The 70,215-nt window shown below is 43.7% G+C and overlaps 4 protein-coding genes across 6 annotated transcripts; 3 read left to right on the forward strand and 1 right to left on the reverse strand.

The window, feature by feature from the left end:
• Nucleotides 1–820: 820 nt before the first annotated feature.
• Nucleotides 821–23,398, forward strand: fasn (fatty acid synthase). The gene is made up of 42 exons (XM_084040201.1): nt 821–1,111; nt 4,167–4,302; nt 7,699–7,851; nt 7,968–8,141; nt 8,653–8,853; nt 8,969–9,091; nt 9,175–9,290; nt 9,380–9,514; nt 9,618–10,089; nt 10,181–10,368; nt 10,591–10,780; nt 11,247–11,341; nt 11,508–11,642; nt 11,731–11,934; nt 12,049–12,164; nt 12,278–12,453; nt 12,554–12,745; nt 12,836–12,916; nt 13,085–13,270; nt 13,357–13,536; nt 13,707–13,910; nt 13,998–14,314; nt 14,401–14,802; nt 14,911–15,075; nt 15,201–15,316; nt 15,437–15,591; nt 15,688–15,891; nt 15,993–16,143; nt 16,278–16,456; nt 16,572–16,691; nt 16,805–16,927; nt 17,187–17,410; nt 17,549–17,744; nt 17,836–17,987; nt 18,367–18,458; nt 18,536–18,930; nt 19,071–19,262; nt 19,363–19,590; nt 19,717–19,928; nt 20,100–20,198; nt 20,513–20,764; nt 21,290–23,398. Exons 2-42 carry the CDS (start codon nt 4,176–4,178, stop codon nt 21,425–21,427), a joined length of 7,560 nt encoding a protein of 2,519 aa, XP_083896327.1. The 5' UTR covers nt 821–1,111; nt 4,167–4,175; the 3' UTR covers nt 21,428–23,398.
• Nucleotides 23,399–24,262: 864 nt separating this feature from the next.
• On the forward strand, nt 24,263–31,283 carry tdrkh (tudor and KH domain containing). 3 transcript variants are annotated; one of them, XM_084040745.1, is made up of 14 exons: nt 24,263–24,313; nt 26,534–26,703; nt 26,766–26,857; nt 27,398–27,599; nt 27,835–27,974; nt 28,055–28,376; nt 28,461–28,627; nt 28,870–29,045; nt 29,346–29,410; nt 29,505–29,656; nt 29,742–29,852; nt 30,051–30,105; nt 30,568–30,655; nt 30,762–31,283. In XM_084040745.1, exons 2-13 carry the CDS (start codon nt 26,577–26,579, stop codon nt 30,621–30,623), a joined length of 1,665 nt encoding a protein of 554 aa, XP_083896871.1. In that variant the 5' UTR covers nt 24,263–24,313; nt 26,534–26,576; the 3' UTR covers nt 30,624–30,655; nt 30,762–31,283. The 3 variants fall into 3 exon arrangements, with proteins under 3 accessions (XP_083896871.1, XP_083896870.1, XP_083896872.1); XM_084040744.1 differs by lacking the exon at nt 24,263–24,313 and adding an exon at nt 25,445–25,624; XM_084040746.1 differs by lacking the exon at nt 24,263–24,313 and adding an exon at nt 25,552–25,726.
• Nucleotides 31,284–31,636: 353 nt separating this feature from the next.
• Nucleotides 31,637–45,011, forward strand: mbtd1 (mbt domain containing 1). Its single transcript, XM_084040209.1, has 17 exons — nt 31,637–31,809; nt 32,881–33,085; nt 33,180–33,313; nt 33,413–33,527; nt 33,618–33,700; nt 33,790–33,907; nt 34,447–34,581; nt 34,897–34,985; nt 35,201–35,435; nt 35,889–35,944; nt 36,449–36,553; nt 36,632–36,779; nt 37,255–37,337; nt 37,863–38,097; nt 38,209–38,280; nt 38,800–38,955; nt 39,173–45,011. The coding sequence occupies exons 1-17, from the start codon at nt 31,789–31,791 to the stop codon at nt 39,289–39,291; spliced, it is 2,109 nt and encodes a 702-aa protein (XP_083896335.1). The 5' UTR covers nt 31,637–31,788; the 3' UTR covers nt 39,292–45,011.
• A 5,068-nt stretch (nt 45,012–50,079) lies between these two features.
• nme2a (NME/NM23 nucleoside diphosphate kinase 2a) lies at nt 50,080–53,953 on the reverse strand. Its single transcript, XM_084002030.1, has 5 exons — nt 53,827–53,953; nt 51,634–51,766; nt 50,977–51,078; nt 50,692–50,804; nt 50,080–50,500 (listed from the first exon to the last, which is right to left on the reverse strand). Exons 2-5 carry the CDS (start codon nt 51,760–51,762, stop codon nt 50,386–50,388), a joined length of 459 nt encoding a protein of 152 aa, XP_083858156.1. The 5' UTR covers nt 51,763–51,766; nt 53,827–53,953; the 3' UTR covers nt 50,080–50,385.
• Between the last annotated feature and the right edge of the window lie 16,262 nt (nt 53,954–70,215).

The following is a 70,215-nucleotide window of genomic DNA, read 5'->3' on the forward strand; positions in this document are numbered from 1 at the left end:
CATCCACCATCCAACCAACTCATCCAACCATCCATCATCCAACAACTCATCCATCCACCATTCATCCATTCACCCAGCATCCATCCATCCATCCATTCATCATCCAACAACTTATCCATCCATCCTTCATCCAACCATCCATCATCCAACAACTCATCCATCCATCATCCAACCATCCATCACCCATTCACCCAGCATCCATCCATCCATCATCATCATCCATCCATCCATCCATCCATCCATCCATCATCCAACAACTTATCCCTCCATCCATCATCCAACAACTCATCCCTCCATCCTTCATCCCTCCATCCATCATCCAACCATCCATCATCATTCAACCATCCATCACCCCTCCATCCAACCATCCATCATCCAACCATCCATCCACCATACAACCAATCATCCATCATCCAACCAATCATCCATCATCCAACCAATCATCCATCCATCCATCATCCAACAACTCATCCCTCCACCCATCACCCATCCATCATGCAGCCATCCAACCACCATCCAACTATCGTCATCATGCTCAATAATAATCACTATAAAAAAAAGTAAAAGCATCTGAACAACAGAGTTGAATTCAAACAAAAATGGCGACCACACCGTGCGTTTATTCTCGGAGGCGAGCTCGTCGTGTTATTTTGTAGTCCGTCGACGCGTTTAGAGAGAATCAGTTTGAACTCCAGTAACCTCGACTCTTTGGTTTCCTCTCTCTCCCTCTCTCTCTCTCTCTGTCTCTCTTCCTCCCTCCCTCCCTCTCTCTCTCTCCCTCCCTCCCTCTCCCTCCCTCTCTCTCTCAGTGACTACGGGGGCGTTCAGCGGGTTGCTCCATCACTGGCTGGATCCGAGAGCCCAGCCTCCTTTCTCATTGGACGGAGCGGCCAAGCCAAGCAGTCAGCCCATGTGGCGTGGCCAGGCAGAATGTGAGACATTTAAATTCATCAGAGAGAGAGCGAGAGAGGGTGAGAGACAGGGAGAGAGAAAAAAAGATTCAAAGAAGCACGGAGGCTAGCGTTAAGCTTCCAGGCAAGTGAAACGACAGAGGCAGCCATTCCCCTCGCCGCGTTTTACAGTAACGGAAACACCACCTGGGCAAACACAGGTAAGCCTAGCCGGAACACCGGCTACTAGCCGCCACACACGGACACGTCTCACCCGGGTTACTTCCTATAACAGTCCGACAAACTACAACAAACAGCCTTTGTTAGCCGTGTCGCTGTATTAACACCATCCTGGTACACGAACACTGTGACGTACGTCTTATTCTACATTTACGTGACGACAGCTTTCATTTCCGTCACTTCAAACTTATGTTTCTAGCTTTTATTTAAATGTTTAATCTTGTGTCATCTCGATGGAAGGTGCTCTTTTTATTGGTGGCTCGCGTTTCAACCCCAAAATGGACCGCGTTGCATGATGGGAGATGTGTTTTTTTGTTGTTGTTGTTGCCAGTGCGTTCAGGTGTATTGTCACGTGTCTGTGTTACTGTAACGCAGTGAGATGCTGCTGTCAGATGCTGCTGACCCTCCCTGGGGGGGGGAGAGATGGTGATGGTGATGATGATGGTGGTGATGATGATGAGCTGTGATTGCTACCCTAACAGGAAGCAGGGCCTTTTTTTTCCCAGAGTGATGACTTGCAGGATCCTCGCTGCCTTGAAGCTGGCGTTGATTTGTTGTCTTGGCCATTTGCATCGAGATTAGAAAGTACCTGAAATCCCCTCCTGAGTTGTGGACCAGTGGTGGGTTTTGAACCAAGAAGTGAGCGACGACAGGATATAGAATTCGGAGTGGTTTGCTAACTTTGACATGTGCTCGAGGAATGTGTGTGTGGTGGTTCGGAGGCTGGTAACGAAAAGGAAAACATGTCCAACGTATTTCTTTCCGACTGAGCACATTTATGAGATTTGATCGTCCCCAGATATTATCACAGGAGATGTTTAAATACGTCCGGCTTCAACAGAAAGTTAATTACATTATAATGCGAATGGCGATTTCCATCTTTGTTTTCACCAACTTCCAACCAACCCTTGGAAAATCCTCCGTAAAGCCTATTTACTTGAATATTCTTCTACTTCTACGCCCAAAATTGATCATTTACATAACAATCCATGTCTGTATTGTCATGCAAAATATACATAAATGATAGATCATTATCATCATTGCATGTTATATATATTTTGATACTATTTTTATTTTCTATTTGTAGAAATATAATTTTCTTTTCTTTTTTTATTTGAGGCGGATTCATCCGTGTCATTGTCAGTGCTTCGAAGGGTGTGTTTACATAGTTTTGTCCTCACTCCTCTGTAATCCAGGAACGAGTTTGGCCCCTTTTACTCACCTGCAGATTATATTATGTCATTTGACTTTCTTTTCCTTCAGTTTGTTTCCACCTTCTTCATGTCAGGTCTTGTTGCTGTGACGAGCTGAGAATGTAACCAGAAGGTTAGGGCTCGTAGGAATGCAACAAAGCAGGGATATTCACTTCCAGATGGACCAACAAGTCTAACTGAAACCTTTATTCATGATACATTTGAAAGAAATTCAAATGAATGCCACTTCCATCCACTGTATGTGTAGTACACATGTTTTGTCATGTATCAGATGTATGCTGGGGTCAGTCGGAGGTCACTTCTGGGTCTGGATGTTGAACATAACTTGCATTGTGGTCGGACAGACGCGTTTACTGCAGTGCTGAGTCACTGTACCGACTGCGTGATGACTAGTCCGACTTGTTGCGGGCAGATAGTGTCATGTGCAAGGTGTTAGTGTGTGTGATCCGGGTCAGGTAAGGCTGGGTGTTGTCCTGTAGGTGCTACATTAGGTCTAATCCTCGGCCATCCTGGACTCCAAATCCCTTCAGCTACAGAGCCACAGAAACGGCCAGGACAGACGGGCCAAAATATCATCAGAATACGGTTAAAACTCTTGAAAAGGCAATAAAACATTAAATACGTCACGGATAAGACATTTTTTTAGTGAACATCCTTTACGAACAATTTTAAATAAGATGATCATAAAGTCTCCCTGCATACATAAAGGATAAATACATGTACAAATAGATTTTGGTATCCTGTTTTGGTTTTAAATCAGGCTCTGTTTGCATTCTTTTGTTGATATTGCATATCAAATTTGGAATATTGTCATATTCTGAATAATAAAGGTGTGAAAATATGAGTGGGCATGTAAGGGCTGTACAAGTAAACATGAGTTTATGGTCTCAATCTCTAGTTTCGAGTCTTCTTCAATCCAGCATGATGTTCATCATTTAGAGCCAAATAGACCATAGGGCAGGGGATGCTTTAGGGCGGGGCTACCTTGTGATTGACAGGTCGCTACCAATGCAATTAGCGTCTAAGGTGACTTTAACACTTGGCTGTAAAGATCGCAAGATGGCGACGATCAAAATGTCGAACTATGCCCTAGTCCACAAACCAAAGGGTGACTTGAACATGTCTATGGTCCCACTTAGACCAGACCACGTGTGCTCAGTGTACAGTATGTATGTAATGTAGGGGGGGGGGGGGTCTGAGGATGGTTGCAGGACAGCTGCTCCACATTTAAGGTGGTGACATGCTTTTGATTCAGTGTGGCTCTGTCCCGAGCTGCTAGCTCATTGGTCGACGGGTCTGGGCCCTGCTGACACGGAAAGGGCCTGGCCTAGAAAACAAGGAACAAAGACACACACACACACACACACACACACACACACACACACACACACACACACACACACACACACGGTGCAACATGGAGATGCTCACTCATGTACACGGAGTAGTCTATCAGCAGACTACATTGTCTGCTCTAAGTGCTCTTTCATGCATGCTCTGGCGAACTCCTCATTCCCACAGCTGCCAGTCAGTGCCGACACAGTTTACACATGCTTCAATACTGGAACATGAATACTGTTAAATGACTGATCTTTGTCATGTTTGGCTGTGATAAATATCTTCAAAGCCTCCTTTCCTGACGATCTATCAGTGAGCGTTGCACTGATGAAATGTGACTGGCATCCACTGCCGATGTTGATCTTCTGTCTGCACGCCGAGTTGATTTGAGGATTTGTAATAATCACATTCCTCTCGGTGTGTTTCCAGTAACATGTGTCCCACACTCCGTATTGTTGACAACCTCTCTGTCGTCTGTCCACAGTGATCCAGCATGGACGAGATAGTCATAGCAGGGATATCGGGCCGCTTGCCCGAGTCCGACAACCTGGAGGAGTTCTGGGAAAACCTCATCAACGGCGTGGACATGGTGACGGAGGACGACCGGCGGTGGACACCAGGTGAGAAAACCTCCATAATGCTGGATTCTTTTATTATTGATTGGTTCAGGGGTCAGAAATGAGTTTCTGTGCTACGTGGAACAAAAGGATGGCAGTTTAAACATATTATACATTTGGTTTATTGTCACTGAGGATACAAATGACTAACAGCAGCTACAGGATGACAGGATCTGGGTTTTGTCGGTGGATTCTGAAATTGGAGACGTCTTTATTTCCTTATTAAATGACAGAAAACATGGCAGGAAATTGGGGGATAGAGAAATGGGCAACAAAGATCCTCTCCTGGACTCCAACCGGAGACATTGTGGTTTATCATGAGCATCTTCAGGGCCATCTTTTTTTAATTATTTTGTTTACCGGACATCATATTTACAAAGCATCTGAAGGCACATCCATTTATATAAAATACTAGGAAAGTGAGTTTGTAAGCAGTGTAAGCTGTACATTGATGATTATTCCTGGTATCTGGTAGAAGTTGTTTCGTACATCATCAGGAAGTTGTTTACTGAATCTTAAAGGTATCATATGCAGCATTTTCCAAGAAAACAACCTATAGACTGATACAAAAATAATCCCTCTCAGTCGTCGCTATGACCCTCTAGAAGTGTGTCATCCCCAGCCAATAACAGGGTGGAGGATTGCAGCCTGTTCAGGGTATTAGAAGGTTATCGGGTTGATGCATGGCTGTGTGTTTTCATGTGCTTCATTGTTCCCCTGCTCCTCCCTCCCTCCCTCCTTCCCTCCCTCCCTCCCTCCCTCCTCTGCTGTGTGACTGAGCCGAGCAGACAGTGACGGGAGGAAGCGTTGGCTTCGGCTACATTCATTCAAAATACGGCCACGCGGCGCCGTCCCACACGGTTATGTGGACATGTGGGTGTTTGTTTGCGTTTCAGAACGGAAGTGCAGTGAAACACTCGGAAAATCTGATTTAGTCAATTAAAAAAATTACAAAAATAAATAATGTAAATGTAACTAAATACTCCAATAGTGGGCTGTAACTTAAAATCATCACTTAGATACTGACTAAAATACACATTGGATACTTTGGCTCAGTGTGAATCTGAAGTGGGAGGAGCCTGAACGCTGTGAGGAGGAGGACTCGCCGTCTTGGCTGTCTTTTTGTTTCCGTCGGGGTTGACGCCGTTGTAGATTAAATGACTGAAGTTTATCCTCAGATGGGACCAGACTTCAGTTTAACAGCGTCGGCACACAGTTCCGTGGTCCATTGAGCTTCGTTAACCGAGCTAACCGGGCTAAACCAACTAGCGTGCTGCAACAACAACTAGTGCTGCCAAAATGTACCGGGAAAGACTCCAGTATTTCTGTTGCGCGTGTGCAAGTAGTAAACACACAACAGCTGTTCTGGTCACAGGGCGAACCTGAAGGACGTCCCATACCGAACCGAACGTCCTGGACCCCAACGCAATGTCACGACCGAGCCCACTTAGGAGACAGGAAGTGTATATCAAGCCGGATTATTCAACTGTTCATGTTTGACGGGCCTGCCGATCAGTTCTGTGTAGAAATGAATAAAATGTCCTTGAAAGATTGCATACACACATCAATAATCATACATTTTATATGAATGGGTCCCTGAACCTGAACCTGAACCTTCACAGGTCAACAGATGTTTTCTACTTCCAGCAAAGGTTTCCTTATTGGTTCTGTGACGCAGGAAAATCATCCAACGGCTTTGTTTGATTTCAAATCAACACACTGTGTGTTTTGAGTATCACTGACTGTAAACAGAAACTGGAGGTGTTTAACAAGAAAACTCAAAGTCAGAATGTGGTTAGCCTAGATTTGCGTGAAGCCTGGAAGAAGTGGAAGCCTGTCTACAGGTTACGTAATGCATAAACGGAAAAAACGTAACCTAAAAGGATTTCTAAAAAATGTTTTATCAAGAAAATAATGAAAACTCAAACACCGTGAGGCTGCAGTGTGTTTCCGCAACATTCACAGTTTAATCTTTCATCGCTAACGTACTGACTAAGTTATGATGACCGTTTATCTCTGTCGTTGATAAGATAAAACACTTGAAGTCTTTTCACTGTGTCACGGACCTGATAATCATAGCCGTGAAGCTGTAAACCTGAATTAATGAGGTCCGGGAGTCTGTGTTCTACAGTCTCAGGCACAGACGGCTGCTGTATGAGAACCTTTTTTCAGACGGGGTTCAACAGGGTCTGAACACGGCCTGCCTTACCCACATCCTCAGTACGGCTTTCAGTGAACGCTAGTTGCCCACCGGTCCTGACTAACAGATTTGTCCCTGTCCTTCCAACCCCCCCTCCCTCCTGTAGCTTTCAGGGTTTTTTTTTTTTCCCCCTCCCTGTGAATGAAAGGCCCGTCCCTCAGTGCCTGGCAACCATCTTGATCACACATTCATGCGCTGAAAGAGTTGGCCTGTGCCAGCTGACGCCGCTGAGGCCACACAGCGGGCATCATGGGAGAGTAGGGACGGCAGAATGGGGAAACGGAGCAAGCAACCAGAGGTCGCTAGCCTCGAGGGAGTCCTTGTGTCGTGACGGAACAAAATGAAAATGTGGACTCATGTACAGCCCATTGGTTTTGTGCAACCAGAGGTCTTTTTGAGTTGCTGTCCCGTTTTGGAACAGAAGCAGACGAGTAGCAAGCAGAAAGGTCTCTCGGCTAATGACTCGTTGGAGTGTGAGCGGCTCAGTGATTGCCACGTTCCAAGTGGCTCAAAAACACTTTTGTAAGTTGGAAAATACAGGTTTTGCCAGCCTAAACATAGCAGTTATATAAGAGTGAGCACGACGAGCCTTCAGGAATCTGTAAAGATGACACGTACGCTGTAAACCCATCCTTATTCCACGGATCTTTAGACATTCTAGAGAGATATTTAGGTTATGCTTTAGGGGCATCGATACCGCGGCCAATGCAGTTAGCTACTAAGATGACTTTAACACTCGCTGTAAACCTTGAATTATGAAGCTAACTTTGATGACAGTTTTGCACCATCACAGAGACATCTTCCTCAGGCATGTTTGTATAAGCCTGAGGACTAAAGATCGGCATCCAACGACTGCTGCAACAATGTCTCGCTGCCTGAACGGCATGCTTATACATGAGACACTTATACAAGTGCAGGACATTCCTCAGGAGAACCTGTCATTTGTTTCCATCTCATGCTTTTTGCATGACGAGTCTCCATTCTGAAAGTCATCCGCCACGTTTGCATCGGAGGTCGATGCTGACGGAGTAGATATGTGAGATTTCAGGAACAGACTTCCATAGGTGCTCAAACAAAAAGCCTCTTCAGCAATCCAGCAGATCGCCCTCCAAATCCTGATAGAGGATCTCAAACTGTTTCCTCATGAGTCACATAAACCCTCCGTACTTTTCTGAAAATGACTTTTTCTCGTTCTCCAGGTCTGCACGGTCTCCCAAAGAGGAACGGTAAACTGAAAGACATCAGCCACTTCGATGCAGCCTTCTTCGGGGTCCACCCCAAACAGGCCAACACCATGGACCCCCAGCTCCGTCTCATGCTGGAGATCGCCTACGAGTGTATCGTAGATGGAGGTGAGTTGGACCCAATAAAGGACGGTTAAATGGGTGGAAGTGGGAGAAAGAGACGGTGGGAAAGCAAGTCTGTGGTTCATTTTAAAAAAAGGAGCTGGTCATCCTGTGTCCTGCAGGCTTGAACCCGGCAACAATGCGCGGCAGTAAGACGGGCGTCTACATCGGGGTGAGTGGCTCGGAGGCCGGCGAGGCGTTCAGCAAAGATCCAGAGGAGCTCCTCGGCTACAGCATGACCGGCTGCCAGCGCGCCATGTTGGCCAACAGACTGTCCTACTTCTTTGACTTCAGCGGTACGCAACGTCCTCTCTCATTCTGGTAGTTTGAATAGTTCTAAATCACTCAGTCACTACTTCCTACTCACTATACAGGGAGTTCTATGTAGAGCACTATATCATAAAAAAATGGATTGTGATGGATTGTGGGATGTTCCTCATCATCTAAATGAAAGAATACTTCGGAACACTACTTGTGTCTTTTTCTCTGCACCGTTTAAAAAAAAAATACCACGTGTACATCTAGGGCTTTTATTGTGAAAGGCAAGAACTAAACTACCTGATATCCTCCCAGTGTCAGGTGTTTTAATTAGCTGTTTTATGGCCGAGAACAGATCTTAACAGGAATCTGTCCGCTCTGTATGTAGCAGTGATCCTTCTGCATCAACTCCACATCTGGATCCAATGCTGCCACCATGTGGCCAGATGTCTTTGCAAGCCGCTGTGGTGTTTTTCAGAAGATGATTTACCTCTCCTCTCCCCCCTCCCCTCCTCTCCTCCTCCTCTCCTCTCCTCTCCTCTCCTCCAGGCCCCAGCACCGCCATCGACACAGCCTGCTCCTCCAGCTTGCTGGCTCTAGAAAACGCCTTCCACAGCATTCGCCAGGGCCACTGCGACGCCGCGTTGGTGGGCGGGGTCAACCTGGTGCTCAAGCCAAACACCTCGGTGCAGTTCATGAAGCTGGGCATGCTCAGTCCTGAGGGCGCCTGCAAGTCCTTTGACTCATCAGGTAGAGTGAAATGTCCAGTGAAATGGTTGGTGTATAATACTGTTTTAGGCCTCCTTCCAAATACTACACAGCATTCCTTGTGGATTGATTAATATTTCTATGATTTTGGGTACAGGGAATGGGTACTGCCGGTCTGAGGCAGCAGTGGCGGTGCTGCTGACCAAGCGGTCGGCGGCGAAGAGGGTGTACGCCACAGTGGTCAACGCCGGCAACAACACGGATGGATACAAAGAGCAGGGTGAGAGGCTCGCCGACACACAGAGACGCAGTCGTGGTGAGGTGTAGCATTCTCGTCCTGACGCACTGCTGTCGGCCCCGCAGGTGTAACGTTCCCTTCAGGTGACATGCAGCAGAGGCTGGTCCGTTCTCTCTACCAGGAGGCAAACATCTCCCCCGAGCAGGTGGAGTATGTGGAAGCCCACGGCACGGGAACAAAGGTGAGAGCTCCCAGCAGACTTTGCATCGGCAGACAAGATGATCGACTCTCTGTCTTACATTTGTGGCTCGTCTGCTATTCTACACGCAGGTCGGCGACCCACAGGAAGTGAATGGCATCGTCAGTGTGTTCTGTCAATCGAAGCGAGAGCCGCTGCTCATCGGCTCCACCAAGTCCAACATGGGTCATCCTGAGCCGGCCTCTGGTCTGGCCGCCGTGGCTAAGGTGAGAGACAGCATCCTTTTTTCAGATTTTCAAGCTAATGAGCTATTTTAGTTATTTCAGCCACACTAACATTCTGGTTGGTTGTTTTTCATGTCACTCTCAGGTGTTGCTTTCCCTGGAGCGAGGAGTCTGGGCTCCCAACCTGCACTTCAACTCTCCCAACCCTGACATCCCGGCCCTCACCGACGGTCGGGTTCAGGTCGTCGACCGGCCCATTCCCGTCCGCGGAGGCATCGTGGGCGTCAACTCCTTCGGGTTCGGAGGTTCGAACGTTCACGTGATCCTCCGTCCGGCCGAGAAACGAGGCGAGGCGGCCGCGCCGCCCAGGACGGTCCCCAGGATGCTTCAGGCCTGCGGTCGCACGGAGGCCGCGGTGAAGACCATGTTTCAAAAGGGGAAGGATCACGCCGCGGATGACAACTTCCTGTCTTTGCTGAACGAAGTGTCGGGAGCTCCCGCGGCCAGCATGCCCTACCGAGGCTACGCTCTGATCGGCTCCGAGAGCGACGTCTCCGAGGTGCAGCAGGTGCAGCAGGTGCAGGGCGCCGCCAGGCCGCTGTGGTACGTCTGTTCAGGTGAGTCACCAAACAAAAGAACACAGAGCCGGATGGAATACAGGTTATAGAGCAACAGGTGGTGAAACGGTGATGCGTCGTGTATTTCCAGGTATGGGAACACAGTGGGCCGGTATGGGCCGCAGTCTCATGCAGCTGCCTGACTTCAGAGCGTCCATCCTGCGGTCGGACGCAGCCCTGAAGGACATCGGCCTGGTGGTGTCTCGCCTGCTCATGGATGCAGACGAAGCCACTTTTGAGGACACCGTGCACGCCTTTGTTGGCCTCGCCGCCATACAGGTAGAGTGGGAATGGATTGGTGTCATTTAGATATTTATATTTACATGCTTTAAATCAATTAATCTTAAGTCTACCTGTGTAAATAAAGGATAAATACACTTAACAATGTGTTTTTGTATCCTGTATTTTTTAAATCAGGGTCTATTTTTCTCTCGTCTACCATGATGGTGAGCTAGACAGCGTTTTCAAGTCAGGCCGTGTGTGTTGTGCGCCTCATTCCAGATCGCTGAGATCGACCTGCTCTCTAAGCTGGGTCTGAAGCCCGACGGCATCATCGGCCACTCGGTGGGCGAGCTGGCCTGCGGCTACGCCGACGGCTCGCTCACCCACACCGAGGCCATCCTGGCCGCCTACTGGAGAGGCCGCTGCATCAAGGAGGCCAACCTTCCTCCAGGAGGCATGGCTGCAGTCGGTCAGTCATTCATTATTGTATTTCAACAGCTACTTTCATGACATTTCAATGAAAACCTAAATACAAGTGTTTGAGGGCTGTTTTGTAGACATTTTGAGTCCTTTTCTGCAGACTTTGCATGAGGGAATTACCCACAAATCACACAGGGTTACCAGGGGAAGCTGGGAGGAATTTTAAAAGAGACAAAGAGGATTGTTATATTACATTTACAGAAACATAAGGAAAATAAAACCGTTAAAATCAGAGGATTAATCATCAACCAGTTATTAAAATGTTGCTTATTGAAGCTGTTTTAAGTAAATAGATTATGTGACAGTGGAATAACCTGGAATATATTCAAATCAGGCAGTATATTTTTAGATAACAAGTGCTGTCCCTTTTTGTATGTATGCCATCTCAAGCCCTCAACCCTTTAGCAGGTGATGTGTGTTCCTATCTTTTACCTTGGTGCTGCTGTGTGTTCCAGGTTTGACCTGGGAGGAATGTATAGCTCAGTGTCCGAAGGGAGTGGTGCCAGCCTGTCACAATGCTGAGGACACGGTCACCATCTCCGGTCCTCAGGTCAGGCCTTCTATCACACCTCGTCTTTGTAGCTAGGCTTATTCTAGGGACTTATTATATTATTATATTACTATTATATAATAACACTCTGTTATCTAATGTAAACATGTAGTATACCCAGCTGCAGGGTGCTGTATCTTCACATGTCTGTGTCTGTTTTTAACAGGACGCAATCAGTAAATATGTGTCTGAGCTAAAAGAGCAGGGAGTGTTTGCAAAGGAGGTGCGCAGCGCTGGTGTTGCTTTCCACTCCTACTACATGGCCTCCATCGCTCCCGCCCTGCTGGCCGCCCTGAAGAAGGTACGTACGGCTGTGAATCCTTCAAACTACAGCAAGCTTTTTTTTATTATATATTGTTAAATAATACATAACGCCATCTTGCGTGCAGGTGATCAAGGAGCCACGGCAACGCACGGCCCGCTGGGTGAGCACCAGCATCCCCAAGTCCGAGTGGGACTCTCCTCTGGCTCTGTACAGCTCGGCCGACTACCACGTCAACAACCTGGTGAGCCCGGTGCTGTTCCACGAGGGCCTCAGCCTGGTGCCCGACAACGCCGTGGTGCTCGAGATAGCACCTCACGCTCTGCTGCAGGTACGTACGGCACGTTTCTGTAACCTCAGTGACATTAAAACTTTCAACCTGGTTAAATAAATAAAACTCATCCTGCATGTTATGAATTTAACATCAAGCGTGTTTTCTGTGCAGGCCATCCTGAAGCGTAGCTTGAACCAGACGTGCACCATCCTCCCCTTGATGAAGAGAGGCCACGCCAACAACCTCGAGTTCTTCTTCTCAAACATTGGCAAAATCCACATGAGCGGGTCAGTAAACGCATCACTGCCTTTTGGGGTTGTCACGATACTAGGATTTCAAAGGCGTTGTCAATACCCAGGAAGATGCTCATATTATTTCTCCTCCTAATGCACGTCTTCAGCATCACTGTGGATGCTAACAGCCTCTACCCAGAGGTGAAGTACCCTGTGCCGGTTGGTACCCCTCTGATCTCCCCCTTGGTGCAGTGGGACCATGCCCAGACCTGGGACGTGCCAAAGGTCGAGGACTTTTCCTCCGGCTCAGGAGGATCCAATTCTGCCATCGTCTATAATATCGGTGAGAAAAGCACATCTGGATTAAAAAGCTTTTTTTTTTTTTCTCACATTAAGAAAAAGAAAGTGAAACAGTGCTGCTCATCTTCTTTGACCAACAACAGACATAAACCCAGAGTCTGCAGACAACTACCTGATCGGCCATTGCATCGATGGGCGTGTCCTGTACCCGGCGACTGGTTACCTGGTGCTGGCCTGGCGTACTTTAGTGAGGAGTCTGGGGGTCGTCATGGACACCACCCCTGTTCGTTTTGAGGACGTCACCATCCACAGGGCCACCATCCTGCCAAAGACCGGTGAGAGCCGAGCAGCAGGGCCTCTGGTCACCTCTGACCAAGTCTCTGACCTCCTCTCTGATCTCTGATCTGTGTGTCTTCTCCTCTCAGGCTCTGTCCAGTTGAAGGTGCATATCATGCCTGCCACCAACAGGTTTGAGGTCTCAGAGAATGGAAACCTGGCTGTCAGTGGTAGGTCGTTTTTTTTTTCTTTTTCTTTTTTTTTTCTAAAATATATTTAATTACAATTATTAGACTTTTATAATATTATATTTAACATTGAAACAGTATATGCAGCAAGAAATATAAATAAAAATGTCTTCCCACAAATATTCCTCTTATTCCGCATGTGATTTTCAGGTAAGGTGAGCATCCTGGAGGACGCACCCCTCGATTCGTTCCACAGTCAGATCAGTCAGCAAGTTGCCAACGACGACGAGGACCCCAAAATGAAGCTCACGGCACATGGTGTCTACAAAGAGCTGCGACTGCGAGGCTACGACTACGGAAAGACCTTCCAAGGCATCTTGGAGTCCAACAATGCAGGTAACCGTTGGTAACTATGACATGAAACAGAAGATGAGAGGTTAGTACGTTCTTTCCCCTGATGGACTGCTCTCCTGTGATTCCAGGAGACTGCGGGAAACTGCAGTGGACAGGAAACTGGGTGACCTTCCTGGACACGATGCTGCAGATGATCGTGGTCGGGCTGTCGGGTCGCAGCCTGCGTCTGCCAACCAGGATCCGCTCCATGTGCGTCGATCCAGCGGTCCATCTGGAGAAGGTCCAAGAGTACGCTGATGGAAAGCAAGGTGAGCGATATCAAGTAGAGTTCCTGCACACAAATATTCTGAAACATGCTTTCAAGGTTTTAACTTCAATTTATTGTCTTCCTCTGGGTAGACTGAAACCAACAACACACACAGACCCTGTTATATACAGTCTTGAACTCACATTGAACTCTTCTCTCTCATTCCTGAAGCCATGGACGTCCACGTAAACCGCTGCCTCGACAGCATCGTCGCCGGTGGAGTCCAGATCTCCGGTCTGCACGCCACTGTGGCCCCCCGCCGCCAGCAGCAGGAGAGCCCCCCCACCCTGGAGGAGTTTGTGTTTGTTCCCTATGTGGAGACAGAGTGCCTGACAGCCAATGGGAAACTTGCAGAGCAGCTGAGGCTCTGCAAAGGTGCAGCAGACTCTTCATCACTTCAGATCAATTTAAACGAAATATCTGCCTCCGCATGTCCTTCTAAGTCTTTGTCTCTCCGTCCAGGTCTAATCCACAGACTGCAGAGAAAGTTGGCCCCTCACGGTGTCAAGCTCTCCATCCCCGGGCTACAAGGGGAGTCAGACGGCCCTCTTCCCAGCCCCGAGCCCTCCGAGCCCAACCTGGTGCGGCTGCTGGCCCTGCTCTGCGGCCTGGAGCTGAACGGGAACCTGCGATCTGAGCTGGAACAGACCGTGGAGAAGGAGAGAGCGTGTCTGCTGCAGGACGGCCTGCTGCAGGGCCTGCTGGACGACCCGGCCTTCAGACACTGCGTGGACACCACCATAGAAAACAGCACGTCCAACAAGATCAAAGTCCTGGAGGTAAGACTGAAAACTAGATAGAGAAATTACCCAAATTTCATCGGGACGCAGAATTAAACCCTCTTGACCTCTCTGACCCCCGCCAGGCTCTCTCCAACGATGGTCAGCTCTTCTCTCGCATAGTAGAGATCGTCAACAACCAGCCCATGCTGCGTGTGGACTACACGGCCACGGCGGCCAACCTAGACCTTCTGACCCCCCAGCTGGCCACCATGGAGGAGCTGGCGGTGGCCTCGGCTCAGTGGGACCCCCTGACGGGCCCGGCTCCTGGAGGCATGGCCGGCGCCGCGGACCTCGTGGTGTGTAACCACGCCTGTGGCCCTCTGACGGCAGACCCCGGCCTGCTGGTGGCAAACCTGGCTTCTGGGGCCAAACAGAGGGGGTTCGTCCTCCTCCACACGCTGTTGAAGGGAGAGACTCTGGGGGAAACGGTTGCCTTCCTCTCTAGCAACGCTCAGGGCAGCAACCAGGGAGGACTGCTCACACAGGTATTATCAGTAGTTCATCACATCGTGTGTGTGTGTGTGTGTGTGTGTGTGTGTGTGTGTGTGGGGAGAGGTGACGCTTTGCTGATGTGATCTCGCTCTTCTCGCCAGGCCGAGTGGGAGAAGGTGTTCTCAGAGGCCTCCCTCAGCCTGGTGGCTGTCAAGAAGTCGTTTTATGGCTCCGCCCTCTTTCTGTGTCGCGTCGGGTCTCCGGGCAAGCAGCCCGTCTTCCTGCCCGTGGAGAGCACCGACTACAAGTGGGTGGAAACGCTCAAGGTGGGTTTCATGTCCGTTTTTTATATCATAATGAATACAATGCGTGTCAGAATAGTTTCCTCGTGGCTTCAGCCATCATTTATTTATGTGATTATTGGTCTTAACTGAGTGGTTGTGTGCTGCAGGCTACGATGGCGGAGTCATCAGACTCTCCAGTGTGGTTGACCGCCTCTAATGCCCACTGTGGCATTGTGGGTATGGTCAACTGTCTACGGCAGGAGCCAGATGGCAACCGAATACGGTAGGACACAGAAGATACTGCTGCTCCTTTTATTTTAGGGTTGTTTTGGAGCCTTTTTATATATGTATTATTGTTTTTTTAGTTCTTACATACTTTGTTGTCTTTCTTTTGCATTTCCAGCTGTGCATTTGTGTCCAATCTGAACGAGTCTTCAGCATCGCCGAGTCTCCAGCCGACCCACAAGTCCATGCAGGCGGTGCTGGATGGGGATCTGGTCATGAACGTGTTCAGAGACGGACAGTGGGGCGTCTTCAGGCACCAGATTGTCACTCGAGGTACCATCACGTCTGGTTTACCCCCTGAGACTTCCACCATTATTATTTGATTTGACAGAAGGGAGGCTGAGTTGAATGTTGTCCTCTGGTTGTCAGATCTCAATGAGGAATTGACAGAGCAGGCCTACGTCAATGTGTTGACCCGCGGTGACCTCTCGTCCCTGCGCTGGATCGCCTCCCCACTCCGCCACTTCGTGGACAGCGACCCCAACGTGAAGCTGTGCCGCGTCTACTACAGCTCGCTCAACTTCAGAGACATCATGCTGGCCACCGGCAAACTGCCCCCCGACGCTATTCCAGGTCAGAGGGCTTCATGGTTCTTATAACAACAGTAACCCACAGCATCTAACAGCGGCCACAGTTAGACGACTTACTTCTCCCGTTCCTCATTCGTCACGCAGGTGACCTCGCGCTGCAGCAGTGCCTGCTGGGTATGGAGTTTTCCGGCCGTGACCCCGTGGGTCAACGTGTGATGGGGCTGCTGCCTGCCAAGGGCTTGGCAACAAGTGTGGATGCCGACAAACGCTTCCTCTGGAATGTTCCCTCCAGTTGGTCAGTGTCACGTGTTGAAATATGCTGTGTGTGTGTGTGTGTGTACTTGTACATCTATATTTGTGGGGACCATACTTTCAATGTGAGGACATTTCACTTCTTCAAATGTTTGAGGGTTGTTTGTGTGTACACAGGTCACTGGAGCAGGCAGCCTCGGTGCCGGTGGTCTACGCCACAGCCTACTACTCTCTGGTGGTGCGCGGCAGGCTCCGCCCCGGAGAGACTGTCCTCATCCACTCGGGGTCGGGGGGCGTCGGCCAGGCCGCCATCGCCATAGCACTCAGCAAGAACTGTAAAGTCTTCACGACAGTTGGTTAGTATTTAACCCGTTACACACCGTTGTAGTGACGTTTATCCAATAGTATGGTATTGATTTTATATTAATTATTGTGTGTGTGTGTGTGTGTGTGTGTGTGTGGTGTCACTAGGCTCAGCAGAAAAGAGGGCCTACCTGCAGGAGAGGTTCCCTCAGCTCTCGGCGGAGTCCTTCGCTAACTCCAGAGACACCACTTTTGAACAGCACGTCCTGCTCCACACAAAGGGCAAAGGTCAGACACCTCATTCTGTAGTAGTTTCTTTGTAGAATGTCTAAAAAAGGAGATAAGAAACCACTTTGCCTGTTGAACAAGCAACCGACTCCGTTACACTGCGTGTGTTTCAGGTGTGGATCTGGTGCTGAACTCTCTGGCCGAGGAGAAGCTGCAGGCTAGCATTCGCTGCCTCGCCAGACACGGACGCTTCCTGGAGATCGGCAAATACGACCTGTCCAACAACTCCCCGCTGGGTCAGTAGGAAGCCTCGGGCTCACACACACCATCAGGAAGTTCCATCACAAAACAAACGCCAATAAATCCAATTAGAAATCTATGAGTCCCAACAAATGATGATGTCTTTTAATTTGCTATAAATTCCCTTTTATCTTTGCTACTTACGTCTATTCCCTGCAAAAAGTTGCTGGTGCTCAGAAAAAAAAAATACTGGGTCCAGATGGTCCAGAAGTGTGGTTCATCTTCAGCATCGTGTTGTCGTCGTCTTCTCTGCAGGCATGGCTCTGTTCCTGAAGAACGTGGCGTTCCACGGCATCCTGCTGGACGCTCTCTTCGAGGAGGGCAACCGGGAGTGGGAGGAAGTGTCCGAGCTGCTGAAGGAAGGCATTCTGGGAGGTGTAGTTCAGCCTCTAAAGACCACGGTGTTTGAGAGGACCCAAGTGGAAGAAGCATTCAGATACATGGCTCAGGGCAAGCACATTGGCAAGGTCCTCCTTCAGGTCAGTTTGAGACGCATATTATGAATGTTCAGTATACAATACTCCTTAAATCCTGAATAATAACACCTTATGACGCATGCCTTTCAGAGGTTTACGTGACTCAAATGCATCCTCTCACTGGTTCTTCTCTTCATGCAGGTCTGCTCTGAGGAAAAGGGATCAGCAAAGTCTTCCCCTCTGTCCTTCCCAGCTATCTGTCGCACCTTCTGCCCCCCCTCCCACTCCTACATCATCACTGGTGGACTGGGGGGCTTCGGTCTGGAGCTTGCTCAGTGGCTTGTAGAGAGAGGAGCCCGCAAACTGGTGCTGACCTCCAGATCAGGCATCAGGGACGGTAAGGCACAAAAAAATCCTCAAAATGTTCTCTTAAAACGATGGGAAAGCTGCAGAATGATTGTTTTCACATACTTTGTCATCGTTGCTAGGTTACCAGGCGAAGCGAGTGCGTGAATGGCGGAGTCAGGATGTGGAGGTGGTGGTGTCGACCAATGATGTCAGCACGCTGGAGGGAACGGAGCGCCTCCTCGCTGAGGCCTGCGCACTGGGTCCAGTGGGCGGAGTCTTCCACCTCGCCATGGTAACGAATCATCATCAGTCAGCGCTGTCTGCTCACAATTAATCATATATATATATTAGTCTGTTGTAGAAAAATACTGGCTATGAACAATATGTAGCACTAAGAAATAATACAATTAAATAATATTTAGGAATATCATCACATGAGTGAATTTAAAAAGCTGTCTAATTATATAATCATCTTATAATCATATTTTGATATTTGCCTTCTATAAACTCCTGTTTCCATAAAGGTTTCTTTCTGTCTGTTTTTCTATTTCTGACTACAGTTTTGAGTTTTGAATGTGACCTCTGGCGTTCTTGCTGCTGCTTCTCCATGTAAATCCCGTCCTTCCACTGTGATCTGAACTTCGTTAGCATGTTCGTTATGTCGTTCTCAGGTGTTGAAAGACGGCATGTTGGAGAATCTGACTCCTCAGCTCTTCCTTGATGTCAACAAACCGAAATACGATGGCACCATGAACCTGGACAAGTAAGTCACACGCTCCCATCGCCTCCTGTTCTAACTTTAAATCATCTGGATCTCACGGGTTTCCGTTCCCTCCCCAGAGTGACGAGGAGGACGTGTCCGGACCTCAGCCACTTCGTCGCCTTCTCCTCGGTCAGCTGCGGCCGCGGCAACGCCGGCCAAAGCAACTACGGTTACGCCAACTCGGCCATGGAGCGCGTGTGCGAAAAGCGCCGCCACGACGGCTTACCGGGACTGGCGGTCCAGTGGGGGGCCATCGGCGACGTGGGCGTGGTGCTGGAGACCATGGGCGGCAACGACGCGGTGATCAGCGACACGCGGCCGCAGCGCATCGCGTCCTGCCTGGAGGTGCTCGACCGCTTCCTGTGCCAGCGGCGGCCCGTCATGTCCAGCTTTGTGCTGGCGGAGAGGGTGGCGGTGAAGAGCGAGGCAGGAAGCCAGAGGAACTTGGTGGACGCCGTGGCTCACATTCTCGGTAAGAGCAGAGCTACTTAATAACATTTTTACTTTAAGATATAGCAGAGCTGCTGTTCATTGTTTTAGCAATTTAAAAAATCTGACCAATGCTGTCATTGAAGAGCTATAAATGGCCTAAATGTCCGTCTCCCTCATCAGGCGTGCGAGACGTGAACAGCCTGAACGCCGATGCCTCCTTGGCAGACCTAGGCCTGGACTCCCTGATGGGGGTCGAGGTTCGCCAGACCCTAGAGCGCGACTACGACATCGTCATGGCCATGAGGGAGATCCGCCAGGTCACCATCAACAAGCTGCGAGAGCTGTCCAACCGCAAGCCAGGCGGATCAAAGGGTAATATTAATAAATATATTTTGTGAGAGATTAGTCTAAATTTAATTTTTCGTAGGATATGGCTTTTAAAGAAAACCTTTCTCGTCTCTGCTGCGTCCAGAATCTCAGCATTCCTCAGCGAAGAGGGACGGCATCCGCTCCCTGCTGGACTCCGATCTGACCCAGCTGTTAGTCAACCCCGACGGCCCCACGGTGACGCCGCTCAACAAGGTCCAGAGCCAGGAGAGGCCCCTGTTCCTTGTCCATCCCATCGAGGGCTCCATCGGCGCCTTTAAGACGCTCGCTGTCAAGCTCACCCTGCCTTGCTACGGCCTGCAGTGCACCAAAGGTAACACACACTTTACCATCAGAACAGAGGCTTTGATAGCTGATGGTTTGGATCATCACGGATCACAGTCTTTCTTATTTTTTGTATTGTATAATTTTGACTGACGTGACTCCCGTCTCCCCCTAGCTGCTCCTCTGGACAGCATCCAGTCCCTGGCGGCCTACTACGTGACCTGCATCAGACAGGTCCAGCCCGACGGGCCCTACAGGATCGCCGGCTACTCCTTTGGTGCCTGTGTGGCGTTTGAAATTTGCTCTCAGCTTCAGAGCCAGAACTTGCCTGTGGAGTACCTGTTCCTGTTCGATGGGTCCCACTCATATGTTGCAGCGTACACGCAGGTTAGAGGTCATAGCTCACATTCACACACACAAAATGTGCAGGGTTGCCAACAGTTCTGAGAGGAAATTAAAGGAAAAGCTTGGGATTTTTCTTCTTTCTGTGGGGATTTAGTATCTTTAAAGAGGACATCTTGAGTTGGTTGTTAAGTTAACTCAGTGTTTGGTTTCCAGAGCTACAGAGCCAAGCTGACACCAGGCAAAGAATCAGAGGCTGAAACTGAAGCCCTGTGTGCCTTCATCCAGCAGTTCACTGGCATCGCTTACAACAAGGTACACACACACACACACACACACACACACACACACACACACACACACACACACAAGAAGTCACTAATTTTATGATAAAACAGTTTAAAGCAGCAGATTTACATTTCCACCCACTATCTTTATTTTTGCCCATGGCAGTAAAAAGCAGTATTTCAGTATTATTTAAATAGATGACAATCAGGATATAATTAGAAGGGTGATGCATCACAGAGTCCTCTGTCCTGGTTTCCATCCTGGTCTGGTCTATCGCTCCATGTTGCTTCAACGAGTCACTTCCTGTAGTCTAACCTCTCCGTCTCTTCTGACATCTGCAGCTTCTGGAGACTCTTCTCCCGCTGTCGGACCTGGAGGCCCGCGTCAACACCGCGGTGGACCTCATCACCTCCAGCCACAAGAACATCAGCCGAGACTCGCTGCACTTTGCGGCCACCGCCTTCTACTACAAGCTCAAGGCCGCCGACGGCTACGTGCCCGCGACAAAATACCACGGCAACGTGACGCTGCTGCGCGCCAAAACCAGCAGCGAGTACGAACAAAACCTGGGAGCCGACTACAAGCTCGGAGAGGTAACGTCCAGAAGAATTCACAGTACAGTCTCTCCAGAGACACTGTTTAATAAAATATATAAATATATGAAAATATGCATTTTTTTATTTTTCAAATATCACACATATTTATAATTTTTCGTCAATCCTTATTATTATGGCACATCTTTTATCACGTCCTCTTGATTTATGGCACATCTTTTATCACGTCCTCTTGATCAGTCATTGCCAAAGTCGGGACTGCAGTAATGGGCTTGCCAATAAAACATTTTTATCTGCAGTACACCTTTGAGCCACATGAGGGAGCCCAAATACTCAAATGTTATTCTGACAACTGTAGTCGACTTATATCATTGAATCTAATATGAAAAGCTTGTGTACGTTCTCTTTTAACATGGAGTATATTTACAATATTTCTGCACTAAAACATCAAATGTATATCTCTTTTAAATGGCTGGTTCTCCGTTTTGTCATTTTTAAAACGTGCATCCCAGTAAAATTAAAGCTGAATCCGTCGTGTCTGACTGTCTTCGCGTCTCTCTCCAGGTATGCGACGGCAAGGTGTCGGTCCACGTCATCGAGGGAGACCACCGCACCTTCCTGGAGGGCGAGGGGGTGGAGTCCATGAGCAGCATCATCCACAGCTCGTTGGCTGAGCCGCGGGTCACAGCGAGGGAGGGCTAGACGTGCCTGACCCTCTCCACCCCCCCCCCCCAAACCCACAACCCCTCCACCTTCACACTAAACTCCACAACATTCCCAGAATGTCTGTCTCTGGTTAGTTCAGTGCTGTGTCACCTTTAGCTTGGTTTTATACGGCGACAACAGAACACAGCATGTTTACGCTCTGTGCCATTTCTGCTCTAATCCCCCAAATGCACCTAAACGCACCTTCTTTCAATCTCAATGTTCCAACTTATGTCTCACTATATTTTTTACTATTTAAATTGGCTATTTTCATTAGGAAAAGACAAGAATAAATATAAATATTTTGAATTAAACACAAAATAATGACTCGCATCAAATCGCTGCTTGTGCCTGCTCCCGTGTCATCTGTCAGTATCCTTAAAATACCGTTTCAAAACGTTGTCTGTGTACGTTACTGTGAACGATACTGGATGTAATCATGGAGGAGTTCAGTGTCGTACGCAGAGCAACAAGTAGGCCATGAGCACGAGACAGTACGATTATAAATCCCCTCACAGCAAGATGCCAAAATACCACAAAATACCCAGTCGCTGTTTCATCACCAGGTGAACAGAACAAATACACAATCCAGGTTATCTATGAGGAATTGATTGTATTGAGTTCCAATGATGAGCCAGATTTAACTTCTGCTCGAAGACCTGGTGCTTTTTTTTCCTTCTCAATTCCTCCATTTTGGCATTAATTGAAATAAATGTTTTTTTTATCTCTTCAGTTATGAATATTATTAATTATTAACACGTCTGGATTGTAATAGAAATGTCTTACGCGTCTGGTTCCACCTGTATCTCTAACATCAACACGACTAGACGTAGCTTAGCGTAGCCTAGCAACGGCTCAGTAACCGCGAGGAGAAATAAACAGCGAGTCAGCAGTTTTTCCGGCTTCCATGCTGCTCGTTCTTCGATAACGATGCTGGTGTCTCCTCTTCATGCACGGCTTCTCTCTAAACGCACACAAGCCTGGGGGACGGTTGACCTGACGTTATTGCTAATATGACCGTTTGTATTTTAATTTTTGTATTTATTTGTTTATTCAAAAACAAATGTTTACCAGTGTGTTTGTAAGACGCAGTCACAATGTGATGTTTGTGTTTGTTTGTCGTCGTTTTACGTCATCTTTTGACTTGAAGCGAAGCGGAAACTGTATCGTTATTCTCGTCTGTTGAGCCAAACCAAAACTCAAATCATTGAAATCCTCTAAAAAGAAATGATTATTAATGGAGCAGACAGCTGCAGACACCATATATCATTGAAAAGGTGTTTTAAAAGTGAATAATAATTAAGGGTGATGTTACTGAATGGCCTCTACAGACATAGAACAGGTGCTTTGGACAGGACTTACAAAATTCAGTGTATTCACAAGGGATTTATTTTAAGCGTAAATAATTATTAATACCCCTAAAATACCCGGATGCCCTGATACTAAATAAATCTAATTATGAATGTGTATTGTTTGTATCCTGCAGCACTTGATGATGTTGCATTTGCCAGACAGAAGACAAAGTCTAATTCCTCCCAGCTGACGAACGTGTTGATGTCAACACGTTGCCAAGTTGTTTAGTTGCTCTGCCCCGTAACGAGCAACCAGCTTCTCGTTGTTCTGGCGGTGAAAACTAGTGGCAGTATTTTTGTTTCCGACGCGCTTTGGAACGTAAACGTGTCACTAAATGCTGCATCCTTTCCCAAAAACCAGCATCTTTTTTTTGTTGTTTTTTTTAAGTTTCTGTCTCTGACTCCCATGATCCTCACTTGGTTTCAGTCCCACTATAGCAGCATCACGTAACAGCCCACCCGGTCTCTGAGACCTCGGATCTGGTCTATGAAGAGTCCGGGGACTGGATGCTTGATTGCAGTGAAAAGGAGAAGGAAGTGACAGTATGCTCAACTCTTGTATTGTAATATTTCTAGTTCGTATTGTTTTGACTAATAAAGGCCTCTCACTAATCTATTTATGACTATTTTGTGTTTTTTTTATAAATTCTCGTGGAAAATAGAAATTATGTGTTATGTCTGGGGAATCTATGGGACTCATTCTGTATGTGTGAAGAACACAATGGGCCTTAATGGGAACAACCCTTCTTTTTTTTAAATAAATAAAGATTATGATAGAACGAAGTCATGTTTCAGGAAAACGTTAAAATTAAAGTCATATTTAGGGAATACATGTTAAAGGAAAAAAGGTATTTTATTATATATAAAGAACTGAGAGAAGTATATGAAGACTATATATAAGAATTAGGTCAGAATTGTTTCTTTAACTCCGACAATAATGCCTGTTGGTGAGGTGGGACAATGTTAAATGATTAAATAAATGTCTGCATCACTTACATAATTATTATGCTTATTAAGTAAGTTATAAATTCGATCCTGAAACATGGGATGATAAAAAAAGGAGAAATAAATAGAAAACATTAAAGTACATCTTAGAAATAAAGACAAAGGTGTATGAAAAGACTGTTGTGTGTTAACTTATTTATTAGTATAGGAGTATGTATGTAAAATATTCATGACGTCACTCCGGGTGGTGTTTGTCCCACGCGTGACTTTCCAGCGTTCGTCCGTCACATAATTTGCCTCAAGTGTCAAGTGACGACAATAAAGAGGAATACTTCCGGTTTGACCTTTCAACGTAAATGTCGTTATTTAAGTTTCAATAGCGTTAAATAAATCAATCACAGTCAATAGTTTCGGGTGGAGTCTGTTCAGAGGCGATATCCACATTACGGTTCCACATTATTTGTCTTACGCACATTTTCTGATTTAATATATAATTATGTTAATACCGTTTCCGGTGGACTTCCGGTGGCGAGCTTGACAGAAGTCGCCGACGGGGTCGATTCGAAAACGAGCGAGGGTCTTGTCTGTAAGTGTCATTCATTAATACAAGTGTTTACTGTTCGTTTTTTAAATTACGTTATAGCGTAAAAACGTACAAAGGATGTTGTCGAGGAGTGTGTGCGTGCTGTGACGTATGCTTTTCTTTTTTTTTAATGTTTAGACCGGCGTGCGTAGTGTCAACAAGCATCTAGCTAACGTTAGCGTTGCTGCTAGCTTAGAGGTGTGTTTGCGGTCGCTCGGACAGCTCGTCAGACATCCATCATACGTGTGTCCCGGTTGGAGGTTACGTTACACGGGCTCATGTGTCGGTGTTGGCTGGATGAGTGGTTCACAGATACGTGCCTAACGCTGAAAAAAAGACAAGGTTATCTGTGGTGGTTGACGTCGTGTCAAATTCCGTTAAAAAAAAAATCACAACTTTTAGCGCCGCGCCGATGACGCGTTACTTAAAATTATAGCTCGTTTATAACGGACATTTCGTTTGGCCAGCAACGTGTTACCAAGCAGGTGAAGCACTTTACGACATCCGGCGTTATGACGTGATTTTTTTGCCTGAAATTGCTGTTTGACTGATGGATTACATGTCATTATGTTAAGAACCATAACAAGTTCAGAAACGTCTTAAAGGTTGAGTAGTGTTATATTCAGAAACTCTTTTTTTTATATATTACTTGAAATCCTTGTTACTTACTGATAGAAATGAATAAATAAAATGGTCTGACATAAAAAAAATGTCATCTGTGGGTGCCAGGACTTTAAAAACCCTGTCCAATCAAAAAAAATCAGGTGAAGAAAATAATTGGACGGCCTGCCTGTCTGTCAATGCTTACTTGCTGATTGTCTGTGATCAGGTCTGAATGAAGGGGGCGGGACTTTGTCGGTTCTGTGATGCATTCAAAGTCTCTGACGTCTTTCCAAATGACCTACTCCGCCTTTAAGTTATGTTTCTCTATATTTGTACAGGAAGTTGCTGTTTTTTTACAGGAGAATCATTAGAAAATTATTTTGCTTTGCACATTTTACCACAGTGAGGACCTGCATTCATGATTTCTGCTGAACGATGATTTTTCTCCACACAAAATGACACTAAAAGTGCAATGTGACTGAGGTACTGTCGTGTAACGTTGGTGACTTGAAATGCTGAAACTTTCTTCTCCTTCTAGCTGTCTGTCAAGTAGTCTTGAACCTCGGATAGAAACAAACAAACAAACAAAAAAACCCAGAGCCTGGATTGGAGAAGATTTGTGTCTTATAGTCAGGATTCTGAAGAGATGGACGTTGGAGTGTCTAAGTCCCATGTGTTTCTGAACTACAGCCCCAGAGCCCTCTTCTCCCAGTGAGACACGCGTCTGCATGGTGGCGCTGCGTGCTCCTGGTCCTGCGTGGTCCCACTCCTCGTCACTGTTGGCTTACCTCCAGTGCATTCTGTTTCTGTGGTGTGAGTTGTAGTTTTAGCCGCGTGAAGCTAAAAAAGTCAAAGAACGACAAGAATTGGCTGCAAGTGTTGGATGATAATTGGAATGGCTGGAGGTCGCCCAACTACACTGAATGCTATGCAGTGTGTGCAGCAGCAGCAGGAGCAGCAGCAGCAGCAGGTTTCAGTGCATTGCGTCCGTCCGGCAGTCAGGGTCACCGCCGCTGCAGGTTGGCTTGGTGCATTTATTACAAGCGCTGTGATGTGTGCATATGTATACACTAAATGTCTCATCATTTAGGGGACTATATTGTGTGTTTGACTGCTTGTGCACGTTTCTTTTTGCAGGCTTATTATTTTTGCCATGTGATGTAGTCTGAGGTATAGTCAAAGGCTACATCCTAAGAATCTCTTGCAGTGGTTCTCAAAGTGGGGTCTTGGGCCCTCCAGAGGTCCGTTGAGTATCCTCAGGGAGGTCCCTAACAAAAAACCATTACGGTGCACTATAATTTCCTTAAGTGGAAATGATCTCACTACTGTATCTTGCATTATCAAACCGCTGGTCCCAAGTAGCTCTACTGTTCTGAATCCAGGCTGGCTAATGCTTTAAGCTTTGTGCTGCATGACTGTACAGTTGCCCAACAAGCCAAAACCAACACCGAGGCCTGCAGCTAAGACATTCCGATTGCATTGCCCGTTCTGCAAAAAGCAATAAAGGAGGCCTGACTTGTTTATTGTGAAGATATTTCATATGCAGGACTTGATGAATAGGGAATGAGCAGAAACTTGCAGCACAGTTGCGAAGGAGCCTGATGTCATGTGTGTGTTTAGGTGGAGCATCCCGCTGGGTGCACGGCGTGTCCTGGACGCAGTGATGGAGGGTCAGAAGAGCACCATGAGCTCAGGGAAGATGGTGGCTCTGGCAGCAGGGCTGTCTGTCGGGGCCACGGTGGGCTACATCGTCTATCGCCATATAAACAGCAGCAGCAGCAACAACAACAGTGAGTATCTATCGTGGAATAATTTATTCACCTTATGTGTGACTGACTGTTGTGTCCAACAGGTCAGGAGCCCAGCACCGAGGTGACCAAGATGACACTTCCAGTGGAAGTTTATAGGAACATATCCAGATACCAAGCCAAGTTTTTGGACATTGTGAGTAGTTTAATACCAGATAAGTTACTTTTTCTCTGTTCAAGTAATGGGCATTAATCGAAAATGTGTATAAATGGATGTAAATGTTCTAGATAAATGCTGCAATCTGTAAATCTTTTCCTGTCAGATCAGATTTTTTGGGGATTATTAGGAGGATTACAATGTTAAAATAATGTCAAATTAGATTTTTGAGTAATCATATTTTATAAATCAGTGTTTTTATTGCAATAACATGCAATAACATGCGATTACATGAGCTTCCAAGATTTTACAAGAGCACTTGTGTGGAGTGAAATGTGTTATTTTTATTAAAAAAAAATGTATATACATATTTCAGTATGGCATGTTTATTGGAAAAATTGTGTGGTTAAAAAAATGTATTGAATAAATTGAATAGCCTACAACTCTACTGATGATGATGATTAATACTGAATCATCCTGTTTTTAAATGTGATTATTACACATCAACTCCTCTCAAATGAAACCATATCTAGATCTAAACCTAACTCTGCTCTCCTGCTCTCCCTTTTCCTCTCTCAGGTGACCCACAAGTCCGGAGCTCACGTGCAGGTTTTGTCAGACTCGGGGGAGCCTGGATCGAAGACCACCGTATGTTTCCTGCTGCAGGGCTCTAAGGAGCAGGTCTTGCTGGCCCGCTGTGTCCTGGAGAACCTCGTCACCGACTGTGAACCCATCACCGAGACTTTGGAAGTTCCGCAGACCGCCTTTGGACGTATAATAGGTAGCTTCCGAATGTGTGGGATGCTGAGACTGATTCCTTTTAACACTGATGCTCACCTGTGGCTGTGTGTGTGTGTGTGTGTGTGTGTGTGTGTGTGTGTGTGTGTGTGTGTGTGTGTGTGTGTGTGTGTGTGTGTGTGTGTGTGTGTGTGTGTGTGTGTGTGTGTGTGTGTGTGTGTGTGTGTGTGTGTGTGTGTGTGTGTGTGTGTCTGTGTGTGTGTCTGTGTGTGTTGCAGGCCGTGGTGGTGAGAGTCTGAAAGCGATCACCAGGACCACGGGGGCCAAAGTAGCTTGTTCCAAAGAGAAAACACACGGCCCCGGGGCCAAGGGCAACGTGACGATCGCAGGGACCAGACAGGAGGTGGAACGGGCCAAGGCGAGTAGGATTCACTCATTCAGACAACACTTATGTACTGAACATGAAACCTAACTCCTACTTTCACGATCTGCTTGCAGGAGCTGATTCTAGAAAAAGTTCGAGAGGACACGATGGTGAGGACGAAGATCTCACAGTCGTCCGCCCAGCGACAGAAACGTGGCCACACTGCTGTGACTCCGAGGCCCGACAGCACGGAGACCGAAGCACCGGTGAGCTTGAACAACAACAAACCCGACTCCCAGATGGAGAAAAATGGGCTAATCCATGCCAACGGGACCGCAGGAGATCCAGAAAATATTTTGGACAGGATTGAGGAGCTGAAAATCACCAACGCCTACAACAGGGAGGAAGACGAGAGTGTCTCAACGGACTCTCTCTCTGAAGTCTCCAAGTTCGAAAGTGAGTTCACGTTTGAAAGACTGTAATCTGTCCTTAATCACAGCCGTATAATACCAAGGTTGTTTTTCCCTCTCTGTTGCCCAGTTCCCAGCCCGGACCTGAGCTTCCAGCCTGACGAACATCTCGAGGTTTATGTTTCTGCATCGGAAAACCCGAACCACTTTTGGATCCAGATCCTGGGGGTTCGTTCGCTCCAGCTGGACAAACTGATGGAGGAGATGACCCGCTTCTACAACAGTGGCAACCCCACCGTAAGGACAACGCTTGTTTTGTCACTAAGCAACTAAAAAGAAAACAAAGAGTGTGAGGCACCACACGCTCTTTTTTTTATTCATAAATGAGTCATATCTGTAGCTGTGGTGTACAGCTGACTTCCTGTTAACTTCCCCCCTCGTTTCAAAGCGTCTGAACCTAGAGTTTGAAAATCTCCTCTCTAAAGTAAGAACTGATTGTCCCACGTGTGAGAATAACAAGTCACCTCCTCCTCGTCTAGGAGCAGAGGGTGGAGACCATTGTGGTGGGGGACATTGTGGCTGCTCCATACCACGCCCACGGGACATGGAACAGGGCCAGGGTGCTGGGGATGGTAGGCTCTGGACTGGTGGACCTTTACTACGTTGACTATGGGGATAACGGGGAGCTGCCCAGAGACAAACTCTGCCGTATGAGGTGAGAGAGAACCGTCCACAGATGACAGTCTCCAAACAAATGATTCATTTTGTCTGGGTGCAGTGAATCTGCACTTGTTTGCTCACACTTGAAGAAGCTTTGGCAGCAGCTAGAGTGTGTGTATGTATGTGTTTGTGGCAGCAGGTAAAATAAATGGCACAGTTAGGTTTAGGGCTGAACCATTCTGAAAGAAATATCTATGTATGAAAGAAAAGACGTCCCTAGAAACGTGTTTTCCTACTGAGTGCCTGTAATGCTATCTTATTAACAGCTTTTGCTTTTGCTGCATTAATATTTCAGGAGTGACTTCCTCAGCTTACCATTCCAAGCTATTGAGTGCAACTTAGCAGGAGTGAGACCAAAAGGTAAAACTTTAAAATGCACAGGCATGTAAATAAATAAAAAGAAGCTCTGAAATCTCTAAATTGTATATTTTGACTCATTGTGAACGGTCTAAAGGAGAGGTGTGGACCGAGGCAGCCCTGGATGAGTTTGAGCAGCTGACGTACTGTGCTTCCTGGAGACCCCTGCAGGCCAAACTCTGCAGCTACTCTCACTCCGAGATCTCCTCCTGGCCCAGCGTCCAGCTCTACGACAACACGTCGGGCAAGGTCAGCTGGCGTGTCATTTCTTCATTATCGGCTTGTCTGCCGTCGTCTCCTCGCACACCTCTGGTAAAAGAGCAGTCTCTCCCAGACTTTAGATATCGGAGAGGAGCTCATACGGCTGGGCCACGCTGTCAGCTTCCAGGAGGCGGTGAACGGGAGGACTGAGGGTGGAAGTCATGGCTGTCTACAGAGGATGCTGGTGAGTTGGATTTACATTGGCCTCATTAACACAGGTGATGGAAATGTACAACTCTTCTATCTAAAACTAGTATTTAAAGCCCCTGTTTAATAACTTACAACCAGATTTTCATTTTTTTGAAAAATACTGTCACTGCAACACCGTTTCAAATAACCTTTTTATAACACACTTACATCCTAATGTCTTGTCCTCCTATAGGATGACGTGATAGGAGCTTCATCGGAGCTCAGTCTCTCTTGTATCAGCTTATCAGGTGAGTAAATGGGTCAGAACTGATTCAATGTATTACTGTTTTTTTGGTGCGGTTAACGAAACTTGGCAACAAAGATTTGTTTGTCTGAAAAAAACCCGAAGTCATGCTTTGTTAGATCTGTCTGCAAGATGAACCCATTTTAAAATGCTTGGAGAAGGAGGAGAATCTCAACGCTGAAAGGCTTTCACGTCACAGCGTCACGCACGTTTTCACAAGCGTTTGCAATATTTAAACGCACGCGACCGGTGCAAATGTTGCATATTCGTCTCATTCGCACCAGTTAATAGGCGTTCAAAGGAAAAACAGAAAAAGGGTTTCCTCGAGACTTCAAGGTAACAGACTGAATGATTCCATCATTTCAGCCCTGTTAGTAGCTTCTGACATTATCTGCTGGAAAGATAAGAAAGTGTGTTGTGATGTTGGTATGACTGTTGAATGTCTTTTCTTCTTTGCATACATCAGAAGCTGCTTCAATCTCAGGAAGCGTGGATGATGTTCTAGAAGATGAGCTGCTCTGAGACCAAAGAACCTACATGAATGGTATATCAAGGTATTGTTTCCAGGCTTGGTGACTGATTAGAGTTCTCGTCTCCTGTGGAATGCATTTCTGAACCATTGGTGACAATAAATGAGCTCTCCTCCTCTTTATCTTCCAGCACTGACCATCCACTCACGTTCAAACCGGATGGAGACGTCTCCAAACTGCGTAAATCCTCATTGTGAAGCCTTACTAACGGTCCTTTTAGCCACATCCACGTTATTGTTGTTGCTGTTGCACACTTCTTTTGTTTGGCCTTGATGCGTTTCTGTTGTGCTGCCGTGCTTAAAAATGTGTCGCTACTATATTTTGTGTTAAAGAGTAACAAAAACAAATGCCAGTATTATTTTTGAAAAGCACTGTGATGGAACAAGATTGCAGCTTGTTTGCTCTACTTTTTTTCCTCTACTTCTATATATATATATTAAGATTAATTAATGGGTTATATATTTGCTTATTGTGTTCAGACAAGTTATTTTATTTTGGAAGTTAAAACACAGTATTATTGAATGTGGTTCCACACATTGTGTTCAGTATAAAACTCGACTGTATGATTAACTAAGGACAGAGTAAAGTGGTAGCTTGTCTTCGGAGGTGATATAGACTGCACTATATAAAATAAAGGATTTATTTTACATCATAAGAATGTCTGTCTTACTTTGAAATGCTGTTCATGCTTTAAATGCATATTTAACAATGAAAGTGAATGGATAAAGAGGAGCAAACCATTTCCCTTTAACGCTATGTTTACTTAAGAAGCCTGCCCACCTTTATCTTCATTGCTTAAAGTTATTTATGCATCTTTAATCTTTGAACTTTAATCTGTTTATATTGGTGTCGAGGAGACGTTTTATTATTTTCTGTTGAAGTCCCATTAAATTGAAGAGGCCATTCATTCATTTCCATCGCAGAGTCCACTGTTTTGTTTCTGTGTGGGTCTGTGACCTCCATTCCGGATTGACCAATCGCGTGAAAGTAGGTTACACTCGCACATGCGCAGAAGCGTCAGAGTAATTTGTTGATATCCTGCTTGGTAGTATTCACTTGGAATTTGGTATTTCAAAGCCAAAATTGATCCCCAGGTTAGGGGTTTTATTTGCATTGGGCACCAGAGTTAGTTAGAACGCTATCTTTATGAAGGGCTGATGGAAGACACAAGGGATTTGGTGAGAGAATTTAAAACATTTTAGGGCCGCGAGCCTCCCCGAGTGCAAGAGGATTTGCTCGGGCTAGCGCTGCTCCTTTGTTGTTATCTGTTTATGGTAGCTAACTTAGCTAGTGGCTCAGGCAGCGATAAATAGTAGCAAGCTCTCCAAAACAACAGGTGGAGAAATGAAACAGCCTCACATTCATTTTAACAACATATGTCCAGAGGCAAGTTTGCTACGCAAATGAAAATGGTGGTGTGCTTTTGTGTAAAAAAACAGGAAAAACAGGTTTCCGCTAGCTAGCTGTGTTAACGCTAGTTAGCATTCGGAGCTATCTCCAATAAGGCCGCCCCCCTATTTTAGCTTATGTATTAACGTTAGCTAGCTTTTCTATTTTGTGCATCTTACCTTCACTTTAACACGTCTTTTACTGGCTGGTGCATTGTTTTTTTCTATCAGAATGGCTTGCTGGTGTAATGATTTATGTTAGCGCAGCCTGTAAGGATGTGATGCTCAGAGGAGGAAGTAGACAAGGCTGTGTAAAGTAAACATTTTAACACTGTTCCGGATCTTGCAGATGTAATGAGCAAAACATGCTGAAGTTTGACATTTTCACGGCTTGTAATATAATTAGATTTTGCTTTTTTGAACATGTTTTTCTTCCCTAATTCATCTCTCATTGGTTTAGACAGCCAGTTTCACAGCTCACAAAAATAGAATCTTGGAAAAGAATTGTGAATGTAAAATAGTTGCTTAAAAAAATATTTTGACAAAAAATATTTGGGATACTGTGATTGACATCTTCCCTATTTTCTGACATTCATGTTATATATTTGCATCAGAACTTGAATCACAAGATCATCAATGAGGAAGATAATAATTAGCAGCTGCTTGAAAGTATTCTAGTTTTTTCATTTTCAAATTTTAAACTTTATTTTATTATTGGCTTGTCTTAATGTTTTTTTTTCTGTAATGCTTTTAATGTTTTATGTAAAGCACTTTGAATTGCCCTGTTGTTGAAAGGTGCTATACAAATAAAATTGCCTTGCCACATGTCATGTTTATTTGTTCGTTTCCTTGATCGTGAAGGCGGAACGCACCCCACGTTCAGAGCGTAAGCGGAGAGACTCTTTCGGGATGTTTGATGGCTACGACAGCTGCAGCGAGGAGTCTACCAGCAGCTCCAGCTCCGAGGACAGTGAGGATGAGGTGGTGCCCTCCATCCCTGCCAGCCTGCCCATCATCAAGAACAATGGTCAAGTCTACACTTACCCCGACGGCAAGGCTGGAATGGGTCAGTCCTTGGGAATGTGTTTGTGGAATTTGTCAGCATGTAGTAGTCTGACATGATTTTTAACAGATTGTGTGTCTTGTCTTGTGTTTCACAGCCACTTGTGAGATGTGTGGGATGGTTGGAGTACGAGATGCTTTTTACTCAAAAACCAAGCGCTTCTGCAGTGTGTCCTGCTCTAGGAGTTACTCCTCAAATTCCAAAAAAGCTAGCATCTTGGCAAGACTCCAGGTAAGTGCATTTGAAAGCTGACTACAACAGATTAAAGATTAAAACTGTATTATTGAACAAAAAATGATGTCTGTTTTGATTTTTGACTTTTTTTTCTAGGGCAAACCACCCACGAAAAAGGCGAAAGTCTTACAGAAACAGCCTCTTATGGCAAAGTTGGCTGCTTACGCCCAGTATCAAGCAAGTCAGCAGAACCAGCCCAAAACAAAAGCCGGTGCGTTGTCAAAAATGGTGATTAATGGAGCAGAAGAGTGCTTTTCTGTTTTGCATACTCAAACTTTACTCTGTTTCTTGTTTCTCTCAGTGGTCCCTGCGGAGAGCTTTGACTGGGGTCGGTATATCTGTAGCAATAACACGGTCGGAGCTCCAGTCAGCTGTTTCAAGCATGTAAGTACAAAACTGACGTTGAGTCGGGAGCAACCGCTAATTTCTTGCTTTCCTGACTGACTAACTTCCTGGTTTTCTCTGTGTTTCAGGCCCCTATGGGGACATGCTGGGGAGACATAGAAGAAGGAGTGAGGATTGAAGTGCCCAACTCCGATACCAGCCTCTCCACTAAGGTGTACTGGATAGCAGAAATCATTAAGCTAGCAGGTAAGACTACTTCTTGCGATGATATGAATTTCATGTTGCAATTAATCCTCAAAATGTGCTTAAAATGCAAAATGGTTTCAAGACGTACTGGGATCACTTTACCTTACATTTAATGAAGAAAAAAAATAGTTTTATTTACTTTTTCATAGAAAAACTTACAAGCAACAACAATGAGTGAGTTTATTCTTTGCTACTTGATAATTCATACATTTTTATTGATTTTTTTGTATCGTCCCATCCCCAGACATATGCACTTTCAAAGGGTCAGCTGTGACAGAAAATCTAATGTGATGTGAATTAATAATATAACGTGAAAAGGCGTCATTTTGCATGATGCAAATGACATTTCATTTAATCCGGCGAACCCTCGTCAATTGCACATACAAACCACATTACGACGACACAAAACTGGTTGCTCAAAGTAATCTGAGCAAACTTCATCCGGTGATGAAGAGCATGTGACGGGGTTAAAGGTCTGGAAGAAGTTAGTTTGACGAGAATGAGCTGTGCAATCAACCGTCTTCCGTGTGGTTGTGCAGGGTTCAAGGCTCTCCTGCGGTATGAGGGCTTTGACAACGACACCAGTAAGGACTTCTGGTGTGATCTCTGTGTCCCCGAGGTGCACCCGGTGGGATGGTGCGCTTCAAGTGGCAAACCCCTTGTACCTCCAAAAAGTGAGTCCTGTGCCAAAGTGGGTTGTTCTTGAATGCCTGTGTTCTTGGGTGTGGATCGTTTTGTGTCGGTAGCACTGAAGCACTGAGAGAAAGAGCTGTAGAACGTCAGAGGGACACTCCAGCCTCATATTCGCCCCAAAATAGAGCTTTAAATCAGCAGCGCGGCGGCATTGACCAGGGAGTTGTCGCACAAGATCAATATCCAATTTGATTAATAATTGTGGAAACCGTGATACTTCCTCTGATCTATAAATCTCATCGTGTGACATACCTATGGGTGGGTAATTGGTGTTACTGTTGTATTCTCCCTTCCAGGCATACAGCATAAGTACTCTAACTGGAAAGCCTTTCTCGTGAAGCGTCTCACTGGAGCTAAAACACTGCCACCTGACTTTAATGCCAAGGTGAGACCACGGATGCCTCATCATTTAATTATAGATCTTCTTTGTCAATTAAACATCTCTAAATTTGAAAACAAATGAACATGCTTGGCTTGAACGCTCATTTGTGTTGGACCTGAAATTCCCCTCAAAAGTGCCCCGTAAACAACAATCAGTGAACGTTTTCAATCTTCTTGTTTTTTTTTAATGTTAAATCCACGTGCGATGTTTCACCACAGGTACACGAGAACATGCAGTTCCCCTTTAAGAAGCTGATGCGGGTTGAGGTGGTGGATAAGAACTACCTGTGCCGGACACGGGTGGCGCTGGTGGAGCAGGTCATCGGAGGTCGCCTCAGGCTGGTCTATGAGGAGAGCCAGGACGGGTCGGATGACTTCTGGTGCCACATGTACAGCCCGCTCATCCATAACATCGGCTGGTCGCGCAGCATCGGACACCGCTTCAAAAGATCTGGTGAGTTTTTAAAAAATAAATAAACTACTTCCATTCTTAGCATAACTGTAACAAATATAGATTTGATTTGTTAAATAGTTACTTCAATGACTTAAGTGAAATAATCGATGTAGTGACTTTTTTTTTGGCTCATTTTTTAAGAATTCACAAGAGGAGTATTTATTTACTGACATGTTTTAAATCGTAGAGTTGATTTGTTTTAACCTCAGACTTAATTTCAGCCAGCGAACCAATAACCCATAAAAAAAAAATTTACTTTGAGGTGAGAGGACAGGAAATGCAAAACGCGAACAAATTTCTGAATTTTAAGACTAATTTCTGCAGTTCATTCACAGCTTCTACTGTCTGTCGTCTCTAAAGCATCCCATTCTCACAGAGCTCTTTCATTCAGCGTGTAAATTACTGAACCTTTAGCTCAGGCAAGTCATTTTAATCTGTCCGTTTATTTTTCAGATATTTCCAAGAAAACTGAGGGTCAAGCTGATGCTCCTGCACCGTTCTTCCAGAAGGTAAAACAAACAAAAAAGCATGCAATGACAATTAATGTCCATAGAATAATTTGTTCTAGCTTCACCTCTTAAGAACCAGTCCTACAGCTGTTTTTTTAATTGATACATGATTGTTTTAATTGGTATGTCATTATCAGTTATTGTCACAAAACTCAGTAAAGACGACACTTCCCTGCAATAATTTTTGCAATAGTGTTCACTATTAGTGAGGTGGCTGTTATAATACATGACTCCACTGTGTCACGTGGTGTCACTTTGCACTTAGGTGTGTTATGTTGACCCTATCAGGTTATATGGCCGTCATAAGCTGCGTTGCACTCTGCTGGAAAAAGATGTGATTTTATAACTGCACAAATCATCCAGTGTATGCAGGCATACTGTTATATCTGCAATAGAACACATAAAAGGAGACTTGTGTCCCTGAATCTATTGCCCCAGTGCATTTTGGGTAGGTTCCCACAAACCTCCTTTATACTAACCCATTTAAATCTCAACGTGTACCAGGTGAAAGATGTGGACCAGACAGGAGATTGGTTCAAAGATGGAATGAAGTTGGAAGCCATCGACCCCCTCAACCTCTCAGCTATATGTGTAGCCACTGTAAGAAAGGTAAGTGTGTTGCATTGTGGGATATTGTTGATGTTAAAACGCCTGCTCCAGACTGACTTCAGCTGTTTTTTTCTGCAGGTGTTGGCAGACGGGTACCTCATGATCGGGATCGATGGTTCGGAAGCAGTGGATGGGTCAGACTGGTTCTGCTACCACGGCACCTCCCCCTCCATCTACCCTGCTGGCTTCTGTGAAATCAACGACATTGAACTCACGCCCCCTAGAGGTACCGTGCACGCATGTTTTTGTTGGTAAATGTAAATGGAGGAATTGATCCCATCGAGAGGACCACAGCGGTATGGAAGATTTAAAATGCCGGAAAAAACAAAGAAATATATACAATACACATGGTTATATTTCCCTTTTATGGGAGCTGTTTCTTCCATTTCTGTTTTACAGTATATTTGCACAGCAGTGTTGTTGATATCAATCACAAATCTAATTAAATATACAGTTAATAGCAATGCCCCTCCAGCTCGTTAACTGCAGGAAACTGTGAATATCATTTTAGCACAGACATTGTGTTCCCTTGCACCTCCTGATCAAAACGAACGACTGGGCTTTTTTTTTTTTTTTTTTTTTTACTGGCACTTCAAATCTTCCATACAAGGCCTCTCTACTAGATTTAAAAGTAGTTTGACAACATCTTCTTGCATATGGTTTCTTACTGTTCTGGTGTTAACACTGACTCTGTTCCCCAGGGTACACTAAACTGCCATTTAAATGGTTTGACTACCTCAGAGAAACAGGTTCAATAGCTGCTCCTGTCAAGCTCTTTAACAAGGTAGGCTTAATTAATAGTTTCTCCACAGTATTTGTGTTGAGATCTTGTGAGTTTTAATGTCTTCTGGTGTTATTGTGCTGGTTATTAATAACAGGAAACAGGGTTTCTCACCGCTACGTTTAATGACAAAGCAGCAGGTAAACAGTGTTTCACACCATTGTGATCAGCGGATGAAACGATGTGTTCTTGGTTTTTATTTACCAAACAGGCTATGGTTAGTTATTGGTTAGTGTTATCAGGAAAACAGATGTTAGTGTATGCTAATGATACCACTGGTATGGCCCTTTTTTAAGGTAGCATTTGCTCAATTTCTTATGGTTGAAAGGTTTTGTGTTTTGTCCTTTTCTTGTAGCCTCGTATTTTTCTCCGCTTGTTCCGTCTGATTAATGGGATTCAGGATTTATCACTGTATCTGCGCTGTTTGCTGGAACATGTTTTCCCGGTGGCTGGCTTCAATGTTTATGCTTCTTACTTTACCTTAATTGGTCTAATTCCTGTTTTTTTTTACTGTGCTGCGTGTCGTAGGAGGTTCCCAATCATGGTTTCCGGCAAGGCATGAAGCTGGAGGCCGTTGATCTCATGGAGCCGCGTCTGGTGTGTGTTGCCACGGTGACGAGAATCGTGCACCGGCTACTGAGGATCCACTTTGACGGCTGGGAGGACGAGTATGACCAGTGGGTGGACTGCGAGTCACCTGACCTCTACCCTGTGGGCTGGTGTCAGCTGACGGGCTACCAGCTCCAACCCCCAGCCTCACAGAGTAAGAACCCGATGCGTTTACACTCAACACGCACCACTTGTGACACTATTTGCTTTCTTGGTCCGTACCTCAAATGTCCCATAGTTACCTGTTTTGTGGTTTTTCTTTCAGGTAACAGAGAAATGCCTCAATCAGTACCCAAGCAGAAGAAGAAGGCCCAGCAGTACAAAGGCCAAAAGAAAAGTGAGTCATCTGCACTGTTGATTTGTTTCACTCCGCTTCTTCCTTTCGCCATTTCCTGTTCCTCTTACTGCCACTGGTGGTAGAAACTCTGCTCAGCGTGCCAGGAATATTTCCATCGGACACTGCTGGGCGTTGTTCTGTCTTTTTCCTTTTGATTGGGATAGTTATTAACCGCTGGCCTGGTATGATACCCTGCCTCTGCACCTGTAGAAACATGATTGGAATCTCATTTCAAATCACCTCCAGATAGGATTTGGATCAGATTTGCATGAATCTCATTTCATGTGGTTTCTGCTCCCTCGACTTTCTGAAATTAATCTTGGCTGGTAGTATGAACATGACTTTAGAGGTCAGGTTAGTAATCCAGTGCAATTTATGCAGTGCACAGCTGTTGCTTAACCTGGGAGAAGATGGCATTGTGTTGCTTTTTGTTATTTTCTTATTCTGTACAACCATATATGGGAGATTCCGACAGGTCTCCTGTTAAGTGAAGTGTAATAAGTCTGTCTTGGTATTTAGAGAGGAAGATTCCGGTTGGTCGGCGGCCCTTCAGTCAGGCAGGCAGGAGGAGGAGCAGCTTCTCCGGGGATGAAGAGCAGAGTCCGCCCCCTTACCCTGCCCAGGGACCCTCTAGACCCCGGCCCCGAACCCACCTCCACCAAACCCACAAATCAGGTAACGTCCAACTATAACAATATAAAAGTCCAGTAATCCTGTACGTCCAGATCACAGGGCCTCGGTGTGCAGCAGTGAAGGTCTGGTCATTAAATTTTAAAGAGGCCATAAGTCGTTTGTTTTTTTAAAGTACGTCTCTTGTTGCTTGTTAAGCAGTTGGAATAAAGACACAAGTGCTGCTGTTCTGTCCCTCATCTGTCTCCGTCCCCGTCTGTAGAGTCTCTCCTGCGAATGAAGGAGGAGACGGCCGAGGTGGACGAGTTTACCTTCTCCCAGGGCACCTCCGATCAGGAGAGCAACGGCTCGGGCAGCTACTACATCAAACAGGAGCCCTGAGGTCAGGACGGAGCAGGACAACAAAAAAAAACGGGACGGGACTCACTTCTGGAAAAAACCCCAGCAAGGATCATGAAGGCGGAGAGTCAAACTAGCCTCAAATCCCACTCAGACCAACGCCACAGGCCTTCTACGGAGTCAGTGCAGGAGGTGCCGATGACCAGGGGAAGGGGGTCGGTTTCATCCTTCTGATTTAAAAAAAAAAAAAAAAAACGCATGAAGGGAACATCTCCGCTGAACAATAATCACTTACAAAACCTGGGTCACGTATGTTCGGGCATTCTCTTTCCTAACGCCTATCGGATGACGTGACGTCGCTCTCTCCTCTCCTGTCTGAGACATCCAATCAGACGAGAGGTATTTCGGATGGATACAAATACAACAACAACCTTTTTTTCCCCACAGAAATGGAGTCCTGTAAGTCGACACCAGCCCATCCTGCCTCTGCCACAATCTGGGCCGCGCACAGAGACCTGTAGAAACTGTGAGAACCAATTATTGAGCCAGGTCTTTAGGTTTTTCTTTTTTGTGTGTTGTTGTTGTTTTCAGGTCAGAGAGTCAGCCACTGAACGGCCTGAGGAGAGAAGAGAGGCTGGCAGTTAAGAGGAACAGAGTTGTGTATATTTTGATTATTTTTCTTCTGAACAATATTGCCAGCTGGACTTATACTTTGTTAATAGTACTTGAAGTTTTTTTTTTTTTTTCTATTATTTTGTAATAATTCTGAGTTGTTTTTGTCTTAATGTACTTATTTTGCATTTACATCCTCGGTGGCTGTGTGTATATATATTCATATAGTATGTGGAGACCTATTCAGATAGAACTACAGAGTATAGCTATAAAGGATTGTGATTTGAAGAGAGATCTAAGTGCAGTGCTGCTCAGCATTACTGATATTGGTCTTTTTTTTCTTTCTTTTTTTTTTACTTTTGTTTCTTAAACATTGGCCAGATTTCCACAGCTGCAGTCATTTCTGATTCAAACAGAACCAAATCAAGTTCGCCATTACGTTTATAGTCAACCTCATGTAAATGGACATGGTGGAGCTTTAATGGTACTGGTTGATTTATTACAGAAATCCTCTTGGGACATTCCACTGGGCTTTCACTAGCACTGTTCATTTGTACATCTTAATATTCTTCAGATATATAAGTGGGCATTATGGAGATTATTTGATGGATTATCTGCTTTTTGTTACCTTCATTTTAAGCTATGTCACTGCCCAAAACTGTGACCTTTACACAGTCTTTCCTTTCCTGACACGCTGGTAACCCTGCCTTTAGATTACTATGGATTACACTAGCGAGGGTAAGCTCAATCGGAAGAGTGGATATCTAATGAGGTAACAGTATAGACTTTGATGGCTATAACGAGACGTTTTAGTCGGAACTGAAGTCAACGCTGGAGTCTTAAACTTGCATTCTCTCTGCTGGCCATCAGGGGGCGACTCTATTTGTATAAAGTCTATGAGAAAATTACCCTTCTTACATGATTATTATCTCTGTTCATTTAGTGAATTATGGTCGATTTAGAGTCAAATAGCAGGCGGGGCTACCTTGTGATTGACAGGCCACCAATGCAGTTAACGTCACCATGACTACGTCCACTACAGTCTATGGTTGGGACCTATCGCAGCAACCAGAACTCCCACAATGCCACTGGCTTAGTGTAGCTAGAACTCGGCAGTGCCAATGAGCCCAGGAGAACGTTATCATTGTGAATATTTCCATGTCTTTGTGTTGTTGAACAGAAATGATGAAGCTGTGGAGATAAAAACCTTTTTTTTTTCTCTCTCCATTAAAAAAAGAAATCATCTTAGTTTCAAAGAAATACTTAACGAGAGACAGTTGACATAGAGTGAGTGTACGTGAGCTGCAGGGTATGTTGTCTAAAAGAGAAACCTTACTGGTATGAGAGGGTACACTCTGACATGTTCGCGCTGCAACGTGAACTTTGACCTGTTCCAGTTTGGATGTAGCTGCTCATCAGAGAGACAGACGGCCACAGCTGAGCAACGTCGGCCTCGCGCATCGCTTAGATCGTGTCAGAGGTCGCGGCACAGCGCTGATTCACATCGCATGTTTCTGTAGTCTTCTGCACCGTGGCTGCTGTAGTACGACCCGGAGGAGGAGGTCGAAGGTCAAAGTTCCATCTGGGACTCCTCCGTACCGATATGGAGTCTGGAGTATGCCATCAAATAAATAGACTGATTCACTCTCCGATTATAGTCGATATATTTTAGAAAAGCAAATGCATTAAAAACTACCTAAGCATTACATTAGTTAATTCATATTTCTACTTATTCTGTCTGTAAATAATTAATTGTTAATTGAATGCAAGGCAGAATACATATTTCTATTACAAGACATCCCAACACACATAGTCCTGTAGTCCCGGAGCTCTAATGGCCAGCTGTGTCTGCAGGACACTAACGATGTAGAAGCAAAAGAAAATTAAAAAAAAGTTTTTTTACGAATCACTAAAATGTCCTTTAAATAAATGAATACTTGCTTTTTTAAAAATTGCAAGCTATTAATTGAATATAATTAAACACCGAAGATGTGGCACACTCAAGACTCCATACATAAGCAATTGTAGCATCAAACTTTGGTTTCATAAGGTCGGACTCATTATCAAACAGTTTTGTCGCCCAAATGCGAAAAAAAGATGTTAAATATTTTATTAGGGTAATATGCAAATCATTCATGTTTTTTATTGCTTAGATTGTTCTCATGTCAGAGCCATATGTATGCAAGCTAGTTTATGATTCACCTGAGCCACAGAATAACAGGTTTGTTGTTAATAATGAAACATGAACAATGCACTGCTTTTCCAATATTCTCAAAGGGCAGCATTCACATTACATGACCGGATCTAAAGGTGGCATAAATACATAGATTCTATATATATAAATATATATATATATATGTATATTCTTCATGACTATGATGGTATGGAGTTACAAACCCTGATTAGTCAGAAACAGAAAGACGACTCCTTTCATTCTTCTTCAAGCTAGATCTTTGCAGCTGATTATCTACTACCTCCTGATGCTAGCCACGTTTAGCTGAGACAAGAGTGAAATAGACTGGCAGTGTGTTAGCATATGCAAATGTAATGATAACCTAAACGTGATCCACTTGAAGACTAGACACCAAACCTGGAAGAATTTTATCACAGCACATGAGGTAGTCTTCTAATTTGAATGATATGCAATAATGATAGAACCCATATTGTTTTACTATGTTAAATAAAACTTCTAGCACCCTCAAATGTCATGATCACTACATTAATATAATTAACATATGAGATAATTTAACAAAAAATGGTATTGTATAACTGTGATTTTTTTTGTGAGCGAGGGTTCACATACAGAATACTCACTGTATGGCTAAATGCAGAGCAGATATAAACTTCTCAGTTCCGGTAAAAGATCCATCATTTCTCTTTCTACCAGTAAGGTTCATGATTAGATTCTCAGGAAGTTTTTTTTTTTTTTTTCCTTTTTGGGTTGTAAGGGTCGTAACTACAAGAATTAGCGGAGTTTAAAAAAAAAAGCTCAAGGGTGTCTTCATCATGTGCATCTCTTCTGTGGAAGCAAATAACTAAACCTTTAATTGTAAAGTGTAACGAGTCTGATACATAATGCTGAAATGTAAATACTGCTGATGTTTTCGCAGCTATTTTTACCAGCTGTCTGAATTTAGGTCCTGTCTTTGAAATTTCATGTAGCTAATTTCAAGTGGTGCAATATGAAACACTTGTTTTGTTGTCGTCTTTGAAGCAATTATGTTTTTAAATTGTATGTTTTTCCAGGGCTCAACTTTTGAGAATTTAAATTTTTATTTTGACAGTTTTCAGAGTAAAAACATCAAACTCAGTGGCATTTTAACGTTACGTATTCAGATGTGGTTACATATCACCTTCAAATGGCTTTCAAATTCAAATCATTGGGGTCCTTATTTGCTTCCATACTATTCAAACAACAAAGGTCTTATCTCATTAACCATTTTGTGTATTTTTGTCCCGATTGTAACTGTTCAATGTGTTTTTCGTGTGAAATTTAATTTGAGTTGTGACACAAACACGCGGATGATTGTTGCTTTTTTGTACTTTGATACGCTTTTGATGGCCTCCTGTTTTTTCTTTTTTTCAGAATGTGAGATTATTATTAGTTTTTTTTTCAGTTTCCTTTTCAATTTGTCTCCTGATCAGATTGCGTACAAAGCTCGGCTGCAACGCTAATCTTCTAAGACCAAATGAGCAATAACAGACAGTGTCTCACAATCATTTGAAACCGATCTGATCTGGTTTCAGGTTAGGAATCTGACACAGGAGTTATTTTCCTCTGACGCTGGAGGCAGAAAGACTAAAGTACTTCACGACCAAACTGCATTAATATCTTAGTACAAACAAGAAAAAAGACTGTTCTATGGACTAACTGCTGCTACCCTCCTCTAGATTAACCCGAAATAATCAAATGCACAATCAACACTGTTTGGGATCTTTTGTTTCTCACTTCTCCTTGTAGATATTCAACGTTCTTGTTTCACCTTGATCCCCAGATCTAAAAGTGGAACCAGTTTGACCTCCATCCACGGGTAGCTGTGTATTTAAAGTGTCTGGGCATCAGTAGCTGCAGATGGAAGCAATGTGTTGATTTGGGTTTGGTGTGTGCTGATCAACTGAATGCATGTAGAACAGAACGCGTTGTGCCGATGTCGTGCTGAGCTTGTTTTTTATTTTTGTTGTTGTTGTTGTGACCGTCATTGGTTGTTCTTCAGTTTGTCTTTTTTTTTCTTCTTCTTCCGATGAGATCAGAAATTGTATGGAAGCCCATTTCGGCCCTGAAAAGAAATATATATATAATAAAAGTTGGGCCAAAAAAAAAAAAATCCTGCTAAATCCAGATCAATTTCTTTTCCCTTTTGTTTTAATTTGGCAATCAAAATTTTAACATAATAACTTAGTTTTATTCTCTCATTATTTTGACATAATGTTGAATCATTCTACTGCCTGAATATTGAGGCTATCTTGAAACTTACTTCTCATTTATTTTAATGACCTTTTTTTCTTCCCCTGGCACTAATGGGCTTCCATAGAGGACTCTGTTGTGGTTGCAGAGTTCTTCCTGCACCTGAACTGGTTCAGCCAATCGTGGGCAGTGGTGTGGAACAGGGTGGAGCCGGAGATTTGTTTGTTTTTTTCTTGGATACTAACACGGGTCTTTTTGTATGTGATACCCCCCCCCCCCCTCATTATATTAAACCATTATAGTGTGGTGCTATATATATTTGATAAAAATGACTTAATGTATTGGGATTACTATTGTCTGAAAATAATTGTGAGTTGGGAGGGTTATGGTGCAAAATTTATTTTGGATACAAATGAAAAAAAAAAAATTCTATGTTAATAATTATAAATCTATTGATATTAACACTGACCCCTGAGGTACATTATTAGATTGCAGTTTAAAGTTTGTACATCTTTTTGATAGTGTATACCGTTTTCCTTTCATATGGTAAATTTGTGCTGTGATCAAGCTTTGATAGACTTTGTAAATAAAGCCAAATGTTTGGATCATAATATTGGTTGTAATGGATGGCTTCTTTGTTTACAAGCATTGCAAACTGTTTCCGCATGGCTGTGAAAGTTTATCTGGTGATTTTTGTAAGATCTGACTTTTACACTGAATAAAAAAAGCTTATGACTTAAAACACTGAGGGAATCTTTTTTCAGAGTTGAAGCCTTTGAGTCGTTCAAGGTCACTTTGTCCGTTGAACACAAGCAGATTGGCTCGAATCCAGGCAGTAAACGGCTGAAGCGTTTCAAGGACAACCATATGATTAGAGCAGCTCTGACCTGGTGTGACCCTGATTCTCATCTCCTTCTGGCCACTCTTCCTCCTCTGCCAGCCGCTCTGTGTCAGAGGGCTAAGTGAAAAGCAAAAGCCCTGAGCACCCTATACTATCACTTTTTTCATCATTTTTTTGACATGCTATACTATGACTTTTAAAAAAAAAAAAATTTTACTTTTCACTTTTTCCGACATGCTATAATCTGACTTATTTTAACTCTTTATGACTTCGACATGCTATATTTTTTTAACATGCTATGAATTGACTTTTTTTTAAAACTTTTTTATGACTTTTTTCACTATTTTACTTTTTTCAACATGCTATACTATGACTTTTTTTTCTTTTTTGACATGCTTTCATAGGACCTTTTTTACTTTTTTTAAACTTTTTTATGACTTTTCAACATGCTATAATAGGACTTTAAACTAAAAAAACTTTAATTTTCTCGACACGTTATAATAGGACTTTTTTTTTTTACAAAATGTTTCACTTTTTATGACTTTTCGTCATACTATACTACAACATTTTTTTACTTTTTTGGACATGCTATAATGACTTTTTAAAACTTTTTTTTTACTTTTTTGGACAGGCTATAAATGGACTTTTTAAAACTTTTTTCACTTTTTTAGACATGCTATAAATGGACTTTTTAAAACTTTTTTCGACAGCCTATAAATTGACTTTTTTTATAACTTTTTTTTACTTTTTTCGACATGCTGTAAATGGACTTCTTAAAACTTTTTTTTACTTTTTTTAACATGCTATAAACCGACTTTTTCGGCATGCTATACTATGACTTTTTTTTAAAAACTTTCTTTTACTTTTCACTTTTTCCGACATGCTATAATCTGAATTATTTTTAAAAACTTTAAATTTTGTGTTTCACTTTTTATGACTTCGACATGCTATATTTTTTACTTTTTTTAACATGCTATGAATTTACTTTTTTTTAAACTTTTTTATGACTTTTTTCAACATGCTATACTATGACTTTTTTTCTTTTTTGACATGCTATAATAGGACCTTTTTTACTTTTTTTAAACTGTTTTATGACTTTTCATATATGCAGACATGGGTAAATGGCATGCACTCTAACCACTCAACCACCTGCCTGCTATGAATAAGCCTTTTTATGACTGTTTTGGACTCACTACACTCAGATTTTGATTGACACGCGATATAGAAGCATATGTTAGGACTTTTACATCATTTTTACAACATTTTATGAATTTTGTCTATTTTTCACTTTTTTTCCGACATGCTATAGTATGACTTTTTTTTTTCCTGAAAAAGTTGACCATGGCTTTTTATGGCTGTTTTGGACTCACTACACTCAGATTTTGATTGACACGCGATATAGAAGCATATGTTAGGACTTTTACATAATTTTTACAACATTTTATGAATTTTGTCGATTTTTCACTTTTTTTTTCGACATGCTATAGTATGACCTTTTTTTTGGGGGGGGGGGGATATGACTAAGCCTTTTTATAACTATTTTGCACTCACTACACTCAGATTTTGATTGACACGCGATATACAAGCATATGTTAGGACTTTTACATCATTTTTACAACATTTTATGAATTTTGTCGATTTTTCACTTTTTTTTTCGACATGCTAGTATGACTTTTTTTTTTCCTGGAAAAGTTGACCATGGCTTTTTGTGGCTGTTTTGGACTCACTACACTGAGACTTGGTGCATCAAGCGATATGAGCGATTTTTATGACTCTTTAACAATTTTAAACATTTTTTTATGAATATATCCTGACTGACTTTTTCGTGAATTTTCGACGTGCTATAGTATGACTTTTTTTTGGGGGGGGGGGGGGGGGGAATATGACTAAGCCTTTTTATAACTATTTTGCACTCACTACACTCATATTTTGATTGACACGCGATATAGAAGCATATGTTAGGACTTTTACATCATTTTTACAACATTTTATGAATTTTGTCGATTTTTCACTTTTTTTTTCGACATGCTATAGTATGACCTTTTTTTTGGGGGGGGGGGATATGACTAAGCCTTTTTATAACTATTTTGCACTCACTACACTCAGATTTTGATTGACACGCGATATACAAGCATATGTTAGGACTTTTACATCATTTTTACAACATTTTATGAATTTTGTCGATTTTTCACTTTTTTTTTCGACATGCTATAGTATGACCTTTTTTTTGGGGGGGGGGGGGGATATGACTAAGCCTTTTTATAACTATTTTGCACTCACTGACTACACTCAGATTTTGATTGACACGCGATATACAAGCATATGTTAGGACTTTTACATCATTTTTACAACATTTTATGAATTTTGTCGATTTTTCACTTTTTTTTTCGACATGCTAGTATGACTTTTTTTTTTCCTGGAAAAGTTGACCATGGCTTTTTGTGGCTGTTTTGGACTCACTACACTGAGACTTGGTGCATCAAGCGATATGAGCGATTTTTATGACTCTTTAACAATTTTAAACATTTTTTTATGAATATATCCTGACTGACTTTTTCGTGAATTTTCGACGTGCTATAGTATGACTTTTTTTGGGGGGGGGGGGGGGGGGAATATGACTAAGCCTTTTTATAACTATTTTGCACTCACTACACTCAGATTTTGATTGACACGCGATATAGAAGCATATGTTAGGACTTTTACATCATTTTTACAACATTTTATGAATTTTGTCGATTTTTCACTTTTTTTTTCGACATGCTATAGTATGACCTTTTTTTTGGGGGGGGGGGGGATATGACTAAGCCTTTTTATAACTATTTTGCACTCACTACACTCAGATTTTGATTGACACGCGATATACAAGCATATGTTAGGACTTTTACATCATTTTTACAACATTTTATGAATTTTGTCGATTTTTCACTTTTTTTTTCGACATGCTATAGTATGACCTTTTTTTTGGGGGGGGGGATATGACTAAGCCTTTTTATAACTATTTTGCACTCACTGACTACACTCAGATTTTGATTGACACGCGATATACAAGCATATGTTAGGACTTTTACATCATTTTTACAACATTTTATGAATTTTGTCGATTTTTCACTTTTTTTCCGACAGGCTATAGTATGACTTTTTTTTTCCCTGAAAAAGTTGACCATGGCTTTTTATGGTTGGAAAGATTTCCCTCCGTTTTTCCCGTGATAACGAGATAATTTCCCTCCGTTTTCTCGTGATAACGAGATCATTTTTCACCCGTTTTCCAGTGATAACGAGATCATTTTGAAGTTCGGTAAAGTTGGAAAGATATTCACAGAGTCGAACTTCTGGGATCAATAAATCAGAAGTGAAACGTTTTTCAAACACAAATGATGCCTCTGTCTCACCGTAATATCAAAGACTACGAGCTACAAGCACCAAAACCCTGATTTTTTACATAAATAAAAAGCGAGCTGAACGGAGAACATTGATCTCCATGCGCAACCGGCAGCCGGGCGCAGGCACCGTCTGCAAATTGCAAGACAATAAATAACTCCACTGTTATACAGTAGGCCTACAGAGACTCCAAAATCACTACACACATCAAGGGTCTCTTTATGGTCAGTTCGAATCTGTGAATATCTTTCCAACTTTACCGAATTTGAAATCTCGCCTATCACGTTTCATTTGTTATCTCGTTATCACGGGAAAACAGAGGAAAATTATCTCGTTATCACGAGAAAATGGATGAAAATTATCTCGTTATCACGAGAAAACGGATGAAATAAAATGTATGTATGCATGGCCGTTTAGGGCTTCCGTACTATACTGACTTTTTTCCTACTTTTCACTTTTTTCGACATGCTATACTGACTTTTTTTTTACTTTTTACTTTTTCCGACATGCTATAATAGGACTTACAAAAAACTTTAATTTTTTCAACACGTTATAAAAGGACTTTTTCGACATGCTATACTACGACATTTTTTCACTTTTTTCGACATGCTATAAATGGACTTTTTAAAACTTTTTTTTAACTTTTTTCAACATGCTATGAATGGACTTTTTAAAACTTTTTTTTACTTTTATCGACATGCTTTAAATGGACTTCTTAAAACTTTTTTTTACTTTTTTTAACATGCTATAAACCGACTTTTTTTACTTTCTTAAAACTTTATGACTTTTCAACCTGCTATACTGACTTTTTTTTCTCCTTTTTTCCGACATGCTATAATAGGACTTTAAAAAAAAAAGAACTTTAATTTTTTCGACACGTTATAATAGGACTTTTTTTTACAAAATGTTTCACTTTTTATGACTTTGACATGCTATAAATTGACTTTTTAAAACCTTTTGACAGGCTATAAATGGACTTTTAAAAACTTTTTTCAACATGCTATAAACTGACTTTTTTCGTCATGCTATACTATGACTTTTTTTTTTTTTACTTTAACTTTTTTTTGACGTGCTAAAATAGGACTTTTTTAAAAAACCTTTTATGACTTTTTCCGATATGCCATACATAGATTATGAGCCCCCCTCACTCCCTCTGATTATGCTGGGGGTGCTATTGTAAAGTGCAAGTTCGCCTTGTATGTTCCTCTTCAGCCACCGTACCAGTCAAGTCATATCATATAGTATTAGTTGCATCTGGTTTGACTTGTTTGCACAAAGGCCAAACAAGGGTGAACAGCAGGAACTAAATCCCTTGCTGGGATATAATGAACCTCGTTTTATTTTTCCTGAATCCTTTTCCTTATCTGAAACTTTTGTCCAGCATTTGAAAAAGTAATATCGTATGTTGAAAAAACTAAACACTAAAAGTGCTGAATGTTCATTCATCTCAGTTTTCACTATGCATTGTGACTCATGTTTTAATGTGTATACAAGATAGCTTGAGTCACCTGAGCCACAGGTTCTAACATTAGTACGCTGATTTACTTCTACTGAATTCAGCCGGTGATCATATGTACTTTAAATCAAGAGGCACTTTGTATTGTGTTCATTTTATTGGAAAGCAGATCAAAAATGACAGTCAAAGACAGTTTCAAGTCATTAACTGTACATTCAAGGATTGTATGGAATGTTTCTAAAATGAGTAGGAATGAATTCAGACTAGACCAAGACACCAGATCCAAGTACAGTATCATGATTAGGGCATGTGGGAATGTGAGGCCAGAGCCGTGAAGAACTGTAGTTCTTCTCTCTGCGACGGGCAAAATAAGAGTGAGGAAAACCGAGGCAAAAGTTCACTGGTCTCCAACCAGTGCGAGGACCGCTGCAGGATACAGAGTGCTTAGTACAGCCAGCTGAACGCACAGCTAGTGTAGTTGACCAGCTCGTCGTCCTTGAACCACAGGGCAATCTCCTTGTTGGCACTATCCACCGAGTCACTGCCGTGGATGATGTTCCTGGGAAGGCAGAGGAGGGAAAACTTCAATATCCCATGAATGTGGGTCAGCGTTACTGAATGTTTGCAAACAAAGTACTCGTTACTTATGTTCTGTTTGTTGTATGATTTAGTTTTGTGTGTGTTGGTTATTATGACTTGTGTTCATTTGTCTAAAATAAATAAATAAAATAAAAATAAAAAAGTACTCACTTGCCGACGTCGATACAGAAGTCTCCTCTGATGGTTCCAGGCTTGGAGTCAGCGGGGTTGGTCTCACCCAGCATCACCCTGCCAGTCTTCACTGCACCCTTGCCCTCCCACACCTGGAATACATTAAAAAAAAGGGTACATTCACACCCAACGCCAGGCAAACCTTCCACCTTCAACCAGCATGGCTGAAATAACCACCAGCGCTGCTTTGTACATGTTGAAGTCCCCAGATGCACCAGGAAACCTCTGGGTTCAAGTGTTATAAAATCAGTAGCCTCCTCTTACCATAGCAACCACTGGATCAGACCCCATGTACTTGATGAGACTGGGGAAGAATGGCCTTTCCTTCAGGTCCAGGTAGTGCTGCATCAGGAGGTCCTCAGAGGCCTGCAACAGGGACACAACTAAATTAATACATAGAATTTAAAAAAATGTTTTGTGAAGCGAAGATTTATTCTCCAAGCCTCTGGCACCGAGGCAGGACTCTGAAGCAGACCCTCCTCCCAAGAACCTGCTTATAGCTGGCACGACATCCTCGGTCACATGGTCATTACATCCTACTTCACCGTTAATGCTCTAGTCACAAACTGAAGAACCGGAAATCCTGAAAGCAGGTAAGTCTGGTCACGAGTGTTACCGACATTTCAGCAGTAGTTTGTCGTGCGGCAACAGACCAAAGTCGAATCACCATGTCAGAACTTTTGTACGGGCTATATAGTTTACATTAATTCTTGCATAATGCAGGATTAGAAAGGACACTTCATGGTATAGCAGCATCCCACTGCCACAGAGCAGATGTTAGAGGATCAGGAAAGTACGACTGCTAATCCACGATGCTCGAGTCAGGAATAGACACGCAGGCTTATCCGCTCACCGGAGGTTCTTAACACACAAGAACATGTGCAAATAGTGTAGATGGTTAGAGAATCAATATTTACTTACATGGACCATCTTCAGGCCCACGAGTTTGAAGCCTTTCTGCTCGAACCTCTTGATGACGTCTCCAATGATGCCCCTCTGCACACCATCGGGCTTGATGGCAATGAATGTACGCTCCTTCAGCTCTGCCATGATTCTGAAACAAATAAAAATAAAAAGGAATGAAGGTTAAAATAAATCTGCAACAGGAACGAACACGGAGAGCCACTCACGCCGGCTGCTTGCATTTGGCACAGTCTGTGTTGGGGCCGGCTGCCGAGGGCCCCGACCCCATTGCACAGAGAAGACCGACGACAAAAGCTTGATGTGGCGTTCACAGCTGATCACCGAACACACCTACAGTGACTCTGACCTCTAGTCCCGCCCACAGAGTAAAGACTTAACCCCACTGTTTCTATGGTGCACTGGGCAGATTCAACAATCATACAAATTGAAAACAAACGCCATTTGTTTAGTTCTAAATATGAAAATATCATCTGTTTATCAGTTTGGGGAAGTAAGAGTGAAAAAGCACACTGTATTTCCAGCAGAAACACAGGAGTCTTTGTTTGACCTGCTTGTCTGTGTTGGAATAAAACACCATGGATGATCATGACTTGGTGTTTCTGTACTGGAGGTTTTTCCCCCAAGAGAAGCAAGCTCAGATTAAAAAAGCCACATGCGACGCTGACTGAACAATTTAGGAGAAAAGGACAACGGCACCGGCCACTGCAAGTGCAGACACTGCTGACGGGGCGTTCACATTCATTTTATATGCTGCCTCCTCTCTTTGCACCATGAAACAGCAGATTCTAGCTCATATACAGTGCTCAATTAAATAAAAAATAATGTATAGTTGCAGGCCTACTCCCAGTGCAAAGCAAGTAATATATGTTTGCAAAAATGTGAAACGTGCCTCGTTTGTTAGCATGCAATGCAACAGAACTAAATGTCGAATTAGGAATAATGGATAAATATTTACATTGTATTAGGAACCAAATGACATTTGTTCTCTGGAAACTCCCTCAAACACAGATTACACTGTGTGCGTGGAAGTCAGCCCTACATTCATTTCTTCCTGAGCAACGCCTATAATGCACTTTAAACAGATATGTCCTGAATATAACAAAGCCACAGACAGTTGGTTGTCGAGTATCCAACAATAGCAGATCACTGACAGATGAAATAATGTCAGTGATGGTTCCCCCCTCCAGCTATTGCAGGCTGACAGTCACATCTGCAGCAGGTCGATGCACAACAGGACATCCAAAAAAATACACTTATTGACTGCCGATATTGTACTTTAACTAAAAACACATCTGCAGAATAACCATATTCACATCATGAGGCATGAATGCCATAAGCAAAGTCAATATTCCTTTTATGTAACCACTCAAGTAAACAGTCTTCCCTTGTGACACTTTAAATTAGAGTTAGCTTGTGTGCTATTAGTTGTATGTAATACCAGCATGTTATCACTAGCTGTAATATATAACCTGTGAATGATTGAATGATAAGACTAACTACTGTACAACAGTATAACGTGGAGTCGTACGTTTGGCCCAGTTGTCAGTTGACGTTGACGCGGCACGTGTCGTAGCGCACGCGCACCAATTTGAGGCATAGCTAGCTAGCATAGGTACATTAGCATAGCATTCAAAAATAAAAAATATGCCCCCAATGTGACGCAAAGAAAAGCGTTTGACTGCACGTCTTTGACGTTTATCCGCCGGAAGCCCTCGACAAGCCGGTTTAAAACCCACAGCCCCCGTCGACAGAAGCCGGTTCCCAATCCCCCGAGGGCCAAGACATTTCACCGGTTAATTAAAACGGGTGACAGCGAGAGAAAGAACAGATTGTTCCGTGTGGATGACGAGGCAGGCCCGGTCCTGCAGACACCGCCACATGGTCTTTTGTTCGCGCTGCCGCGGAAAAATGATCATTTCCAACGTCGGAGGAGAGGCGGCCAAACTTCACCAAGAGCCCAACACAAAAATAAAACAATACCTACAGTTACGAGGTAACAAGGTTTAGAAAAAGATTCCCTGAAGACAAAATGGGCTACAACCAAGTTAACTCCCGGCCACACCTGCTGGAAACCCCCACTATAAAAAGTGAACGAAAGCTCGCTTCAAACTCGTGTAAACAGAAGAAAAAGCGAGCATTTATATTCATATAGACGTCACAGATGCAAGTAAAAGATGAATTTATGCTCACATTTCCTTGAGCGAGGCTCTGATTGAGTGGTAGTTCAGCAGTTGCTGCGGTTGACGTAGGAGAAGACCGGTAGAAGTGTGCGCAGCCGCTTTTATAGTCGAGGGCGGGGCTACAGTCTGATGCGACGGCAAGTCAGTGGGGCCAAAAATATAGAAAGAGCAGTTCGTAAAGCGTTGGTCTCGTTCGAAATGAGCGATTCTGCGCAGGCCTGGCATTACACATGACTTTATTTTTTTTTTTTCACATAACTTTATTGAGGACAGTACACAAATACAGATAATGCAGATACCGTAAACTAAACATAGTGCACCAAATCGTGTGGCTCCATATAAATACATAATGAATAAATAATATGGTAAAAAAATATGGTAAAAAAAGTCAGGATATAGGCCTACCACTGTGGACTTCCATGCTCTTACATAAAAACTATATCAACTACTCCTATGATAAGATAATGCCTTAGTGGTTTGCACATCCACACTCTGCAGGCTTACAGCCTATAAAAGGCAGCTTTAAGAGGACTTATGGGATAACATCTGCAGCTCCTGGCTTTAATGGTGTGAGTTAGATATCTCTCATAAAGTCACTGGGCATTGCATAATGGAGCAACCCTACCCTGTAACAGAGAGGCCAAGAAGCGTTTCTCTTACCTAAAGCTAGCATTCCCGCCTCACTCACATAACTCAACTGTAACTGAGCCTGACTTCCGAGCAGTATGAAAATATTAGGCATGTTGGCTCAAACCAAATCTCCCTCTGATATTGAAACATTACGTTTCACCCTTTTCTTCCTTGGCTGGCCGCCACTGGCTTTATTGAATGCTGAGGCAGCAGTGGTGAGTGATAACGCTGGCTGCCTGGATTCACTCTGGTTATTAGATGTGTCTTGACCTTAGGCCACCTTTAAGGACATGATATAGACTTACATTCATTTCCTGGAAACTTCCCTGAACCTTTTTTCCAAACTGGGAACATGTTTTTTTGTCCTTATAATTGCAAAAAGTTCTCCACAATTAACTGGTCCTTAATCTGAAATGTGTCCCCATCTCTTCTCATTTCCTGTTTCCTCTCGTCTCCTGTTTCCTCACATTTTCTGTTTCCTCTCCTCTCCTGTTTCCTCTCATTTCTTGTTTCCTGTTTCCTCTCCTGTCCTGTTTCCTCTCATCTCTTGTTTCCTCTCATTTCTTGTTTCCTCTCGTCTCCTGTTTCCTCTCATTTCTTGTTTCCTGTTTCCTCTCGTCTCCTGTTTCCTCTCATTTCTCGTTTCCTGTTTCCTCTCCTGTCCTGTGTCCTCTCGTCCCCTGTTTCCTCTCATTTCTTGTTTCCTGTTTCCTTTCCTCTCCTGTTTCCTCTCCTCTCCTGTTTCCACTTGTCTCCTGTTTCCTTTCCTCTCCTGTTTCCTCTCCTCTCCTGTTTCCTCTTGTCTCCTGTTTCCTCTCGTCTCCTGTTTCCTCTCATTTCTCATTTCCTGTTTCCTCTCCTGTCCTGTTTCCTCTCGTCCCCTGTTTCCTCTCATTTCTTGTTTCCTGTTTCCTTTCCTCTCCTGTTTCCTCTCCTCTCCTGTTTCCACTTGTCTCCTGTTTCCTTTCCTCTCCTGTTTCCTCTCCTCTCCTGTTTCCACTTGTCTCCTGTTTCCTCTCCTCTCCTGTTTCCTCTCATTTCTTGTTTCCTGCTTCCTCTCATCTCCTCTCCTGTTTCCTCTCATTTCTTGTTTCCTGTTTCCTCTCCTGTCCTGTTTCCTCTCCTCTCCTGTTTCCACTTGTCTCCTGTTTCCTTTCCTCTCCTGTTTCCTCTCCTCTCCTGTTTCCACTTGTCTCCTGTTTCCTCTCCTCTCCTGTTTCCTCTCATTTCTTGTTTCCTGTTTCCTCTTGTCTCCTGTTTCCTCTCATCTCCTCTCCTGTTTCCTCTCATTTCTTGTTACCTGTTTCCTCTCCTCTCCTGTTTCCTCTCCTCTCCCGTTTCCTCTCCTCTCCGGTTTCCTCTTGTCTCCTGTTTCCACTTGTCTCCTGTTTCCTTTCCTCTCCTCTCCTCCACTTCCCTCCTCACCTCTCTCACCTCCAGCAGTGGATGTGCTTAGAAAACAAATGCAGAGTTAATCCTTTGGCCTAATCTCCTGCGTTCAACTGCCAGTCCTATTTTTTACCAGGGTTTAAGGCCAGGATTAAACCCTGTCATTTAACTCTCTGTCTCTCTCTCACGCTGGTTCCAGGAGGATGAAACTATTGATCGTTAAGTGCTGTTCACACCACTCCAGAAAGCTTGTTAGCCGTGTGTGTGTGTGTGTGCGTTGTCATGGGTTGTCTTACTACGCAGGCCTCCTGGGGGCGCTCACGGGCACGCCACACTGAGGATGTGGCATAATAGTCCCTGTTCTCCATCTCATACTTAATGCAGAGGGCAGGGCACATCGCTGGCAGGAAGTGTGAAGTAGCGATGCCGCTTGTGCTGTAATGGATCGCAATAGAGAGTCATTATTTTGCTTTTAGAGACAGCTTTCCCAGCTTGCGAGGGTGCGGAGCTGTTTTGGAGAATTGCTTTGGATGTAAAATGGTGTTGACGAAAAATGTCTCACCGGGGCGAAAAAGGTTGGTTTATTGCCTCAAATTGCTCCAACACAGAGGCAAATGAGTGATTTCAGGTGTCGTGTTGGAGGTTTCTGGTGGCAGGCAGCCAATGCTGCTCTAAATCCTCCCTGCAACCTGAAGACGGGTGTGTGGATGAGGCTGCACACCAGCACATCTCCACACCTGCCAGCCGTATCTATCATCCCCCGGTCCTCCGGGTGCAGAGCTACAGTTTCCAGAGTTCACCGGCGGAGATGAAAAAGTGTGATTTTTTTAGCCACATGCACTTTTTTTTATGAAGCCTGTAGATCTCTGCAGCCCAGAGGGGTTTATTACGTGGCTGAGAATCATTACGGTGATATATCATGCATTGTTTTGGGATTGAGGTTATGATGAGCCCATATTGCTACAGTCCATTGCCTCAGACCGTGTTGCTGCATAAGCAATGGTGTCTGGATTGGAAAATAGGCAAAAGCCCCCTTATGAAACACAGAGTTTTATGGATTCATAATTTCAAAGGAATGTCATGTCAAGTAATTCTATTTATACAGCCGAAAATATCACAAATCATGAATTTGCCTCAAGGGGCATTACAGTCAGTTCTCGACACCCTCTCTGCTTAGACTGAATGCTGGAAAGCCTTGTCCCTTGATGTTTCCTTGTCAGGTAAAATGGAGTTTCTCAAGCTTGACCTTGTTAATAATCAAGCAGCCACTAATGACCAATATAATTCATATTTATATTAATATATATTATTATTTTAATACTCAGAATCATTCAGCCCTGTTTACAATGGAAAGAAAAGTGTTCCTTTTAAATTACACTTCAATTAAATTTTCTCTTTTCATTTCCAAATGGCACATTTCACAACGTCATTTCAATATCCAATTTCCTTTTCAGTTTTCTTTTTGAATGTTTTATTGTGGCCTGATAATCATGAGTATGAAATGAACAAGTGTATTTATTTCACTTAAAATGTTCCCTTTTAATTATAATCCTACCTAAAATAATCCCCCATAATCTCCCAACCCCTGGGATTATAAAACCACTTTAAGTGTGAAGCAAATAGTCACACTCACAGCCACAAAGCAAAAAAAATATATATTTACCAAAGTTTCAACATGGCCCATTAAGGATCATACAAAACTATCCATGCTGATAGTTAAAAGATGTAATTTAGATTTACAGGATAATGTGAGAACAAAGCTGATGAAGAAAGGCAAGGATAGTTCCCATCTTCCACCACAAGGGGGCAGTCTGGCAGCAGGCCAGGGAGCTCCTGTGCCTCCCTCCCTCCCTCCCTCCTCTCCTCTCCTGTCAGGGAGGAAAGCATGAGCAACGAGGAGCTCCCAGCACATTCACCGTCTTGTGTTCTGCTAACGAATTGTTACAGCAACAGATCCACCCTGAAATGAATTTTTGTCACACTTCCTTTGAAAGTGAATCTATATCCACAGAAGTTGCACCTCCAGCCTCATGAGACCTGCTTGATAGCTTCCCTCTGCCTGCCTCTGATGTGCTGTTGCAGGTGTATTTCTGGCAAATACCCCTTTTTCCCCCTCCCGCTCACATGATCCTCACGCTGAATAATTTCCAATGATTTACACAGCCATGTGCAAGGTAGGAGAGACGGATAGGTGCACCTCTCTCTGAAAGGATTTAGTGCAATATGTAGACACTGGGAGCCGGGGCCTCGCTGTTACAGAATTACAGGCGTATTTATCGCTGCAATTTTTCCCTCGGCTCCACCACTCTCCTCAGGTGGAGGCGGTAACAAATGTGTTTTACTTACAGAAGGAATACTGAAATTACTAGAAAGAGAAGCAGGGCGACCAAAAAGAGATGATACGTAACAACAACAAGGCCTCAAAGAGACAAACTGACAACACAGAGACACAAACCACCACAAAGAGACAGAAAACCACCGCAAAAAGGCAGAAAACCACCACAAAGAGACAGAAAACCACCGCAAAGAGACACAAACCAACACAAAAAGGAAGAAAACCACCACAAAGAGACACAAAACCACCACAAAGAGACACCAACCACCACAAAAAGGTAGAAAACCACAGCAAAGAGACACAAAACAGCCACAAAGAGACACAAACCAACACAAAAAGGAAGAAAACCACCACAAAGAGACACAAACCACCACAAAGAGACACAAACCCACCACAAAAAGGTAGAAAACCACCGCAAAGAGACACAAACCACCACAAAGAGACAGAAAACCACCGCAAAAATGCAGAAAACCACCACAAAGAGACAGAAAACCACCACAAAAAGGCAGAAAACCACCACAAAGAGACAGAAAACCACCGCAAAGAGACACAAACCAACACAAAAAGGAAGAAAACCACCACAAAGAGACACAAAACCACCACAAAGAGACACAAAACCACCACAAAAAGGCAGAAAACCACCGCAAAGAGACACAAAACAGTCAAAAAGAGACAGAAAGCAGCCACAAAAACACACAAAACCACCACAAAGAGACAGAAAACAGTCACACAGAGACAATACAATAATATAATAATTGAATAGTCACCTTAAAGACACTTTACTTGTCTTGTAAAATCATTTTGTAGATCGACTTGTAAAAGTCGTAGCTGGAGGATCCACCATGAGCATTTTAACTAGACCCACAATGCACCTCTTCCCCAGGCAACAATGCGTTTGATTTGGGTCACTTAGGGTGCTCAAAATCAGTGAGTGATGAAGGTAGATGCAACCTCTTTTTTTAACCTTTGCCAAGGTACAATAATGTACAACAATAAGCCATAATGATGATGACGATGCCTTTAGACCGAGCCTCATCCCTGACTCTCATAATTAGAGCATGTATCTTTCACAGCCGAGTATCAGCTGAGGACAGAATGCCCCCCCCCCCTGCAGCCACAGACACACCAGCAGCTCTCACGATTAAATCTTTTGTTGCATTCCCACAGTTTAGCAGCAGTTTCAGTTTCTTACTCAACCTCAAGCGTAGCGACGTACAATTCTTCAGAATGTGACACAGTGCAGCTGGACGTGGGAGGATGCCTGTCAACTCACAGCGCCTCATGCTTCCTGGCAACAACATCTTTATAATGTTGTTGTGACACTCGGCTTGTACCCCCCCTTCATTCGACCCCTTTGGCAGGTATCAATGAAGCTAATGGACTGTCTTTTACAGCTAGCCCTCCATCACTGTGTGTGTGTGTGTGTGTGTGTGTGTGTGTGTGTGTGTGTGTGTGTGTGTGTGTGTGTGTGAGAGATATTTATCTGAACGTCACATCTGAATGATGTGTGACTTGGCAGTCAGAAATCAATGCTCTGCTGTTAGTAATGATGCTTCTTCTCATTCCAGAGTTACTATCACTAGTTTTTCTATGACAAAAGACCCACAGCTCACTTTTCCCCATCGTGTCAGTTCAACCAAATTATAAAGATATCAAGCCCTAAAACCTTGGCTTACTTCCAACGCTATTGTTATTATAATTATCCATTTCTGTGTATCATCTGTGCATGGCAACTATGGTGTTATTAAGATGATTATTTGTCGTAATAGAAAATAAATCCGTCATCCACGCAGCGATCTCTTGGGCTGGCTGGATACGAGCTGGTTAATTCATCCTTGTTGTAAGAATATTGATTAGTGCAGGATCTTCACATATTTTTTACTCACATTTGTAGCAACATTTTGCATTTTCTCCCCTGAGAAACCGTCCTGGTGAGACAGGACACGGTTTCCCCAGTAATATAACCTGCCATCTCTAGCTGGAAGTATTGATCAACATCTCAGAGGTCTTTAGGAGCACTTTGCTGATGCCTGGAGATTACAGCCCACTTAACGGGACTAGAGGGTAACTGCTACATCAGTGCCGCATTACAATAGGCTGCGTGAGAAGGGCAAGAGGCAGAGCCACTGATCTTCCTTTGTGCTCGTCCCTCGATATCAATTTTCCTGTTGTATCCTCTCCAGGACTCATAAACGAAGGTGTGTCACCAAGAAATCTATCCGCCAGCCTTTAATTGACCTCACAGAACGCAGAGGGGCCGTACCAGACAGCTGTGAGTTTTTAAACGTCCTTGTGCTGCTTGTTAACTTTCTATCTGGTCGTCGAGTGATTTATCCAATTATAGGACTGAACATTGGAATAGTGCAAACCAGGAATGTGTACAGAAGCCACACACCTACAATCATAAAAGTGAAAAGCATGCCTGTGAAAAAAGAACTGCACATTCCACCCTGCAGCGTGATCCACTGCGATTGTGTAGGCTACATATGCATCCACGCACCAACACGCCCACAGAGCGAGCGCCGTCTCCAACCCTACGATTTGTCAAGGACGGCGGAGGGCTTCCCATTAACCAAGCGTTTGCCCCCTCGTCACACACGCCTCGCTGCTCCGCAAACCCTTCCTTTGTCTTCATTAGGCCCCCCCTGACAAGCTCCCACCATGCCTCAAAGTGGGCCATTACCGGCCCCCACCACAACACCACGGGGCTCCACGCTGGGCACTAATAGCCACCTCCAGTCTAGCCCGGCTCCCCGTGTACTCCACTGCAGGCCAGGAGGTGGATGCAGGGTTTAGTACAGTGGAGAGTAGGACAAGGTTTTTAGATATGTATATATATTTTATATATGTAGCCATCCACACGTCGGCTACTCCCCGTCCCGCTGTAACCACTTAAGATTTGGCACCAGCAGCGTGGGGAGGCGGGTCAATTTACTAGCTGTCCTGTCAGAGAGGAAAAAGGGGGGAAGAAAGAAGAGGGATGCTGAATAAAGAGGTTCCACTGTAGCGTTCAGAACACAAGGACAAAAGCTGCAGGAAGTCATTTTGAATAGGAGAGCAGCGTCGCAGCATGCAGGACTACAAAACAGCTTCTTAAAAAACATTTTTCATGCTGCATGCATCTAATCACAATAGTATGACCTGTTTTCACTCTTGTTTATCTCAATGTGGCACTGCAGGATCCCATTCTACAAACAAGCACCACATGCATGGGCGTTACCACTATATATTGAGGGGGTCGGGACCTTCCTTTTTTTATTTCGTCTGTATATTGTTAGGGTTAGGCTAAGGGTTGTTGTTGGGGTTAGGGTTGGGCTTGAGGGTTGTGGTTGGGGTTAGGGTTGGGCTAAGGGTTGTTGCTGGGGTTAGGGTTGGGCTTGAGGGTTGTTGCTGGGGTTAGGGTTGGGCTTGAGGGTTGTGGTTGGGGTTAGGGTTCCATCCCTTTTATACATTTCAGAGGGAAGTACTGCATCCTATTATTTTTTACTTTACCTGTCTGATAATTAATAATAAAACATACAATTAGGTTTACAAACATGAAACGCATTGCTGAATAAGCAACAGTGCTCATTCTGAATTGCTTGAAATGGCGTTTTCTTAGCTGCAATAAGGAATCAAATACATCTGCAATGCAAATATAATTCTTCCAAAAATAACAATAAACCTCATGACATATGTGGTAATGTTTTGTTGAGGCCTGCAGCTGAGCTGTTGGCGTACACGTCTCCATACTCTAACTTGACTTCACTGTCAAGGTGCTTCGCTGCACTGACGTCCTCCCTCCTCGTGTCAGACCTCGTGTTTCTTCTCTCCCCTCCAAACCTTCTCCTTTGTCTCAGCAGCTTTATCTCAAAGCTGTCAACCTCTCCACTTCCAGCGCGGATAGATAGCAACATCACATTCTGCCCCCATCTTTGACAGATATAAATGATAGGGGATGTGATATATATCTCACAAACGTGCTGTCAGGATCCAGGATCTGACTGAGATAAACCCAGGTTGTGCAGGAACATGAGAGGTAGTTTATGTGTTTTGTGAGAGCAGGTACGACGGTTAGGAGATAATCGAGGGGAGCCGGAGATACGTGAGGAGAAGAGAGATGGGTAAGTAGGAGATAGCGAGAGCTGTCATGCCCTCAGCTGAAGGAGGGCCGGGTAATAACTGATACAGCAAACTTGGGAATGTCTCCAAAACAACTGATTGGATAATCGGTTTTGGCTCTGCATGCCCTGGCACCTGCTTTTCTTTGTATAAATCAGCGAGACGGAGAGCACACTCTGTCGGTGTGACGCCGTCACTTCTGGGTATTACGGCGTTGGAAAAATAAAGAATGCATTTTGCAGAAAAATATAAACATCTGCTGGATACGGCCTGTTTATTGTGATGTTTTGATGAGTCTCTTTATCATAAATATCATTTTACAATGATTTAATTATAAAAACATACGTTTCAGGTAAGGCTGGGTAGTCAGACAGGCAGGATCAGTCTTTATTCTGGCTTGATTAGAGATTCAGAGCAGCTGTATGTAAATCACGGAGAAGATATAACCCTTCAACTCATTTAAAAACATAAGTTTTCACTTCTCAATATGTGAAAATGAGGCTTCCAAGGGTGAAAGTTTGCTCTGCTTGTGGAGGCTGACGTGTGACTTTGTATTAAAATTTAATGCAGGTTTTACATCTTGAATTTTTGTGGAGTCACTCTGACATTTATTGGCAAATAATTTAACTTCTGGGAATTTCTTTATGGAAATGAGTCCCGGACGTCCTTCATCAAAGGCCGTCGTAAAAATGAACACATTATTGCTGTCGTGTCTTTTTGTTTTGGTATAGAGGATCTTCTCTGTGTTTATGGTGGACCGCCTCTCACATCCCTGCTGTGTGCCTGCAGGTGACGGTGTTTATGTGGTATTCAGCAGTAAGTTTATTGGGACAGTATAATATTTCACAGCATTTTTTAATCCTATCGTCCTCTATGATTTTCAATCGTTTAGGTAAATCAAGACTTGTAATTGCTTCATAAAATCACAGCCTGGCTGCAACTTTTATGTTCCTCTAATAATCCAGTAATGGCTGCGACTTTTAGTGATATTCTTAAATATGCTATTTTCCCTCCCGTCATTTCAGAAACGTCTCTCTCTGAATGTTTTTTTTGGTGAATCGGTGTCAAAAATTGCCTTTCCGATGTGTTTGTTCAACTGTAGCTTTTTATAATTCACCCGCTTGTCAGTCAGTGTTGTCTTGGCCTCGTTGCTGATCTGCAGGGCTCATTTGCATAATATTGCATAATAATAATATTTGCAACACCTGATTCCCAGTCCCAGCGCATCAAATCCCAGCGTTTATTTTCACAGCCCTCGGCGACATATAGGAGAAAAAGCAACAACGTCCTTGTGACATGGAGGTTGGGCTGGATGGGTGAAACAACACAGGACTTTCACTCAGGAGACTGCTGTTCATGTCCCATGTGCAAGCAAAATCAATATTGGCTTATTTTAAATTGTGTAAGTATGTATATAACTTAACATATGTCACATCCAGCTACATAGCCTATAATAAATACTTATTTTGATTTTTAACAAACCAACCTAAGTGATGCCCAAGCGTCCGTATGTGACGAGGTTGCTGAATTTGATCGGTGATTGCATAATGTTGAAGCACCGTGGAGCTGGTGTGTGTGTGTGTGTGTGTGTGTGTGTGTGTGGTAACAGTGATGGCGGTGGTCGAGGTCCTGCAGCAGTGACATCACTATTATTGGCTGTGATGTCCCCGTTCAGCAGGATGACAGGTTGAGCGATGCTGCCCCGTCAACACAACTGTCCTGTAAAGAGAGACGAGGAGGATAAACCAGAGTCCCTCCACTCGCATTGATTGTTATGACTGCGTGAGGAGGTCGTCCACATCGTACATCTACAAACAGTCAGCAGTAATTAAGCTTGTGATGTCAGGGATACACATGGACTTAAAGTCTGAGAGGAGGTGGGGAGTATTAGTGGCTAGACCTGTATTTCTATGCATATGTGTATGTATATACTGTAGGTGAGAAGTAATCGGTGGGTCCATTTTTATAAAATGTCCTTCTCACTTTAATTTAAAATCACTGTCTGTGAATCCTGTTCTAATGCTGCCAAGAAATACATACAAATCAAATGATATTGTGTCATTGGTTAGTTCAGTGCGTCTGGCTCCCTTGCTGCTCTTTTCTATGCCTGTGTAATTGCGTGTGGATCTGATGTCAGATCAGTGAGACCGGTCTGAAAAGAGTAAAGAGCGTCTCCTGCCAGTGACTTCGCTCCGGCAGCCTCTCATCATTTCTGTGATGCATTACTGAGTATCCTCCTGTCCGTCAGCATGAAGACTCTACTGGCATGCCCTTCCCAACCACACACTTATATGTCAGCCACAAAAACAAGATTTCAAAATAGAAATTATTTAGGAGGCAAAAAGGCAAAAAGCCTTTTTTTATGACTGATGGATCACCACCAAAGCACTGATCTATCTAACCGTGAAATTTACCAAAGATACCATCTTTGATTAAAGAGGAATAGTTTGCTTTTCCCCTTTACTTTAGTGCAGAGGACTTCAATGTTAACGTGTATGTTTTGGACATATTTACATTTTTGGAAGAAAAAAAAAGTTTAATTTCTGGGACCACCTGCAGTAACTCTGCACAACCCCTAGGGGTCCCGGATGTTAAAGATCTCTGCTTTAGTGTGTTTATAGCTCATATCTTTATATTAAAGGTCTCTAGAAAATAACTTGTAGTTATGAGTTTTCTAGCAAACTAACATTAATGTGAGCAAAAACAGCAGGAAAAACATGCAAATAGTGAAACGTAATAATTTCCGCTAGCGTCAGTTTGTCATTGACATTCAGATTGCAAGCTAACGTTAGCAAACTCATAAGGTTACGTTATTTGCTGATTCAAATGATGTCACCTGACTTTATAAGATTGTCACTTCCTTCTCCAAGCTCGGAGGTGTGGACCTCTGAAGCTATGCTCTTGCAATATAATGCAATGCAATCCCACTTGTTTAGACCTACGTAAATCTGACGACCCTCCACGTCTTCGTCCGGCCATGAGCAACGACGTCACTGTGCAGAATCTATACCCGGCACATCAGCATGCATTCCTTATACTTGCTACATAAATAAGTAAACAGGAGGTCGGTTATCAATGAGAGAATATGAGAACGGCACAGGAGGTCGGTTATCAATGAGAGAATATGAGAACGGCACGGTGGCGTATGAGAGCCGAGAGAAGTATGAAGAATGAATGCACCTTTCTTATGCGACAGCAGGAGCAGCGAGCCAGCTCATTAGAGTGCAGGGGATCTCTCGTAGCAGGCAGGTGATGATATAAACACAACTCCGTGAGTGTTTGGCACTCAGATGGCGAGGAAGGCCCTCGCATCATCACACAGGAGAAAGCAAATGAAAGCACACAGGGGTAGTTAGTATTCACAGCAGTCCATGTCCTTGTAACGCCATGGAATTTTGGTTTTTATCTCATTGGAGGATCTCATCCATTATTTAGGATGCGGGCGCAAACCGACAGACGCTACGCAACAATCCCTGGTAGAGCTCCAGCTACTTTCTCTCTCTTTCACACTTTCTCTCCTCATTCCCTTTGACTGCTTTCTATTTCACCAGCCGCTCACACTAGTGTCCCTCAACAAGTATGCGTTGGTTGACCGGGACAGGCGTTTGGTAGACACGGTGGGGTACACAGTACACACATACATGCTTAAAGAAGGGATCGAGTGATGGTATCAGACGGATGAAGTTGCCTCCGATGAATACGTTGTGTTATGTTTGTTAATTCCTTGTCAGGCTGCTCCATTATTCATGCACATACTTGCGAATGTGTGATATTTGCATGCAGCCGCAGAGCGCGGAGGGATTTTGGCGCTACACTTCGATTGACCTCCCGCTGACTCGCACGCGTGCAAGCCTTCCAAATCTCCCATGTGGCCGCCATGCGTCGAGATTTTCGTGACGACACCCCCCCCCCCCCGATAAAGATGATCCGTGATGCAAATGTTAATGAGGGATTCACGAGGGATAAGATTGTCATTATAAAATGTGCAACAAGGCCATCCTTTTACACCGTGGGACGAAAGGAATTACACTGATGTGTTATTTACTTTTTAATGCATGCACACTCCGGACTCTGAGCACTTGCGTGAGATGAACAACAGAGGGCAGTGTTGGTTTGGATAGAAACCTTTGGTGCTGATGGGATGGCTGCAGGAAATAAACATATGATTAACAATGACATAGTGTTTTTTTTTTATGTCATTCAGGTCTGGATGTCCTGAAAGACTCTCTCTGGGGCCAAACCCCCAAAAATACAGCTCCTTGGAGTCTGATGAGGCACGGTTCGAGGTGAGGATGTACAGAAGTGGAGAAGGGAAATGATCCAGGGTGTTCTCATCTGACACGCTCTGTTTATTAGTCCTTTAGCTCATTGATTGGAGCCTCTTAACACTTGGAACAATTAGCCAGCCAACATTAGAGCACGATGTTGCTTGCCCTTTTTTTCCTTTTCTCAAAAGGGAGCATTGGTTTTCAAAGCGTCTGACTTCAAGAAACAGGCGGGAGAGGCGGTTTAGAGAGGTATTTTTTTGCCCTTGAATGAGCAAGAGTACGCTTTGACATTTTATTGTGATGTGGAGAAGAGGAAGGTCGTATCAAAACTAAAGTCTCTTTCTTTAAAACTGATTGACAGCCTTCGTTTCCTTCCATCTTAATGCGTTCCAGGCTCAGGTTCGGCTTTCATTTCCATGCCGGCAGCGTCTTCCGTGTGCAGGCTGATGCGGTGTGACATTTCCAAGGCAATCAATAATTTAGAGTGCAGTAGGTTTTTGTGTCTCTGACTTAAAGACGTGTCGAACCAGAACATTATCCGCTGAATGTAAATATAGTGAGTGTTATTTATGGTTTTAGTTGAAATGTGCTGGTATACAAGTTTACCTTTGGAAACGGCGATGACGCAGTTTGTGGGCGGAGCCAAACTGGGGTCAGAAAGTGACAGTTGTACTAATATCACAAAGAATATGAATCATCTGGAGCCTTCTCTGATTATTTTATTGGTTTGGCTCACGTCTGCTAACAAGCTAACGTTGCTAAGGTTGATGTTTACCGTACTTTGCTTTGTGATCGCTGCAGTTACTCATTTATGGTTATTAACTTCATAACTGATTTATGGATTTATGTTTTGCTTCAAAAGGGCATTAAACTCTGGTGCATACCTTCTGTCATTTATCGTTCTGTTCCCACAACAATAGGCTTTACAGAGAAAATGGTTTTTTTTCGGGAATATTTACAAATGGTAATTAATTGTGATTAATCCACATCTGACCTAAGATTAATATAATTACCATTTTTAATTCTTTGACAGCCCCTCCCCCCAACACACTACACTTCTCCAACATTATGCAGCCTGACATCTTCATGAATGAAATTTCCTGTTTTCTCATGGAAAGTCCTTACATGAACAATTGTTCAAATTAGCAATATGAGTTTTTGCAGTAAAAAGGGCCAAAAGTGAGCCCTTCTGAGACCAGAACCAAGGAAAGCCATAATCTGTGATGAGATCAGGGGTCTCTTTGGTTGACCCCCTGGTCTAATGAGGAGGGACCCTGGGCAAAGAACCAGACTGGAGCAGGTTCACAGAAGGGTCCACATCGTCTTTCTCTCATTTAAATTGCAAAACAATGCAAAAATAATCCCATAATGAAGAAATCCATTCATCTATAAACTATAACTTTACCGTGAGAGCCAGTGAAAATGGTCCTCGCTCCAATGCCCACTCCGAAACAACAGCGCTAATGGACACCGACACGCGTGGAAATAGATTTCACAACAATCCCTGTTGGTTGTTGACTGGCTTCCAGGCGCCGCTGTGGTTGTGAAATAATCATAAATTGTTTAGAAGGGGGAAGAGAGGTTAAACTATTATTAGTATTATCAGTGAGGATTTAAAGAGTTTCCCTTGGGAAAGCAAACAAGCTGCATGTGCAGAGTTTATGACTCCGAGTATAAAAGGAGATACAAGCTGTCTTTTTTTATTGTCTATACAATGAAGTCGTTAATTCTTTTTTTTTTTACCACAACACATGTTTGGACTCCTAAAAAACAAAGTACAGACTGATAGAATGCCTCCATCGTCACCTCTGCCTGTATTTTTTACCCGTATTATTATTATTATTTTGCTGTTTGAGATGTCTCTGGGTGTCAGTGGGTGTAACCCTCAGGCAGTAACAGCGTGCAGGTGAGGTCGTGACCCGATTACATGATATGTCTCTCTTCATGCACTCAATCATTTATGACATCATTTTTTTCAGTGGGGGGAAATAAATAAATGGTTGATTTTTTGTTGTTGTTGATCATTGCAGTTTTAAGTTTATTTTTTTTGTGTGTGTGTTGATCTCCCTCTTTCTCTTTTTTATTTGACTTCTAAGAGCATTTCTTCAATCAGCTGTCTCCAGTCAAACAACTCCGAAAACCCCCAAACCCCAGCACGCTTCGCCCTCTTCCACCATCTGTATGTGAGCATGTAATAATAAGCAGAGGCCTGCCTGTTGTGCCGTGAACCCCCGGACTACCAGTGTATGTTGTGTATGTATGTTTCTGTGTGTGTGTGTGTGTGAATAAGGCTGCGAGGCTGGTGTGGGCTGTAGATCCGAGCGCTGGTGTTTGGAGACCGCCATGAATAAGTGATGACATGGTAATACAAGAGACTGCTCTCTGGGACTTGGCATTACGTTGCAATAAAAGAAAATCAGGTCAGGCCCCTGTTGCCTGTGTTATGTTACACTCCAGGTCAGGAGCAAGGGAGAGGGCGGGGATGATGATGGTGATGATGGTGGTGATAATGGGAGGGAGGAAGAGTGGAGGAGAAAGGTTGAGGTGGAACACAAACACACACACAAAAAAACATCCCCAGCCAGACAAAAAGCTCTCTCTGCTTGGAGGAGAATTTTTTATTTCAGAGCCATGAAACAAAAATGTCAGAAAACACGGAGCATCATCTCGCCAGTTTCAAGGTTTGGAGAAATGATTCTGCTGTATAATCTAGCAAATAAACTCCCGGGGACGGATGTATTAATGTGTCTGCTTTTGGAGAGGGAGAGTGAGCACAACCATTGTGAGCGATGTGAAGTGTGCGACTGCACAAGGCGCTTGGCCTGCAATCAAGCAGTTTTTCTTTTTGGAATATATCATCGTTTTTTAATGAGCGACCCAGCATGCTTCTAAAATCCCGTGCTTCTACTGTATGAATCTTCTCCTTCAGAAGTCCCGGCAGCATCCGAAGGCAGCAAGAAGTGATATGTGGATAAATCTGCAGCCTCTCAGGCGTGCCGTGCCGGAGCGCCGTGCTGTTGAACATCGCAGTTTAGCGTGTTCACCTTTAAATAGCCTGAAAACAACACCTGTATAATCATACAGACCCCCACACAGAGCATGCTGCTGGGTTGTAACTCAAGATTTAGCTTTTTTTCCGACTTTTATTTATTGTAAATGTAAAACCTCCTATCTGAAAAATTCACTTTTTTTTGTTGAGAAAACTAAAAGAAAACATGTTTTTTTGTTAAGGATACCAAATGCATAATACACTGTTTTTGGACTATTTTACTATATTATGTGTTAATAATACAGACTAGGTGTAAACATTCCTTGTTCTCATCATCCAAAGTGAAATCCGCCATTCAGAAATTCCTGCAGATCGGAGGTTTTCCTTTTCGGCCATCGATAAGTAGAGTTTTATGCATCTGGGCCCTTGATCATTCTTTTTGAGCAGTAGAATGGCCTTTGGGTTGGGGAGGTTAGCTTGAGTCCATAAAACCATCAATCCAATGCCTTGTCATATCTTCCAGAGTGCCCTCGAGCAAAATGATCATCCCCTATCTGTTCTAGGAATGAGCTCAAACCAGAGGGGAAATGGAGAATACACCCCAAAGGAATGTTTTCTGTGATTCTAAATCCACAATAATTTCCCCGTGTCCATGTCTATCACAAATTACATCATTTCTGGTGTCGA

Source organism: Eutrigla gurnardus (genome assembly GCF_963514095.1).
Source record: "Eutrigla gurnardus genome assembly, chromosome: 22".
In the NCBI taxonomy this organism is placed as follows: domain Eukaryota; kingdom Metazoa; phylum Chordata; class Actinopteri; order Perciformes; family Triglidae; genus Eutrigla; species Eutrigla gurnardus.

Bases quoted from the DNA above. Each gene is read 5' to 3' on its own strand.
- mbtd1 (XM_084040209.1), top strand. From the start codon at position 31,789: ATGGAAGACACAAGGGATTTG. The intron at 35,945-36,448 runs GTAAAACAAACA...AACGTGTACCAG, and splicing joins CTGCACCGTTCTTCCAGAAG to GTGAAAGATGTGGACCAGAC. The intron at 38,956-39,172 runs GTAACGTCCAAC...CCCCGTCTGTAG, and splicing joins CCACCAAACCCACAAATCAG to AGTCTCTCCTGCGAATGAAG.
- tdrkh (XM_084040744.1), top strand. From the start codon at position 25,560: ATGGACGTTGGAGTGTCTAAGTCCCATGTGTTTCTGAACTACAGCCCC. The intron at 26,704-26,765 runs GTGAGTATCTAT...TGTGTCCAACAG, and splicing joins CAGCAGCAGCAACAACAACA to GTCAGGAGCCCAGCACCGAG. The intron at 29,853-30,050 runs GTGAGTTGGATT...GTCCTCCTATAG, and splicing joins GCTGTCTACAGAGGATGCTG to GATGACGTGATAGGAGCTTC.
- nme2a (XM_084002030.1), bottom strand. From the start codon at position 51,762: ATGGCAGAGCTGAAGGAGCGTACATTCATTGCCATCAAGCCCGATGGT. The intron at 50,805-50,976 runs GTAAGAGGAGGC...AATGTATTCCAG, and splicing joins CTGATCCAGTGGTTGCTATG to GTGTGGGAGGGCAAGGGTGC. The intron at 50,501-50,691 runs GTGAGTACTTTT...CTGCCTTCCCAG, and splicing joins TTCTGTATCGACGTCGGCAA to GAACATCATCCACGGCAGTG.
- fasn (XM_084040201.1), top strand. From the start codon at position 4,176: ATGGACGAGATAGTCATAGCAGGGATATCGGGCCGCTTGCCCGAGTCC. The intron at 13,271-13,356 runs GTAACCGTTGGT...CTGTGATTCCAG, and splicing joins CTTGGAGTCCAACAATGCAG to GAGACTGCGGGAAACTGCAG. The intron at 13,537-13,706 runs GTGAGCGATATC...TCATTCCTGAAG, and splicing joins GTACGCTGATGGAAAGCAAG to CCATGGACGTCCACGTAAAC.